Source organism: Carya illinoinensis, chromosome 14, assembly GCF_018687715.1.
Source record: "Carya illinoinensis cultivar Pawnee chromosome 14, C.illinoinensisPawnee_v1, whole genome shotgun sequence".
Classification (NCBI taxonomy): domain Eukaryota; kingdom Viridiplantae; phylum Streptophyta; class Magnoliopsida; order Fagales; family Juglandaceae; genus Carya; species Carya illinoinensis.
The window spans coordinates 6,773,951-6,846,039 of NC_056765.1; the positions used below are offsets into that span (position 1 = coordinate 6,773,951).

The window sequence follows — 72,089 nt, forward strand, 5'->3', positions numbered from 1 at the left end:
ATAACTAGTAACTAATAATATGTCTATAACACTAGTTACACTAGTACTAATAGATAATAACTTAAATATATATATTTAATATATATGTAACTAATAGTATTGTATTGAACTATATTAGTAATTTAATATATACTAATAGTCTAATACTATTAGTCTATTAGTAATTTAGTATATAGTATAATAGTAAATTAGTAATATTTATTAACTTATTTACTATAGTCTATAACAAATATTAAATAACTAGATGTAATAACTATTAACTAGTAACTAATTATATGTAATAACACTAGTTACACTAGTACTAATAGATAATAACTTAAAAGATATTAATTTAATATATATTAACTAATAGTATACTATTATATATATATATATTATATATTAGTAATACACTAATACTAATACTATTGGTCTATTAATATATAGTAATATTTATTAACTTATTTACTATAGTCTAATAACTTATAACTAGATAGTCTAGATGTAATAACTAGTAACTAATAATATGTGATAACACTACACTAGTACTAAATTACTAATAGATAATAACTTAAAGATATTAATTTAATATATATAACTAATAGTATACTATTATATATATTAGTAATTTAATATATACTAATAGTCTAATACTATTAGTCTATTAGTATGTAGTAAATTAGTAATATTTATTAACTTATTTACTATAACTTTATAACTAATAACTAGTGCTAATTGCTAGTATATTATTGAATTTAACTAATGATGTTACTATATAAGATATAGTTATATAAAATCTATATAATCAATTTTAATTTTTATACATTAGTATTACATGCTATTATAAATTTATTATTTATATATTAGTGTTATATGTTATATTATACATTAGTATTACAATGTTACATGTTATTAAGCATTTTAGTATTTATACATTAATATTACATGTTATTATATTTATATTTATATGATTACTATATAGAAAAACACATATATTTTTTATAAAATATGTACATTAGCGGAGCGGAGTCGGATGTGGAGTTGGAGTTGGAGTCAGAATAGGGAGTCGGAGTCGGAGGCGGATGATCGGAGTCGGATCGGAGCAGAGTCAGAGTCGGATCCACTCTGACTCCGACTCCGACTTTCCACCGGGAAAAAACTCTGACTCCGACTCCAACTTGTCGGAGTCGGAGTCGGATTTTCGGATTTCTGCTCAGCCCTAATCTTTAGCCTTATATACAATTTAAAAAGGAAGAATGTACCAAGTGCGATAAATAACTCCGACAATATCATATTGCATATGGCAGGGAAGTCAACAGAAAATACTGCTATCGATCAAATAAGAGGAGTAGCTTTGCAAATGCAAAGAGAAGTTCAATGGTTTAAGGTCAGCTCCATCTATCTCTAGCTCCCTGCTACATTATTATTTTGCTCTGGACCATACACTCTCTAAACTAATCTAAAGATAGATTTTCAAAGAGAGAAAGGAGAACAACAATAGTACCATGTAATGTGGGTATAAAAACCTTCAAATTTTTTGGGCAAGAACTCATAACCTTGAGCCCATTTGTTGTACTTTAATATGTCTTAAAATCTGCATTCTTACCAAATATATATCTAATATTTTTTTTAATCCCCCTACATTAATATTGTAGGGAATGTGGGGTGGAACAATATGTATCACTTAACTTCAAAACAATGGTACTTTTGATTTTAAGAACTATACTATGGAATAATCTTAATTAGAAACTTTAACCACTCTGCAAGTATTCTATTTATTATATATAGAATAACTTTGTTTTGCATTCTATATTGTTTGTTGGTATCACAAGATTGCGACTAAGCAGATCTTTATTATAAGAAAGCTAAAATTCTCGTCGTCAATAAATTTTCAATACAGAAATCTAATAAACAGATTAAATTGGGAAAAAAAATTACAAATTTGAAAAAATAAACTGACATATATACAACTATTTTTACAATTCTTTACACATTCAAGTTTTAAATGAATGGCATTTTTATAAAACAAATTATAAAATAATATTAAATACCTTCAATCAGAAATATGCTTGTATAAAAATTAAAATAACAAAATTCATTATTCAAAAAGCCACAAGATTGAAGTGATTGTGCATAGAAGCCAAGGAGAAGCAATACAGAAAACACTTGATGATATTCTAGTTGGGATTTTTTCCTCATATTTTTATTTAATAAATGTAGGAGGTGGAATGCATTTGCCCTCTCACTTTTAAGGAAATTTTAAACAAAGAGGGTTTAACTGCCAAACAATTGTTTACGAGAGACCACCAAGAAATGAGAAAAGAGGGAGAGCGATGAATGAAGGACACGACAACTTCTTCTACTGTGGTCGGCGCTCTCATCATTACCATTATGTTTGTGGCAGCATTTACCATTCCTGGTAGTAACAACCAAGATATAGGCTTGCCAATCCTCGTGCATGACAAACTATTTACACTCTTTTATAGTAACTGATTCTGTGTCTCTATTTTCTTCCACAACTTCAGTATTGATGTTTTTGGGAATCCTCACATCACGTTATGCAGAAGAAGACTTTCTTATATCCTTGCCCAAAAGGATGATTATAGGCCTTTTCACTCTCTTCGTCTCTATTGCAACTATGATGATAGCCTTTTTTGCTGCTCTTTTACTTATGTTAAGTGGAAAATATTGGATTGTTGTTCCTATCATTGGATTGGCCAGTGTTCCCATCATTTTATTTGTATTGATGCAATGTTGCCTTCTTTTTGACATGCTTGTTTCAACCTATGGATCAGGCATATTTGATAGGAAAATGAAGCCTTGGTTTTAACTTTTTACCTTATTTGTTATAATGTTGTATGGATATATGGCAAACTAAGCAGAATTGATGATTATTTTTTGTTGGGACAAATAGCTTAACTTATTTAGCATATTTTGTTTGTTATTCTTATTTTACTCTAATGTTCACCCAATATAATTTTGTTGGTGTTTGATTTTTTTCTACACAAGAATTAGGACTCAGCTTCTTTGATACAATTAAAGACTCGATAAAAATTATTATATCAGCTCTAAATGTTTATTCCTCTCCCATTCCAATTCTTAAAATTAACCTATGGTTTTAACTATATTGAGCTAACAAACTCATATGACATCATAATCCCTTTGTTCACATCCAATCCCTTTGCTTTTGATGTGGCAACTAGAAATTCAAGATGTATAGCAGCTAAAATGCGTATCCATAGAAGAACTTATTTTTATTATGACTAAAGAAATTGATAGAACAAATCCTATCTTCGGAGAAGCTACAACGGCTAAATTAGCTCTTAAAGCAGCTCAAACTTGGAGATTAAAATATATCGTATTATAAGGAGACTCCCATGTAGTGATCATTTCAGCTATTTACAAGTCCTTGTTAACCGCAAATTGGAAGATCAAACTCAATATTGACCGATATAAGATTTTTTAGAATAATTTTGATGATTGGAGTGACTACTATATATCGAATTCAAATCAATCTAGCTCTTGTTAGTTTGTAAAATCATATACATACAACTATTCTCACAACCCTTTGTATATTTATATTTTAAATAAGGGGTGTTTTAATAAAACTTATAAAAATAATCACGTTTCAAAAAAATATTTTCAATTTAAAATATAATTTTATAAAATATTGTAGGTGTATCTTTTCATATAATTATGCAATACTTGCTTGGGAGGAAAATAAATAAATAAATAAATTAAATTAAAATTTGACGTTGTTAACCCAAGTCTTGCAAAATTTGCTTATTAAAAACTCTAGAATAATGTTATGTATAGTTTTTATTTAGAGATTAGAATATAGGTTTAGATAATTTTATTTTTATTTTTTTAAAATTATAAAAATATTCTTCCTAAAAGAATATTTTTTTTATTAAATAAAAAATAGGTACATGCAAACTCTAAATAGAGACAGCAAATAGAATTTCTCAAAGGGAGTGCCTGGGAGCTAGATTAGGTGAAAAATACAATTTTACACCATCCAATTATAGTTTAACACATATGTATTTTAAGAAGTGTAAAATAAAATTGGTTTTATAGAAAAAATAAAATTAGTTGCAGTGTTTCTCCCCTTCTCCCAATTTCGGTTTCTCCCCTCCCCTCTATATCTTCTTTCACCCCCCTTCACTCTCTCTCTCTCTCTTTCTCTCTCTCTCCCCTCAATGTCTGATTTTCGACCCTGATTCTTGGCCCCCCACTATCTCTCTCACTCTTCTCAGGCCGAAGTGAGGAAGCTCACCCTTCAATCAATCTCCCTCGCATCCTTCATTGAATCATAGGGACATGCATTGAGCCTAGCCATGGCTACCAGATGCTGCAACCTATGCTCATGGAGCACATTTTTGTGCATATATATTAAAAAAGATGTGAACTGAAAAGGGGTTAAGAAAAATAAGTGAGTGTTCATTTTGACTAATATTCACGGGACCCGTGTCGCCTAGTAACCAATTATTTATGAACAATGGAGCTTGACTTCATTGAAAAGCACCGACAATTTAAGATTTTACATAGATGAATTACTGGAGATGAGAGAGATAGTGAAAGGAAAAGCCCTCCAAAAAAAGAAAAAAGAAAAACAAAAAGAGAGGATTGTGGGAGGATTTTGGGGAAGGAGACAGAACATAGGGTAATATTATACAGTCATATTCATGGTAAACAAAATGAAAAGCTTACGTGTCTTTTTTTTTTCTATTGGATGGTGTAAACTTCTACTTTACACCCTAGCCGGTTTGAAGCTTTTCCCTTTCTCAAAACTCTAGTGGACACTTGTAAGTTTGGAACTCCTGACTGGCTAACGAAGCCGTGGGCAGACGATCAAAAGACAACACAAAACTCTCCTTCTTTAAAAACAAACAGACACATGTCCCATGAATAAAGCAGGGCAAGAGCAAACAAAAAATCAAAAGCTCTATATGGATAATAAAGCAAAGCAAAGCTAACCAACGGCCTCTGTCTCAAGCCTCGACTACGTCACTATAGCGCCACCACGCGGAACCTCCATCCTCTCAATAAATCCCTGAATACTCGAAAAAAAATAGGAAAAACAGACCTTTTTGGTTTGTTTCTCTGCCTTCTCAGATCAGAATCTCACTTTAGAAAACTCTGGAAATCATGGGCATAGCCATATCCACAGCTAGTCATCATGTCAGAAGGTTCGGTTTCGCTTGACATGGAGGCACGGAGGCTCGCCATTCTCCCTTCCAATCTCTGCCCTCTCGGTTCCAATCAGCCTCGGGGTCGGACTCCTATCCCACTTTTTTCAGCCCTCTCCTTTTCCTATTGCGCTTCTGGTTCGGGTGAGACACAGTGGTTCCGTGATTCTGAGGAGAAGGATCGGCAAAACGACTGTGTTTTCTGCAAGATTGTGCGCGTTGAATCACCAGGTCTCAAGGTAATTCGGCTTATTGGATCATTTTTGTTTGGATGCTGAGAAAATTGATGAAGAGTGGAAGAAAATTGAAAAGCGATTTTCACGGTTTTTTGTGATTTTGGTTTCGAAATTTGGAGAGCTTACATGCAGAGAACTAAGTCGAGAAGACAATTTGGTGATTGAAATTTAATGTGTAAATATAAAACACACACATACTAAAAATCTGTATGTCGTGTGCATATATGTATTTTCCTTTCTCAACCTTTTCCTAGTTGTCAAACATTTGCTTACTTATTATTTTTGGTACTTAAGAGTCTCCTGGAAGTATCTCTAGGCATAGTGCACCATTTCTTTTACATTTTTTTTCTAGTGGTCAAATTTTCTGCTGTAATCGTTGGATCATTGATTTACTATTTTTGTTTAACTGCATGGAAAAGTCTTGTGAATCTCATCATCGTGAAATCCTCTTACCTTTTTCTACATTTTAAGAAAATATTGTTAATTATTTCCTGGCAAACCGCTAACTATTATTATTATTACTTAGAAGTTTTTCTTGTGAAGCAGGGAATAAGACTTGATTTTGAACCCAAAGTCCCCTACAGGAATTTTAATATGCTTGGTCAGAATTTTCTAAAGAAGAAGTAAGAACACCAAATGTTTGGCAATATTGCCATATTTCTTGACTTTTGATGCTTTAAGCACTTTTTTTTTTTTTTTTTTTTGTTTTACAGGTGATGCTTTGAGCACTTGTAGTTGCTAAATCTTGTATATCCCTCATTTGTGACTCAAGGCCTAATCTTATGCTTAGTGTGAAGGGCCTCTTCATAACATGTTATGATGTGAAAATACATTCTCTATTCACTTTGGTTCCATTTTTTGTTACTCTATTGAATTTGATTCTCACAGCTCTATGAAGATGATGCGTGCCTATGCATATTGGATACAAATCCTCTGAGTCATGGGTAAGGTATCATGCACCCAAGGTTCAATTTATTATTCTATTGCTAGCCATGTTTCGTTCTACTTTGGGGTTCACTGTGGTTTAATGTCCACATCTTAACTTAGTCCATATACTTTTATGGGCATATATACCTAAAAATGCCATACTGTTTTAATCATGAAGTAACTCTAAGGGATGTTGCTTGAAGAGTTTCACTTTTTCCCTATGTGGCGCCTAATTGAGAGCTTAAAGTAAATCTCTAAGTATACTCAGTCCATATACCATGCTGGCACTTATGCTGTCTCTTCACTCCTGATGGTTTTAACGTTCAATGCAAAGTAACTTTTGCTCCTGCAGATAGCTTGGAGATTTCTATGATTATACGTTTTGATTTAAACCATGATAATTGTTTTTTAATCTGGATGATTCTCACCTGACCCAAGTTATAGGTGTTTAAAATTTGGTAATTAACTGCATCCATTTGAGATCTTCTTGTGTAAGTGATGCTAACTGACATTATCTCTTGACATAAGGTAAAAATGTGAATCAATTTTTTAAAACTTTCAGATACAGGGCAAGGTTTTTGCCATATGCTTATGTTAGGTTAGCCTGCTTACGTTAAGTGGGGTCATTGTCTTAGCAAGTGTAATGAAAATAAAATTGACCCAACTTCTATAATGTATTTGCTCAAATGCTGCTTAATAACTATGTAAAATGGGGTTTTTTAAAAAATCTCTAGCCTTTGAAGAACTCTTAAGGACCAAAGTCCAAAAGAAACTTGCTTTTGGAAAACTGTAATTATGAGAAGGTTTCAGCTAGCTTAGATGGTAAAAACTTTTGGGGATCGAGGTTTTAGGTTTGAGTCCTTGGGTGCAAGTAATTTCTAGGGGCCACATCATATTAGTGAAAAGCCAATGATTTAACTAATCCGTGTGATGTGGATGTGTTACATTGGTCTAGGATTTAACCGGGCAAAAGACATGATGTGTTTGCACAATCTCCAAGGTTCCTCATTATAAAACAAAAAAAGAAAAAAAAGAAAAAAGGATTGAGGATTAGAAAGATGGTAGAGAACTGCATGTTATAGTTCAACTCATAGGCCCACTGGCCTTTATTTTTTTTTTCTAAGCTAAAATCTTTCCTTCTAACAGTAAATATACCATAATGCAAAGCACATAATTATAATTTCTACTAATATTTCTAACTGGAGATTAAAGTAGAGTTTTAGAACTAACTAGGTTATTAGGAGCATCAATGTACGTATAGATTGCCGAAAATTGACCCTTTTATATTGTTAAGTACATAGAGACACACTTTTTATTGTTCCAAGTTTAAGATGCTTATTCAGTCTCTGAAGTTTTGTTGAATACTTTAACAAACATAACATTTTATTTAGTTCTTAGATTTTTTTGGTTGCTACTAGAAATCTAGCATCATATAAGCATATAACCTCATCTTAAGCTCGAAAGAGATGACAACACAAGTTTTCACTCAAGAAATGGGAATATAATGATGGAGGATACCCACTTGACATTGTTAGAAAAGGATGCTAAGGCCCCATTTGGATTCAGAAAGCATCTAATCTCATCTCATTATTAATACTTTTCCAAATTTCCATACAAAATATAATAAACAATTCAATTTTTTTAAGTTCTAAAATAATACTAATATTAAAAAATAATATTCTAATAACATTTTGTCAAAAAATAATATTTCATCTAGAACCATCTCATCTCATCTCTAAATCCAAACCAGCCCAAATTGTCAAAAAGTAAAGATTATCCCCAAATCCATATTAGATACATAATATTATCAGTATATGTCAATATGTGAAAGTTACGGTGAAGTTTTTGCAATTCCTAGGTACCTGGATCCAAAAGTAACCCCATTGCCAAATTTTTAAAGCCAAAAATTTGAATTATCCTTGATTGCCTTTTGACATCATACTTTCTCTTATTTATTGTATTTCATGTTTTTTTTGTTTCCCAGGCATTCTCTTATCATCCCAAAATCTCATTTCTGTTCCTTAAAAGCCACTCCACCACATGTAAGTAATTCTCACTTGAAACTTTTAAGTTTGTATTAAGCCAATGTGCTGGTAATCATTTCTATAAAGCATTTATGTATACAATCTGTCTGCATCATGTGCATAGTATTGTCACGAATGGTCTAGAGTCTGTATTAAGTCTACATCAATACAATCAGTTTGCATTATGTGTATAACACCTTCCCGAATGTGTAGTAGAGTAGATATTCATAACACATGAATGTTTCCGTTGTATCTTCCTACAGAACATTTTCGCATTTGAGTGTACATGGTTAATCTTTCTAGCATAAATGCCAAAACACAGTATTTGTAATTACGTGTACAAAATCAAGGGTTGGAAACCCCCCAAAAAATTGAGTTTGGTGAACCTTATCTGACCAACAATTAGTGCAATTTGGTTGGGAGACATGAGTATGTGGAAACTCGATTTAGGATTGTGTGGTTAGTAGGAAAAAATGTGAATAATAAGAGGAGGTTATCATATATCAGCTTCTTCTTACTACACAGCCTTAATGTAACTACATTAACGAACAACAGATATAATAAAGGCCCTTTACAGCCAGTTTATGTCTCTACAGCACCATGACCAATACCTAGTTTTAACCAAGAACCTATCTCTGATTACATGCAGTTGGCCTCTGAGTTTGTTTCCCAGCATTTATTATCTATCATGCTTTTCACCTGCTTTACCTTTACCCTTTCAGATTTGGAGAGATTGTATAATTCATGGTTCCTCTAAGAAATTTAAAATAGTAATAATGATAATTAAATTTATGGCAAACCAAAATCAGATACGCCGGATTGCTTATCACAACAATACTGGAGGTGATGAGCTGAGTCTGTAACAGAACTTTCAAGGTTTCCAATCTGCCTTTTGTACCAAAATCACTATGAAGAAATGCATACTTCTATAGTCTCAACATAGTTTCAAAAATAGGAAGCTCATACATAGATTATATTTTTTCTGTAGTCTCAACATAGTTCTATTATGATCCACATCGCCTTCGTCCTCTCCTCTCTCTCTACTTTTGGTTGGTACTTGTTGATGATCAATCACTCAATTCTTTGAATACACTGAAATATGTGGGGGTTTTAACCATGATTGATGTCTGCTTACCTGAAATTAATTAAAAACCATACTTTTGTTGAGAGGAGGCTGACAATTGTAACTTTGGAGCTTGACCTCTTGGTAGGTTGAAATTTGCATCTACTAGCTGAAGTTGTTTGAGAAGTCTATCAATGCACTATACAAATAGTACGGTTCTACAAAAATTTGTATCGTATATAGGCATAAATATATCTCCTTGTGCGTGTTTGGGGTGCGGGAAATCTAGAATTTTTTCTTCAACAGAATGGATATAGCATGGGTCATGCCGGGAAGAGTGATAGAATTAATTGCAAGCTGGATAGGAATTGCGGGGACACCACAGATTGCGGCTGTATGGAAGATGGCTCCTCTTTGTATTCTTTGGTGTATTTGGTGTGAAAGAAATGATAGACTTTTTGAGGATCAAGAACGTTCCATAGAAGAGTTTAGGAGGTTTTTTTGGAAGACTTTATTTATGTGGGCCATCGCTCTAGAGCTGAATGGTCTCAGTTTTCAAGATTTCCTTGTATCAATTACTAGATCCTAAATAGGTGTATTCACATGTATACCTCCAGTGTACCTGGAATATGCTTATTAATAAAATTTCTTATTACTTATAAAAAAAAAAAGTAGAAATTCTTCTTGTATGTCTCCTGGTTAACTTATGTGCAGGTGATAGCTGTAATGTGTTCGAAAGTGCCGTTTATCAGCAGTGCAATAATGAAAGCTACTGGTTGTGGTATGTATTTATGTGTTCACTCATGTTAGATTCGACGATTCTATTAGTTTCTTTAATGTTCGCTCTTGTTTGAGGGCACTCCTGCGATATGTGAGAAACATTTTTGGAATAAAGTATACCTATAAGGATTTACTAGTCTTATTGGCTTCTCACCCCATGATGTAGGTCTGTGACCCCTTCAATTAGACATTTTTCATCTGTAGAGGGAAAAAAGAAAAGAGAATGCAGATGTGGGACCTGTTAAAAGGAAGCAAGCCTGGTACAAGAGAAGCATAAAATTTAAACAGAAAAAAAGAAGCTAAATTCTAAAATTATAAAGATCCAAGCACTTCATATGTCGTACACCATAGGGTGCTCCATTCAGTTCGACACCAGATGTAGTTCGTATTTCTAAATTCCAAAGGATGGTTCCCCTGCCCATATCTGTCCCTTCACTATTGAAATGGGGGAGCTAACAATTGGCTTTGATGGCCTAAATGATTATATTTATTTAACCCATGAAGTTATAGGTAACACCATCTATAGGAAGTAGTCTCAAAAGCATTGTTTGTGCAATTTTACATCTTTGGTACTGCTTGCATTGACTGGCACAAATCTTCTGAAAGTGGTCCTCTAATTCAGATTTACTTCTCTAAAACAACGTAATTATGTTGGAACTCAATAAAGCAACTGAATAACCATTCAAAGTGAGTGTAGGCATCATGTACAATGCTCAATGATGGAGAGTTGGTGCTAAAAATTGAGTGGGCTACCCAAAATCTATTGAATTTTTTCTGAACTAGCTTTTCTTTTGTTTTCTAGAGAGATGTAGGTATTTTCTTTGTATACGTCCTGTGTACTTGGGCTTTGCCTGTTCTTGGTAATAAAGTTTCTTATTAATCATAAAAATAAAAAATAAAAAATAATTAAAAAAAAATCTATTGAATATTTTCTCTAACACTCTTTTAAGTTCATGCCTCATGACAATATATTAGACAATAGATGGCCAATCTAAGATTTCATTGAATGTTGGCAAGTATAATTTTTTAAAACACTTGCTGACATTCAAGCAACTTGCTTGCTCGAAAAAAAAGTGTCTTTCTTGGGTTGGGGGGAGGGCCTTTGCCCTTTCTCTGGATTGAAAAAGTCAAACTGTACTCAGAAACTGTACATGATGCTGGATCACTCCATTGCACTGCAAATATACCTGCATAATTGTAAGAGGAATATTGTATCGCTAAGAATCATTACTCTAAGTTTTTCATACAGTTTCGTTCAACTTGTCAGTAAACAATGTCGCAGAAGCATAATTTCAATAATGAACTGTTTATGGTATTTGTACGAATATTGTAACCCTGTGAAAACTTAACTGGGAGTTTTCCATACAGATTCGTTCAACTTGTTGGTTAACAATGGTGCAGAAGCTGGCCAAGTAATATTTCACGTTAAGTACTGTATTTTTTTTTTTTTTTTAAGCGAGACTTTTTCTTTAAAGTACACCTAGGAAAATGCTCATGCTAATATTTCTATATGATATGGTAATTTCAGACTCATATTCATATCATTCCCCGTAAAGCACGAGATTGCTTGTGGCCTTCTGAGATATTCATCGCTTGTTCATATATGTTAATCCTGGGAGAGAACTTCCATTAGAGATATGTTAACGTTAAAGATTTGCAGAGTTTGCGGAGGCATCCCCTAAAGTTGGACCAGAATACTTTTAAACTTGTCAATTGTGTTCAAGAAGAGCTATGCTTGTTCGTTATATTAATGTTCCATTAATAATATTTTGCATACTAACTAGAGCTGATAAGTTGTTCTTTTCTACCAGGACTGATGACTAATGAATTTTCTGCCAACTTATGTTGTATATATATTTTTGTTATTTTTAATATTTAGATTGACGTTCGATTGGGGTCTTTTCGGTAACAAGAAATTCTCAAAAGTTCTTTCCTTTATGCATCTTTTACGCATAGAAAAAAAAGAAAAAGAAAAAAAAAATCTGTTAATTAGCAAATCTCTACGCTTTGTCCCGATTGAGATTTGTTTTCGGTTTTATTCTTATTTGAGGTAACCCAGGTCTAAGCCACCCCTTGGTGGCTCATATTAGGCCACTCTTTAGCGGCTTAACCCACACCGTTGGGTCGGAAAAATATATTATTCGACCTAAGTATTGAACTAGGTTGTCTGTTTTATTCGTTAGAAATCATGTAGCCCAACTGATAAAAGGAAAACCATGCATGCAACCTAATCAATCAAACATCTTAAGAAGTAACTTAATCAATCAAACATCTAAAAGTAACTTTTTAAATAGTTAAGAGCCTGACGGCAAATAACCCGGTTCTTTGTTGGGTTTGAAACCCCCCACCCTATAAAAAAAATAACTTTTCATTGAGTTAAAAAGAAAAAATATGGTCAGAGAGAGGGATCGTGAGGTGCCATGAGAAAATGCATTGCCTTTTCTTCCTTTTTGGTTTTTGCTAAATGAAAAATCAAAGGACCACATTGACCTCGATCAAGAGGTTGTTGCTTGGACCGGATTGTACCAAGGTGCCGATTCCAACCAGTCAACATTGATCTCAACCCCTCGCTCAAGATGGGCCGATTTGGTTGGTTTGGATTAGACTTTAGGCCTTGGTTTTCTATTAGGTCCTATAACAACCCAAAAAGCCCAGCCAACGAGAATTGGAAAAGCCGAAAGGAAACCAGTGAAACATGAGACAGAGAACTGTGAGTTGACAATATGCCTAGATGAGATTCTTGGACGTGGAGAAAGTTGGAGGCTCGGAGCTTCCAGTTTATGAAATAGATTTACCATTTGGTCTTCCAATGGTGTCCATTTGAAGAAGAGATGGTGCAAAATATCAGAGAATGTTAAAGAGTTTTCCTTTGCACTGGATGTAAATAGGGTGTATAAAACACCTCAACCTCCCATTATTGGGTATTATATAGAGTAATGTTAGATACAGTCATGAGATGTACAAGTATAGCATATTCATTTTTTTAAAAAAGTGGAGTTAACTGTTAAAAAATTAATTAATTTTTAATATTTATTTATTTTTTTCATAATGAGTATGTTGTGTCACTTCTACAACCATGATTGCTTCTCCATTTGTGCTGATTCTCTGTTTGTTACCAAGCGCCGTCGCAACCTAATTTGGATTCAGTCTCTGAGAGGTGGTCGATACATCTCTCTCCACTTGGTTTCTCTCATTTTCACACTGCTTTAGCTGGTCTCTTGTTCTCACCGCACCATAAACTCGTTGGCATGCAGAGCAAATCTTAAGGAGGAAATGCAAGAAAACAAGTGAAAATAAATAAACCGTTTTCCCGTTTATGTTTGGTTGATTTCATGCGTGGTATCGTCTCCTGGTTCCATTTGCTTTCAATACTGGAAAGTCGTTTACAATTCTCCTGCAAGGATTTCTATGCAAACGGATTTGTGCTGCGTCTATGGCCTAGAAACTATTCACCTAATAATTTAAAATTTTAACAAATTAAGATTATATTTGCTAGCATTTTTGTTGGTACATTTTTTTTTTTTTTTGGCATAATATTGTTAGTGTAATTTGAAACCGATTTCCATAAATAATTTAGGGGATGTTTGATGGTATTAGCACTATCACCTCTGCATCATCTTCACCATCAGCTGCAACATCTGCTCCACCAAAAGACGCTCAAGCACTCGACAGCAATGCAGAAAAATCTAGAAGATGTTATTGTTATAACACATGTCATCATCTTGTTTAATCCTGAGCATTTTGTTATGAAGAGAATATTCTTTCTTTAGTCTATAAATACCACCACAATGTACTGTAGTGAATCAATGAGAAATGCAGAGAACATTTTCCATTCCTTCGTGTATATCTTAAATCAAACATGGTATCAAAAGTCGTGTAAGACTCGCGTCTAAGGTTCTCCCATGGAAGAAAATTCCCAAACCTCTCCACCCCAACCCTCGGTTCTTCCTCTCCCATCTCCTTCCCACCTAGTGATTGAAAATTCAGTCATGATAATTACCTCTTGTGGAAGGCTTAGATCATGCCTTACCTCAAAGGTCAAAATCTGTTTGGGTTTGTTGATGGAACCACTAACCCTCCCCACCTGCTTGATAAGAGTTTGGAAAAACCAAACCCTAAATACTTAACTTGGCAACAACAAGATCAAGCCATTATGAGTGTTCTAATATCATCCTTATCTAAGAATCTCATTGCTCATGTTTTGAATGTCTCTACCTCTCGTGAGATTTGGGTCACTCTCGCTGATCTCTTTGTTGTAAAATCTCAAGCACGTCTCATGCAAGTGCAATATTAGCTAGTAACTTAAAAAAAAAAAAAAAAGTTTGGATTCCATAGCTGACTATTATCAAAAGGCAAAACTCCTTCGAGATACACTTGCCGCGGCTGGTAAAACTCTATCATCCTCTGAATTTATCACCTATCTCTTGGATGGTTTGGGTTCTGATTTTGACTCTGTGGTCACTTTTATAACTACTCTGGTGGATCCCCTTAGTCCTTCTTAGGTCTACAAACATTTACTTACTCATGAATCAAGGATTTATAAATTGATCTTACTGCTACCACCGAATTCTTTGCAAATTTCACTTACAAATCTCCCAATGATAATCACACACGAGGCCGTGGGTTTACTCGTGGCAGAGGAGGCTATCGAAGGCGTGGTCGTGGTCGTGGTAGTGGTCGTAATGGTGGTCAAGCTTCACCTTCCCATTTTTCTCCCCCCATCCCACTTGCCAAGTATGTTTTAAACATGGTCATATTGCCCTCAATTGTTACTATAGGTTCAATCACAGCTTCTAGTCACCTCCACCTCCCTCTCTTTTAGCCCACTTCACCACTATCCCCACATCCTTCTCTATTACACCTCCTTTAGTTTTTTATAGAATTTTATTGACAATAATGATTATAATTACTTTTAGAGCTTGTTTGAATGCTAAGAATATTTCAAAATATATGTGAATAGTAGTAAAATAGTTTAAGTTAAGATATTTTATTAAATTTTATGAAATGAGAGAGAAAAAGTTGAATTTGAGAATAATTGAGAATACCTAAGATGAGTTGTGTTCCTAAAAGGCCCTAAGAGACTAGATTTGATAAAATCATCTCTAAATAAAAAATTTTCTAATAAAGTTAGTTATCAGTTGAAAATATGGTATAAAATCTTAATCAGTAATCTTACTTTGCAAAACTATAGGTTTTATTTGTAAATAAAAATGTAATGTAAAAATAAAATAAATTTATTTTATTTTATTTTATTTTTTTAAAAAAATGACTCATTCAAAATTTTAGCCTTAGGTCCCGAAATGTATTGAGCCGTCTTGGTTGATTGAATTTATTTTGTTCTAAATTATGCAAGAAGATCATATTTTGTGATCTTTAATCCAAACTCTAATAGCTAAAGGATAAAAAAAAAAAAAATAGTTAGATAGTAAAGCAATAGTAAATGAGTTGTTGTATCATTACCCTTGTGAAAATATAGATAATACCCAAGTTGATCTTAATTAATATTCAATGACAGACCTTATATATATATATGTTCTTCGGTTCTGTGAGCGCCATGAGTGCATGCGTGTGTTTTATATATAACCATCTATGTAAGTTCTTCTTCGACAGGGGATCACTTTTTACACTGGGATTTACAAGCAGTTGAATTTGGGGCGACCCCGCATCCGGCCTTGTGAGTAAGATCTACTCTGTTTTCTTGTTCAGTTTAGAGATGAAGTTCAACTTTTTATTTCATCACTAGCTAGTATAATAAAGCAAACGCACAATTCCAATTTTCACTAATGTTTCCAACACCCCAGCAGAAGATGTGTTTTTTCTTTTCTTTTCTATTTTCGTTCATCAATATTATAAGTTTGTTAGTTTTGTGTTTCAACTAATTTCACGTGATATGAGTAAGAAAACTAAGAATAGTACTGCATGGAACTTCAACGAGATTTGAAGCCCAAGTATTTTTAATGGACCCTATGATAAAATAAATGTAGCTGCTAAATAATCTATTTAAGTATAAAGAACACACACATATAAAGAAGATTTACATACCAATGCCGCTGTCTTCATATTCAAAATTCAAATTGACACAGTTTTTATTATAAAAGTCTAACTTTCTAATCAATCACATTGGATTTGTGTGCTTATTGGTGCGCATAATTGCTTACAAGCAGATTTTTTCTAAAAATTATAAAACTACTAAAAACTGTGGGAATTTTTTTTTCCTGACAAAAGATTGGTAGGATATTAAACTTTTGGGGTGGAAACAAGAATTGAAATAATCTAATAGACTGATATATATAATATATGTGTGTGTATACACACATATAGTGTATATATTTCGTCTAGCTAGCTGTTAATTGCAACGTACGTAAAAACTGTGCTCAATTCTTAAGAACTATCTTTCTCTTTGAAGATAACTAACTGTATCAAATCAAACATAAAGCAAACTGTGTTTTTGCAGGCTTTTACGACTGAAATTGTTCCTTCTTTTTAAGGATTCTAAATGAAATCGTTAGCCACAACGGTTGAGCCTCAGTCCTAAAGATTACAAATTTTTTGCATGTACTGATGTAGAGATGAGACTTTACCACCTACAACCATTCAAACCAACACACGGAAACAAATACAAAATTCTTCAGTTTAAAACCCAGATCCCTTAAAAAAAAAACAGAGACCCAGATCTGAGATTTTATTCTTCAGTTTATGTTTGATGTTTTGGGCATTAGTGATATCATGAAGTTGTTTCAACTTTTTAATTAACACTAACCCCTACCTATATATATACTTTTCCCCTCTATATATGTTAATTACTTGGTTCAGTCATTTGATCTTCTTAATTTTCTTGAATAAAATTGTATCTTGATATAGAGGAGGCATACTCATGCAGGAATCATGGACTGAGATTTATTATTGTCTTTTAAATGAATATAAATGATTTTTTTTAACAAATTGAAGTTTTATTTAAAACTTGTATCGAGAAGTATTATTGAATTTTTTAAACATGTATATATGTTTTTAAAATTATAGTTTTATTATTTTAAAAATGTAATTTTTTATATATAATATAATTTATGTATATAACGATTATTTCAAAATGGTATATTGAAACATAGTGATATATTTTGATTCCAATATCTCAACTGGAATAGTCACCAAAACTAAATTCAATACTTTAATTTTGACTCAAATGTAGTTCTTTCGTTGGTATGTGACAGTCCAGCTGTCTTGCACATTGCTGCGAACTCGATTTTCTATGAAAGGACTAAGCACATTGAGTTGGACTGTCATTTCATCCGTGACAAGATTCAAGCTGGAATTATTAAAACTTTTCATCTTGTTTTCCAACACTAGATTGCGGATGTACTCACCAAGCCTCTTGGATCTCAAAAATTTCAGAACTTAATCACCAAGATGGGAGTACATTCCATTTACTCTCCATCTTAAATAGGGTATTAATATGTAAAAATACTTTACACGTGCTACTCATTGTAATTTTTCTTTATTGTATTTTTTCATTTGTTTGTATTTTATTTTTTCAGGCTGTGTTGTGTTTTAAGCCTTAGTATAAATACTTGTATTTTATTTTTCGGACGTTTTCAGAACATTTTAATATTTTCTCCTATTATTCAACACAAGAAGGTTCTAGGTTTTGTAGAGCCCAATCTCCATCCCCTTTAGATAAAGGTAGAATAAAAGAGGAGCACTCACAACTTTATTACTGTACATCGATAATATCATTTTTCTTTTTCGTTTACATGATTGAGTGCTTGGATCAGATGTTTCACGTGACCCTTTATTTGGCGTGTCAGCCACTTGGTCGGATAAAGTGATGCTGGAAAGAATAAAAGTTATCCTTTATAAAATGACAGGCCAGCTTGGCTTGTTCATGGCATGCGAATACTTACTGCGGTGTTGATTTTAGAGGCAGCAGTTTTGGAAGGCAACCTGTCCATCCCTCTTGCTAGCTGGTAAGTAATTATTGGCATAGGACACTAGTTGTTGATTTTAATTTTTTCCAAGTCCATTCACCGGTAGACTTGAGTTTACCAAGTCTACTAATCCTTTTTTTATTCCTCTATTAATCTATATGATGACATATTGATAGGTAATTTACAATCTGTTAATCCTTTAAAACTTTTACTTAACACCAAGTTTAAACTCAAAGATCTTAGGTTAAGTTTAAGTGTTGAGGTATATTATAAATAATAATAATAAAATATTAAATAACAGTAAAAAATAATAAATAGTAGTAAAAAGTAAGTAAAAAGTAATAATAAATTAATAAATAGTAGTAGAGTACATTGAGAAGTGTTAAGATATTCTCAACACCCAAATACAATCTTAATTTTTTCAAATATTTTTTTAGCTTAGAAGTAGCCAATCTTCTACTGATATTTCATTATATCAACACAATTATGCCCTTAAAATTTTACAAAATGTTAGTTTTTTAGCTTCAAAACCAGTTTCTTTTCCAATGAAGTAGAGTATGAAACTTAGTAAAGATGATGTAGACTTGTTACCAGATCCTATAGTGTTTCGAAGGTTGATTGGTAGGCCAGATTTATCATATTCTGTTTAGAGACTTTGTTAGTATATGGATCGACCAAGACAACCTCAGCTACATTCAGCTTATCAGGTCTTAGAATATGTTAAACACTGTTGGCCTTGGATTATTTTTTCCAGTCTCTAATTTACTAACATTGAAGGCTTTTGTAGATTCAGATTGGACTTCTTGCCCTGACAACAGGAGATCTACCATTGGTTTTTGTGTTTTTTTTTTTTTAGTGACTCTTTGATTTTTAAGAAAACCAAAAAATAACAGACTGTTTCTCATTCTTCAACTGGGGTTGAATATCGAGCCATGGCCTCCACCACATGTGAATTTATTTAGATTTTAAGTCTTCTCTATGATTTTCATGTATCTCATACTCATAGTGTTCAACTTTTTTGTGACAATCAAGTTGTCTTGCACATTATTACGAATCCAAGTTTTCACGAAAGGACTAAGCTTATTGAGTAAGACTGCCATTTCATCCGTGACAAGATTCAAGTTGAAATTATCAAAACTTTTCATCTTGCTTCTCAACACCAGCTTGCTGATGCACTCACTAAGCCTCTTGGATCTCAGTAATTTCAGAGCTTAATCACCAAGATGGAAGTACATTTCATTTAGTTTCCATCTTGAAGAGAGGGAGAGGTATTAATATGTAAAAATACTTTACACGTGCTACTCATTGTAATTTTTTTTTTATTGTATTTTTTAATTTGTTTGTATTTTATTTCTTCAGGCTATGTTGTGTTTTAAGCCTTAGAGCACTCTCAATAGCTTATTTATCCTATCCTTCAAAAAACAACATCAAATTTCACTTTTTCTATTTTACATATTGACTTTTACAATATACCATACATCAGCTTATCTATTTTTTCTTAATATCATTTAAATATTATACTTTTTATTCTTTTTTATTCATTTCAAATATTTTCTCTAATTACCAATAATATCATCATATCTTTTGATATTTGCAATATCTCTCCATATACAATATCATATAATTATGTTTTATTTTAAATTAATCCAAATTTATAAGCTAAACCAAAATATAAATTAGTTTAAAAAATAAAAAAATAGATTATATAATGAAAATATTCTCAAAGTATATTATGAGAATATTCATTTTTGATAATTGTAAAAGAATATTCTTAAAACATTTTTCGGTATATTTCGTGAATATAGTTGATCTATAAGTAATATGAGAGGCTCAATTTTATTAAAATATCAACACTCAATCTGGCAAAATGAATAATATTTCAAGTATTACAGAATATGGTAAAGTTAACTGGAAGTAATCAAAAGCTGGTAGATGCAAGATAGATATTTGAAAAGCCTGAGACTGATTACAAGAGAGAGGGGCCTGAAATGAAAATAAAAAGAACTTGAAGAAATGAGAAATCACACAAAGAGAAAAGAAAAAGTAATTAAAAATATTTACATTTGATGAACAGGATCCTCTACAGTGATCACACAAAGGGATCACTGTAGCAAGATGTATAATATTTTTAAATAGAAAATCCAAGTGGTATCTTAAGAACATTTCTTTATATTTTGAAAGAAAATGTATTTTACAAGAACCATTAGAAGTGCTATTAGTATGAATACTTGTATTTTATTTTTAAAAAATGATAAAGTTAGTTCTTATTAACAACTTGTATACAACTATCTAATAAAATTATATTATTTTTAATTTTATTTTGACTTTTCTTTTGATTTGTTAAAATATAATAAAAAAATATTAATATATTTAAAGTTATTTATTAATTGTGAATAGATTGTTAGTCTATCACTACTCTTTATTTTTCGAATGTTTTCAGAACATTTTAACATTTTTCTCCTATTATTCAATACAAGAAGGTTCAGATAAAGCCCAATCTCCATCCCATTTAGATAAAGGTAGAATAAAAGAGGAGCACTCACAACTTTGTTACTGTACATTGAATCATTGATCATATCATTTTTCTGTTTTGTTCACATGATTGAGTGCTTGGACCAGATGTTTCACATGGCTTGTCAGCCACTTGGTCGGATAAAGTGATGCTGGACAGAATAACAGGGAAGTTGTCCCTTGTAAAATGACAGGCTTGGCTTGTTCATGGTATGTGACCAATTATATTCACTATCTTCCTGTAAAGTCTTAATAAAAACTTGACACATATTTTCATTAGTAGCACCGAATATTATATCATCAACATAAATCTGAATCAAAAGAATATCATCATTTTCATATTTAATAAAAAGAGTTGTATCGATTTTTCTTCTTGAAAAACCTTTTTCTATTAAGAAACCACTGAATCTCTCGTACCAAGCTCTAGGAGCTTGTTTGAGTCCATATAGTACTTTTGTGAATTTGAAAACATAATTTGAGGAAATATGATTTTCAAAACCTGGAGGTTGCTCAACATATACCTCTTCATTTATAAAACCATTTAAGAAAACACTTTTAACATCCATTTGAAAAGGTTTGAAATCTTTATAACAAGCATATGCAAGTAGCATTCGGATAACTTCTAATCTTGCGACAGGTGCATATGTCTCATCATAATCGATTCCTTCTTCTTGATTGAAACCTTGGGCTACAAGTCGAGCCTTATTTCTAGTAATGACTCCGGACTCATCTTTCTTATTTCTAAAAACCCATTTTGTTCCAATAATAGTATGATTTTTGGGTCTAAGAACAAGTGTCCAAACATCATTTCTTTCAAATTGATTCAACTCTTCTTGTATAGCTAGAATACAAGATTCATCAAGAAGTGATTCATCAATATTTTTGAGTTCAATCTGAGATAGAAAAGCAGTATGATTGCAAATATTTCTAAGAGATGATCGAGTATTTACACCTCGTGAAGGTTCTCTTAAAATTTGTTCCACTGGATGATCTTTCACAAATTTTCACTATTTAGTTGCATCTTGTATTAAATTTTGATGGTCTTTCCTGATGTTTCCATGTTGAACTTCCTCTATTGTGTTCTCTTTGTTGAGATTGAGACTTTCCGTGTTATTTATACCTCTTGCTTCTTCATCAATAGATTTCTTGGAGAGTAGAAAATTACATTAATCAAATACTACATGCATAGATTCTTGTACAGTCAAAGTCTTTTTATTGAATACTCTATAAGTTTTACTCTTAATAGAATACTCGAGAAAGATACCTTCATCAGATTTTGCATCAAACTTGCTTAAATTATCCATGTTATTCAAAATAAAACATTTGCATCCAAATACATGAAAGTAACCAATGTTGGGTTTTTTCTCATTCCAAAGCTCATAGGGGGTTTTATCTAACTTAGATCTTAGCATAACTCTATTTATAACATAACATGCAGTACTTACCGCTTCGGCCCAAAAATAACTAGGCAAGTTGTTCTTATTGAACATTGTTCTTGCCATATCTTAAAGAGATCTATTTTTCTTCTCTACTACCCCATTTTATTGAGGAGTTCGAGGAGCAGAAAAATTATGCACAAAACTATTTTCATCACAAAATGTTTCAATATTTTTATTAACAAACTCTTTTCCCCTATCACTTAGGATACTTGAAATAGTATAACCATTTTCATTTTGAATTCTCTTGCATAACTTGGTAAAGACATTATGTGCCTCATCTTTATGAGCAAGAAAGATGACCCAAGTATATCTAGAGAAATCAACAACAATAACAAATGCATAATATTTTCCTCCTAGACTTGCAACTATATTTGGTCCAAAAAGATCCATGTGTATCAATTGCAATGGTCTAGTAGTGGAAATATATTTCTTGGTTTTAAAAGAAGTTTTTGTTTGTTTACCAAATTGGCATGCATCACAAATTTTGTCTTTAAGAAAATTTGTTTTTGATAAACCTCTCACAAGATCATTTTTTGAAAGTTTGGAAATAAGTTCCATATTGGCATGACCTAGTCTTTTATGCCATAACCAACTAGTTTCATTTTGAGCTGAAAAACAAATTTCATCTTGTGAGGTAATTTCTTCAAAATCGATTGTATAAATATTGTTGATTCTAAAAGTAATAAAACAAATATTACAATCATATTCATTCAAAATAATGCATTTATCTATTTTGAAAATAACTGTAAATCTTTTATCACATAATTGACTTATGCTCAAAAGATTATGTTTTAGACCTTCAATTATGAGAGAAGATTCATTACCAATTTTACCTATTCCCACGATCTTCCCTTTCGAGTTGTCTCCAAATATCACGTGTCCTTCTTCTTTAGATCTAAGATAAAAGAACTCAGTCTTGTCTCCCGTCATGTGCCTTAAACATCTACTATCTAAAAACCATTTGTTTTTGTTTGTGGAGGACTTCATGCATACCTATAAAAGACAATTAAAATGATTTTTCTTGGTACCCAAGTTCTTTGGGTCTTTTATTTATTAGTATTACAAGAAACAAGATTTTTAGGTACCCATATGACCCTAATAGTCATTATATACTTTCTTCTAATAGGACAAGCATGATAATTATGACCATTTCTATTACAAAAATTACAAATAGCATGTGGCATATATGAAGAACTTGAGTAATAATATCTTTTTTTGACAAAATTATTTTTATGAAAAGAATTTTGAATGTTGGACTTTGATGTAGAAGGATTATCAAAGAAGTTTTTATAAGGTTTGTATTTTTATTTTGGCATATATCCTAAGCCTGCCTTGTCAAAAACACATCTTTGATTACCAAGAAGTTTTTCAAAATTTCTTTTTCCATTCGTAAAATTTTCAATAATATTTTCTAAATCAGTTTTCTTCTTCTTCAACTCAAGATTTTCATATTTCAAAACGATGCTTTCTTTTCTTAAAATATCAATTTCGTTTGTTAAAGAAAAATTTTTCTTTTTCAAAGCAGAATACTTGATACCCAATTTTTCAAGTTCCTCATATACCTCTTCTAAAACATTTTGCAATTCTTCATATGAAGGATCTTCAATATTATCAAGATTTGTTATCTCAATGTCATCTTTAGCCATAAGACAAAGATTTGCTGATTTTCCATTGCTTGCTTCACTATCTGAGCTATTTGAATCATCATCTCATGTAGCTTTCATTACTTTCTTGCCCTTGTTTCGATCTTTCTTTAGCAGAGGACAATCTAGATTGATATGACCAGACTTATTGCATTTATAACAAATTAAAGTGTCATTTTTACCTGAATCTTTCTTGGAAAACTTTTTGAAGGATTTCCTCGGAGGAGTTTTATTTTTCTTTAAGAACCTCTGAATTCTTCTTGTTATAATCGCAACTTCTTCATCTTTGTCGTCATTTTCCTCATCTTCATCACTTTCACTTTTATGAGGAACAGCTTTAATTGCCAAGCTCTTCTTTGGCTTTCCTTCTTCTTCTCCTCTTTTCAATATGTACTCATGGGTGATAAGTGACTCGATGAGTTCATTCACTTCGAGCTTCTTGAGGTCTCTAACTTCAAGAATCGCTGTCACTTTTGATTCTCAGTGTTTTGGTAGAGAGTTGAGAATTTTTCTTACTATCTCCACCTTGGAATAAACTTTGACAAGAGCTGTCAAGCTGTTTATGATGTTAGTAAAACGAGTGTGTATACTAGAAATAGATTCATCATCATTCATCTTAAACATTTCATATTCATGAGTAAAAATATAAATTTTTGATTTCTTGACTTGCGAAGTTCCTTCATAAGTAACTTCCAAGTTATCCCAAATTTCTTTTGCCGTAGCGCAAGTCATTATTCTATTAAACTCATTTCCATTGAGAGCATTAAATAATAAATTCATAGCAGTTAAATTCAAAGTATAAAATCTATCGTCTTCACGATCAAACTCTTCTTCTTCCTTTTTGACCTTTACTCCATCAACCATTTTTGTTGGAATATAAGGTCCATTTACAATGCATTTCCAGATTTCTCGACCTTGAGCCTGAAGAAATATTCTCTTTCTAACTTTCCAGAATGAGTAATTGTCTCTACAAAAGAGTGGAGGCCGACTGCTAAATTGACATTCACCAAATGAATCTGCAATGTTAGCCATAAGATCTTAACTCAAAAGATAGTTAATCTTATAATAGAGCTCTTAGCTCTGATACCAATTGTTGCCTAGATGACAACACAAGAGGGGGGTGAATTGATTTGTATTAAAAAAATAACAATTATAAATCAAATATACAATATAAAATACAAACAAAATACGAAATAGCAATAAATATAAAGAGTAAGGGTAAGAGAGAAGCAAACTCAGTATGTTAACGAGGTTCGGTCCCACTGCTTACGTCCTCGCCTCAAGCTACCCGTTGAGGATTCCCAAATTCACTATTCAACCTCCTTCAGGTGGAGATAGAAACTTATTACACCTTTGAACAACACCACTACAAAGGATCTGTGTAGAACACCCTCTATACTTGCAATCACCTTACACGTGGTGATTCAACTATTCCCTGTGTAAAACACTTTCTACACACACAAGGGTTATACACACCCTTTTACTGATACAAGAGCTGATAGTGGGTAGGTTATCAGAAAACACTCCTCAATGAGTGAAATAAGAACAATACAGCACAAACTATATCTCTCTCAAAATGAACAAGGATTAAGGCTCAATGCTTAGAGAAGAGAGAATGAAAGCTTTGGATGAATGTTGTATACTCTGGATGTTGTGAATGTGAAGCTCTCAAATGATCTATTTATAGGCATATGAGATTTCATATTCAAATTTAAAAAGATTCACATATCAAATACAACATCATTCACTTTTTCAAAAAATTTAAATAAAAGGTTCTTCTTTTTCAATTGTCAAAGACAACATCATTTATTTTTTAAAAACTTCAAACCTAATCTTTTACTTTTGGCATATGACAAAAGGAGCACACTTTACTTTTCAAATATTTCAAACAAAAACATCTACCTTTTACATAAGTAAAAAAAAATATCAATCACTTTTGAAAATATTCAAATAAAACATGCACATGTGAAAGATGACAATCAATCATTTTTAATATTTTCAAAGTTCAAACCTTTAATCAAGGCATGCACATGTGAAAGATGACAACCAATCATCTTTCAAAATTTTCAAATTTAATTTTCAAAATATTCATGCACATGTGGAAAATATATTTTAATGTTTTATGATAAAATATTAATTTTGAGCCTTAATCCTAATTTCGAATTTTTAAGAGATTTACAACATTACTCTATGACTTTAATGTGAACTTGTTCCCTTCTTGCTCATGCTTGTTTCCTTGATATGCTTGACTCCATTGTGTAGACAACTTGAGCTTGAGACTCATTTAATTTTTTAATTTATTTGTTATCATCAAAATCCATGTGTAGATATATAATTACACAAAACTTGAAACCTTGGGTTCAACAGTGTAGATGGTTGGATACAAAATTGTTTCCTTAGGCTTTTGATTTTTCTGGACTTTGGAGTAAGTCTGTAACCCTAGCCTCAATCCCTTGCTTGGTTTCGTTGATCTTGTTGTTAGTCATTTTCTCAATTAGCTCATTTTTTATTTTGCCTGTCTCTTTGTCAAAGGATTAACAATCATATTTTTACTTGTTTGTTCTTGAACTTTTAAAATTTTTGTAACATGGTTTTATGTGCCTGATCTCTGCAGCAAGAAACTTCAAGAAACCTACTCGAAATGCTCACACCAACCATGCATGTCGTAAGTATTCTATATATTTGTGTTTCCTGGATTTTATATGCCTGGAATTGAAATACATTGGTGTATGGATAATACATCCAAAAAAGTTTCACCTTTCCTGTTATTAGCCATCTGTTTTTATGATTGATGTTGTAGCTTGCTAAGTATTTTTGGGGCTGACCTCCTTCAATTGCATTGTTGTTTTTTCAAGTTCAGCTTCAAGGCTGTGTTGGGTTTTGCTAGTAAGGATCTTCCACCTAGTAAGTACATTCATTCAATTACCATTTAGTATTAACCCATCACTTTAATAATTATGAACTAAAGTACATAAAGTGTACCGATTAAATAGTCAAATGGAGATGAACGGAAGATCTCAATCTAATAAGAGATTGGTGTATTTACTCTGGCCTGCATTGTCATTGATGGGTAAATGCTCTAATTGTTCCAAATTTTATTACATTTGAGTTCAAGAATTTTTGAAAATGATGACTAGGTAAACTCATGTATTCCCATGGTTGCTCTAAATTTCTCTTAACATAAATATTCATGTTTTAAATGTACTTGTTTCTCTCTATTTTTCCCAATTTTATTCAGAAATTGGCTGGAAAAAAAAAAGAAGAAAAAAAGAACTTTTTTAGAAAATAAAAGTAATGAACAAGACATTATATGCATATGTAATATGTGTGTATATGTATGTGTGTTACATATATATGGATACACCAATCCCTTATTAGATTGAGGTCACACTTCCTTGATCTACTCCCAAGACCAATTGTATGAAATTATCAATTTGGTCCTCTGATGCAAATTCATTTACACAACTTACACAAATTCCGAACTGATGCATTTTATCTATAACTGCTAGATTGATATTTGTATGCCATTTGCACGTTGAAAATACCATACTAATAAGGAGATGGTTGCAGTGATGTTGAAGATTGTGTATTGACATTTTCTTTGTCTAACTGTCATGTTGGTACTTGGCTGAGGTAAATATCTAAATTGCTCAACTTTTTTTGCACATAAATACAAAATTTTGTACTGGCATTTTCTTTGTTTAACTGTCATGTTGCTATATAGGTACAACAAAGTGCAGATTTTATTTTAAATTCGGTAGCAATATGAGAAACAACTGACATGGAATCCAATTTGGAGCAAACTGGTAGGCAGATGGCAGAATGTGTAAAGGTAAGTATTTACCTGTAGTTTGTGTATTATCATGACTATGATATCTATAGGGGAATATATTAGGTTTTGATGAATTACATGGATATGGCTGTATGTATGCATTCATTCATATTCTAATAATATAACGTTAGATGTAAAAGAAATTTATGTCCAGATATTATGGCGCATGGTTTTAAACAAGACTAAATGGTTGGTTGCTGTCATGTTAAAAAAAGTATACATGAAAAACAGGGAATATTATGGCAAGTGGTGTGCATTAAGTTTAAAGGAGTCAGCTAAGAAAATAAATGTAGGCTTATTGAATATTGATACTTATTTCGACTCTTTTTAATATTGAGAAGATCTACTGTTTTTAATATTGAGTTTGAATCATGTTTTGATTATGTTTAACCCTTTATGACTATGTGTTAAACTAGTAGAGATGAGAATGTATTTTTTTTAACACTTTTCTTCAAGATTAATAGCCTAAGTAAGCAACCAAGGAATTTATTCAAATTAGTAAGTTCTAATTGTCATGTTGGTACTAGGCTAGCAACTTAGTTTTTTTTAAAGAATATTGGCAGCTTATTTAGTTAAAACAAATTAAAGAAGTGGGCTGTCTATAAATATGAAGTTAAGCACAAAATTTTTCTTATTACAGGTTCATGATGTACCAAAACATTTACATGATATATTCCTTGAATATCATGACGGTCGCCCTTCCATATTCTCCAAATATGATCCAGACAACAATATATTGATAGTGCTAAGTTTTATCTAGCCTTATTCTACATTTTCAAAAGAGATTATTCACTAGTCATGAGATAGTGCTAAGTTTTCCTAGTATGTGGTACCAGTTTCTAACCTCTATCTCTTTTTTTATTGCAATACCTTGAGTCTTGATACTGTCATAAACATGTCCCATAGAAGTTAAAGGGTCTCACTTTTTTGAGTTATAAAGGTAGATATTTTTCAAAACTTACCTATCAAAAAAGAAACTTATTTTGGTTGCTTCATCAACTGCAGTTTATCCTGATGGCTGTGTTTGCATATCAATCTTACATCCTCCTAGTGAGCAACCGAATGGGAATGACCTTGCAAGTGAATTAAAGATACCGGTTCATACAGTATGTCATAAACACTTCATACTAAAGCATGCATGCTTTCTTTTTATAAAGTAGGTAAATCTGAAATTAAAAGTCTTTTCTTTCCAAGTTTTGATTCAAGGAAGGTTGTGCTATGTTCATATTCTAAAGCAGTTGTTGAAATATATCTTTTACAATCCTGTGGGGTATTTTGGGTTCAAAATCAAAGTCTAGTTCTTCGCTTGACACGGAAAACTTCGAATTTATGATAGTTAGCGGCATGCCAAGAATTATCTTTCTTTCCAAATGAAGAAAAATAAAACAAGAAAATACGTCATTTCCAGCGCCACTAATAGTCGCGAATAACCCCAAAAAACGCTGGTAATACTTATTCACAGCGTTTTTTGATACGCCGGATGTTAGTCGCATTTGTATACTCACTTATAAATTAAACTAGCGTAAGGCCAAAAACGCTGCAAATACTTCACTATTTACAGCGTTTTATGACGCTGCGAATAATCAAAAAAACGCTGGTAATATCAGTCTGCCTGTGGCCATACAACGCTGAGAAAAACATTCTGCAGCGTATCTTTAATGTCGCAAATAACATAAAATTCGCTGCAAATAAACAGAATAATTTGCAGCACTATCAAGAAACGCTGCAACTATCAGGACATTATTAATAGCGTTTTAATGATTACGCTGCAAATAAGTTTATTCACAGCGCTATAAAACGCTGTAAAAGACTATTGGAGCGCTGCAAATATTCGTTTATCATTGGTAGCGTTTTAATATAACGTGGATAATATTTTGTTAGCAGCGTTTGTAACGCTGCAAAATCTGATAACAAGGAAGCCAACATATTATTCCCAGCGGGATGTAAAACGCTGCAAATACTATTCCTAACCCAGATTTTTTCCCAGCGCCTCATTCAACGCCGAGAATGACCTTGTTTTTAGACATACCCAGTGCGTAATTGTTACGTACTGTTTGGTACCTAATTCAATCCAACTCAGACCACAATCCAAGATCGAAGCATATTTGCATTTTAACAACCATAACATTTTCAACATAATAATCAAATTCAGAAATCCAATACAACATTGTTACAATCTTTTAGTAATCAATACATTAGCTTGGTGCATTAATGGAAGGGAATTTTAACTACTATGTTTCGGAGTCAAGCTAACAGGAAATACATGTGTAAATTTCAAGTTCTCTCCATAAATACAGCCCAATACAACAAAGTTTAGGTGTTCATGGAACTGGAGATCATGAAGATTCTACCCCGAGAGCCGCTGGAACATCTACAGCACCCCCCCATGTGAGACACCATAGGTTACGTACCCCTTCAATCTTAGTTGTTGCAATCAAAGATCCAGCTGCAAATGTACCCATTTAAAAACATGCTTCAGCTCTTTGGCATTCCCAGCCTCTGCATATGATAAATATCCACGTGAATGGAAGTCTGGATCTTTAACTGCAGTACACCAATGTATTCTAGACTTTTATCACATAGAATACATTATCTGCATATACTATATATATATATCAAACATAACATGAAATTCTACTTTGCATTTAAGACCAAAAATAAAAACATCTAGACTCTATATATATACACATTTAAAACTCATTAATAAAAGGCCAAACAGATTGGGTTATGCTTGAACTGACAATATGTTTAGAGATGGAAGAATTTAATGCATGAGGTGATGGAGGATTGATTGAACAGGACATTGAGGCTTGCAAGCTGCTGCATACAGGTCCTTTAAACAAGTAATTTAGTCTTCTCAGCAGCTTGTATACTAGAGATCAACAATTTCAACTACACCAAACGTGAAGATTACCTAATCAACATATGCATGGGCCTAATTTTGGTATCCTCATTCTCTTGTATGTCTTTTGTAGAATTTTGGTAGGTTTTACTTGCATATGGCTGTAGCAGGGTAAAAATTTGAGAAAACACACTTTTCTTGCCATTTATTCCTGAATCCCAACTCTTTTGATTTAATTGGATTTTGAACATGGTTATTATCAACAATATCTAGTTGTGTTTATCCTATCAAACTGACTCACTCAAAAATGAGTAGCACTAATGCTATCCCAAGTGCAGGAGGATGTCGTGTAATAATTAGGAATAAATTCCTAGATCGTCTCCTCAGGGAAAAGTTGCTTAAAATTAAACTTGTTGAAAAAGTGTGAAAAACTTCACAAAGAGAAAATAATATGATGGTATATGCAATGGATGAAAAAGGGTACTAGTCATGGACTAGATTCATGTCTTTTGAATTTTTTTGTTTGTTGGATTGGAATGTAAAAGACTAATAAATTAAACTCAGAAATTAATAAAACTAAATTAAGCATTAAACTAAATTAGAAAGTAATTGACAAAACATGAACGGAAAATTTAAAATGCCCAAAAATCAAGATTCTAGAATTCATCTTTGTAATTAAATTACGAATTCTCAAAATAACATATAACAGTTGTAATTACTATTAAATGAAAACTTAGAGAAGTAAGAAAAATAAATAACACGAAATAAGTAAACAGAAACTCAAAAGTATTCTATAAACTTTAAACTGAAGTTAAATAAAATATGGAACGAAAAGTCTAAACGAAAACGTCCTTTCACGATTCAATTGAAATTCGAAACGAAAAGGAACAATTTCTTACGTATAAAAACTCTAGAACAATTCCTCTGCTCTTCACGTATGATATTCAGAAAAATTAAAAACAAAAACAAAAGCTTAAAATCAAATCTTTCTTGCAATAAATTAAGGTAACACAATTAATTTAGAACTTCTAAAACAATTCCTTTTATTGTATGAAACAAACTAGTAATGAAACAAACTAATAATGAAACAAACTAGTAATGAAACAAACTAGAAATGAAACAAACTAGAAATGAAACAAACTAGTAACTTAATGGAAATTAAGGTATTACACTCAATGAAATACAATTCTAGAACAAATATTAATGCACTAAAAAAATTGCTAAAACAACAAAGCTTTGAAACTTAAAAGGAGTAACAAAATTTCTTAAAACAAAAAGGAGCTAATTCTTTCAAGTAAATAACAGAAAATTGTGTGTTGACAAGTGTTTTTCTAAGATTGAGTTGTCCTCAATTGTTCTCAATTGTACTCTAAAATGTTCTCCTTCTAAGTTTCGGTTGTGCACCTCCTTTTATAGCCAAAAATCTTGGCTACTTCATCTCTCATTCAATTGGTTTTGCATTCACACCCAACAACCAAATCTTCAATCTTGCTTTCACACTCATTTTCGGCCTTGCATTCCTCTTTCTTTATTTTGTGTCTTGCATTGCATTCTTCTTTCTTTTGCCGTGTCTTCCATTGGTTTCCTCTTCATTTATTTTATTCAATTGGTTTAGTAATTCAAACCAAACAACAAAGTCCAACATGCCTAACTTCTTATTCAACTCTTGCCTAACTCTTGCCTAACTCTTGCCTAACTCCTTGTTCGGTTTCTTCATTTTGTTATTCAATTTCAGCACATGTTCCTTCATTCACCTACTGCTTTGACCGGTCCAAATTCCCTCACAATTCATTCCAGCACATGTCTTATTCATTCACCTACACGGCTCCTTCCTTTGATTCACCTACACGGCTCCTTCCTTTGATTGCATGGTTAAGCACGGCTTCTTCTCCTTAAGAGTCAAGCAAGGCATCTCTCCTTTGATTTCTTTAATGTTTAATTTGGTGGAGAGTAGCAGCCTTCTTCTTCATATAATTTCGGTGGACACAAAAGCTTCTTGTTGGATTTGATTAAACTTGGTCTCTTGAAGCTCTAAGCCTATATTCATCACCATATATGCTTGGATCCATGATATCTTCATTAAATCACCTTTTTTTGTTGTAGAACAAAGGCCTGGAATAGGCATTGCATGAACAAATGGAAATGAAAAGTAGAGAATCAATAGGAGAGAAAGACATAACCAAACATGCAAGATAAACAAAATAAACATTTATTTGAAGTATGTGAACTCATAACTCATGCACAAAGAGCAAAAATATGTGTCCAATGAACTGTGATCACGAAAATGAAGACATGTGAAGCCATTCCAATATCGACCTAGTTCAGTTTATTTTGTTTCTCAATTCTAGAGGAACAGATCAGAATGCACAGTAATCAATAGTTGGTAGAATTCAAGCATAAATTCATGCTTTTAATCAATTAAAATCACAACTTTGATTTATTCATTTTAACCATTTTTCCATTTAAAACCAATAATAATGTCATGATGAATTTAAAATACATTGGTTTTAAATAGTAAAAATGTGCAATATTCCAGCTCAATCACACCCCCCAACTAGCATTTTGCTAATCCTTGAGCAAAATAGTGAAAATTAATTGAGATGAATATTGCATAAAGCTCGAAATTCAAACAAAAACAATCAAACATGATTCTGAATTCTCATAAAATAATTGATTCGTGACTACTCAACACCATGAGTTGTATCCACAAGGAAAGTCTCAGTAATTGTTCACATAGAATTGGGGCAAATGTCTTAGAACTCAGATATGTGTGTGTGGCTAAACCTCTGTATGTTCCTCACTAATAAACATGATTTATCATAGGATTTTTCAACCTTAAGATTAATCATTATTGATTCTAACTACCTCAAAGCCTAAGGGACTAGCAGTTTTCACGCCAACTCTGTTTAAAGGTTGATCATTCAACCCCCAAAGTTTTGGGTAACTGTTTCTAGCCCTTTATTTAGGAAAACTTACACGATTTTTTTTTTCTTTTCTTTTTCTTTTCTTTTTTTTTTTATTTTTTTTATTTTTTTATATAAGGCTCGGTAGTCCTGCAGTTTACTTCTCCTGTTTTAAATCAATGAACATTAATGAGGAACACTACAAGTGTAAGCATGTGCAAAATGTTCTTTCAAAACTTGCCCTTCATTCTATATAAATTATACTAATTCTCATTTTTGTAAATATCGCATCCCGGTGTTTCAAATCACTCCTCAACAAAATATGAGGCATCATAAGTGATGTTCTATGCTTAAGGTTGAAAATAAATCTTCACAAAATAATTCCGCTCAACTATTCCACCAAGATACACAAATCTAACAAACATGCTAGAAGTGTGTGTTAATCGTTTATGCACTTCACAAATTTTTTTTTTTTAACACATTTTTAACAGAATTTTAACACATTTTTAACAGAATTTTAACACATTTTTAACAGAAAACCCTCCCCCCAACTAAATGTGACATTGTCCTCAATGTTCAGCAATGAATATTCGATGATGTATGTTATACAGACATGAATTTGAGCAAGATAAACACTGTAGAACATATATTGAGACGAAAATGATTAAACAGAGAGGAAACAAATTCACCTGAGATATTCGAGCGTACACAAGGAGTAGATTTCTGTCAAAGTTAAAAACACAAAAAGCAAAAGAAAGAAAAACAAAACAAACAATGCAAAACAAGCAAGAAAGTAAAATTTTTTTATTTTTATTTATTTATTTTTTTTTTACTTTTACATAAACTTGAGGTTTTTAGCCTCATGTTTGAGACGCTCATGCTATTCATACAACATCAGGTCATCCTTAGCCATGGGAACTGGCAAGCGGAATGAAGAATCTAAAAGAGACTTCAACTGTTTATTCTTCTGCCGTTCGATTCCTTCCCTTATGTGAGACTCTTGAGCAATTCGTTGAAGTACAACAATTTGTTCTTTAAGCCTTTCAACCTCATGGTTTTTGGCTTGTACCCGCTGGGAAAAAGCAACAATGGAGGATGAGTAGCGAGTCCCAAGACTCACCAGGTCGTAGATAGCATCTGAGTCTGACTTATTAGCCATACTAGTATTCTCTTGTTGCAGCATGGCACCAATGGTAGCTGCAGAAAGGACAGGAGGTTGAGATGCAGAATGCCTCATGGATTGATCTAGAGAAATGCTTGAGGAATGAGCCATTGACAGAAGAATAGAAGGCTAAAAAAAACGAGAATGTTGAAAGAATGCAGATGAGTTTATAGAGATGAGAAGAAAACTTGATGCGGATTTGATGAAGTTCAGGACTGATTTTATAGAGATAGCTCAAAGAACCAGACGAGCTATCATCCAAGTCAAAGAGTAATGTGATTTCGGTGAAATGACATTTCTTAGAAACTCGGAGCCTCCAATCCCGTTTTTCAACAACATCAGGTGATTTTTTCAAATCTCCAGCCACTCTTGTCAGGTCACGGACGGATCCAACTATTTTTTTAACTTTCAAATCTCCAGCCGCACTTGTCAGATCACGGACAGATCCAACTATTTTTTTAACTTTCAAATCTCCAGCCGCACTTGTCAGATCACGGACGGATCCAATTATTTTTTCAACTATCTACAGTGTCTACTAACGCACCGTTTTCTTCAGTCCACTCCCCCCAACTAGTGAGAGACATAATCCTCAATGAATTGAACGAAAGAAAACAAAGTGCACAGAACTAAGCAAGCAAAACAAACAATCAACATGAAATATAAAATCAAAGCAAACGAACAAATAAAAACAAAGCAAGTAAAGAAAACTGTAAAGAAGGAAAAGCAAATCAAGACACTTCCCTGGGATTTACAATGTACGGCCCACTCCATCGGGATTTGCAAAATTTTTGAAATTGTTTTATTTGCTCGGAGAGAAACCGACGTTTATTTTGGGTGGACCATTCAGAAGGTCTTCGCTCAGTCTCTTGAAATGGTAAAGAAGAATCTGCAAAACAATCAAAAAATTCAAAGTCATCTTCATTATCAGAGAAAGGAGAATTTGAGCAAATAAACTTTGTTGGTGTCAAACTCTCCACAGCATTCAAATCACTTATGTCATCCAAATGTGCTGGCATCTTGCAAGCGTTGAAAACGTTCAACTCAAGTGCCATGTTCCCAAAGGTAAGTTTCACAACTCCACTTCTGCAATTGATCAAAGCATTTGATGTAGCTAGAAATGGTCTTCCTAGGATGACAGGAGCTTGGTAAATAATGGAGACCGGCTGCTGCATGTTAAGAACCACAAAATCTACTGGGTAGTAGAATTTGTTCACCTGGACCAACACGTCTTCTACAATACCCCTCGGTACCTTAACTGATCTGTCAGCCAGCTGTAGCATGATGGAGGTCTTTTTCAGCTCACCCAATCCCTGAGGATAGGGTACCACAGGTTGGTATCCCTTACTAGTTTCAGCATCTGCACTCACAGGTTTCTTCTGTTCTGGTTTTGCTACCTCTGGTTCTTTTTCAGCTTCATCCGTCTCTGCTGCATCTTTAGGCATAGGAGCAATTATCTCTGTGTCTATGGTCATCTCAGGTCGGGGAACTTCCTTCCCACTTCTCAAGGTAAGAACAGCTTTTGCTGTCTCAACAACGTCTCCTGAGACATTATGCACTTGATGTTGTTGTTGTCTGTATACTTGAGGATTAGGTTGAGGCTGTGCAGGAAATTTCCCTTTCTCTAGGGTGCTCAAGGTTGTGCTCATTTTATTAACAGTGCCAGGCAACTCATTTATGGCCTGAATATTTTGATTATTTGTGGTGGCCTGAATGAATTGCTGAAGTGTAATGGCCATCTGTGCCATACTGTCTTCTAGAGTCTTCTTGGCAGATGATGAAGGCTGAGGACTTTGTACAGCTACATGAGGCTGAAATCCAGGAGGAGCTACATAAGGATAGCTCTGAGGATTTTGATATGGCGGATACTGGTGCTGAGGAGCACCTTGATTAAATGGCTGCTGCTGAGGTGGTGGGGACCAACCAGGCTGATCATTTCTCCATGAGAAATTTGGGTGATTTCTCCACCCCGGATTATATGTGTTGGAGAAAGGCTGATTCTGTGCTTGATTGACCCAGTTAGTTGATTGTATTGGCTCAGACCCACCTTCTTGAAATACTGGCATGACATGATACATCAATCTAATATGGTAGAGATGAGTGGTTAATGTAAATGAGATGAGTCACCAGAGATAATATGGTAAAGAAAAATAAAATAAAATAACAAGTTTAAATTTAAGTTAAACAACTTATCCCCGGCAACGGCGCCAAAAACTTGACTCACTCAAAAATGAGTAGCACTAATGCTATCCCAAGTGCAGGAGGATGTCGTGTAATAATTAGGAATAAATTCCTAGATCGTCTCCTCAGGGAAAAGTTGCTTAAAATTAAACTTGTTGAAAAAATGTGAAAAACTTCACAAAGAGAAAATAATATGATGGTATATGCAATGGATGAAAAAGGGTACTAGTCATGGACTAGATTCATGTCTTTTGAATTTTTTTGTTTGTTGGATTGGAATGTAAAAGACTAATAAATTAAACTCAGAAATTAATAAAACTAAATTAAGCATTAAACTAAATTAGAAAGTAATTGACAAAACATGAACGGAAAATTTAAAATGCCCAAAAATCAAGATTCTAGAATTCATCTTTGTAATTAAATTACGAATTCTCAAAATAACATATAACAGTTGTAATTATTATTAAATGAAAACTTAAAGAAGTAAGAAAAATAAATAACACGAAATAAGTAAACAGAAACTCAAAAGTATTCTATAAACTTTAAACTGAAGTTAAATAAAATATGGAACGAAAAGTCTAAACGAAAACGTCCTTTCACGATTCAATTGAAATTCGAAACGAAAAGGAACAATTTCTTACGTATAAAAACTCTAGAACAATTCCTCTGCTCTTCACGTATGATATTCAGAAAAATCAAAAACAAAAACAAAAGCTTAAAATCAAATCTTTCTTGCAATAAATTAAGGTAACACAATTAATTTAGAACTTCTAAAACAATTCCTTTTATTGTATGAAACAAACTAGTAATGAAACAAACTAATAATGAAACAAACTAGTAATGAAACAAACTAGAAATGAAACAAACTAGAAATGAAACAAACTAGTAACTTAATGGAAATTAAGGTATTACACTCAATGAAATACAATTCTAGAACAAATATTAATGCACTAAAAAAATTGCTAAAACAACAAAGCTTTGAAACTTAAAAGGAGAAACAAAATTTCTTAAAACAAAAAGGAGCTAATTCTTTCAAGTAAATAGCAGAAAATTGTGTGTTGACAAGTGTTTTTCTAAGATTGAGTTGTCCTCAATTGTTCTCAATTGTACTCTAAAATGTTCTCCTTCTAAGTTTCGGTTGTGCACCTCCTTTTATAGCCAAAAATCTTGGCTACTTCATCTCTCATTCAATTGGTTTTGCATTCACACCCAACAACCAAATCTTCAATCTTGCTTTCACACTCATTTTCGGCCTTGCATTCCTCTTTCTTTATTTTGTGTCTTGCATTGCATTCTTCTTTCTTTTGCCGTGTCTTCCATTGGTTTCCTCTTCATTTATTTTATTCAATTGGTTTAGTAATTCAAACCAAACAACAAAGTCCAACATGCCTAACTTCTTATTCAACTGTTGCCTAACTCTTGCCTAACTCTTGCCTAACTCCTTGTTCGGTTTCTTCATTTTGTTATTCAATTTCAGCACATGTTCCTTCATTCACCTACTACTTTGACCGGTCCAAATTCCCTCACAATTCATTCCAGCACATGTCTCATTCATTCACCTACACGGCTCCTTCCTTTGATTCACCTACACGGCTCCTTCCTTTGATTGCATGGTTAAGCACGGCTTCTTCTCCTTAAGAGTCAAGCAAGGCATCTCTCATTTGATTTCTTTAATGTTTAATTTGGTGGAGAGTAGCAGCCTTCTTCTTCATATAATTTCGGTGGACACAAAAGCTTCTTGTTGGATTTGATTAAACTTGGTCTCTTGAAGCTCTAAGCCTATATTCATCACCATATATGCTTGGATCCATGATATCTTCATTAAATCACATTTTTTTGTTGTAGAACAAAGGCCTGGAATAGGCATTGCATGAACAAATGGAAATGAAAAGTAGAGAATCAATAGGAGAGAAAGACATAACCAAACATGCAAGATAAACAAAATAAACATTTATTTGAAGTATGTGAACTCATAACTCATGCACAAAGAGCAAAAATATGTGTCCAATGAACTGTGATCACGAAAATGAAGACATGTGAAGCCATTCCAATATCGACCTAGTTCAGTTTATTTTGTTTCTCAATTCTAGAGGAACAGATCAGAATGCACGGTAATCAATAGTTGGTAGAATTCAAGCATAAATTCATGCTTTTAATCAATTAAAATCACAACTTTGATTTATTCATTTTAACCATTTTTCCATTTAAAACCAATAATAATGTCATGATGAATTTAAAATACATTGGTTTTAAATAGTAAAAATGTGCAATATTCCAGCTCAATCACAAACACAATAATTAGTAACTGAGTTTAGGTTAGAGGTTCCATTAAAACAACCCATTTTATATGCACAACTTCTATTGGTTTCAGCATTATAAGCATGGGTAAATAACCACCCCAATAAATTCCCTAATGACCTGAAATGTGAGAAAACACCAAGTTCAGCCCCAATAATCGACATCTACAAGAATCGACCTGAGATCAATGATTTTAAACTAGATCAGCAATCTAGTTTCTAGTATATTCATAACATACCATAGACCAATACATGAGGCTAATAACAAGTGTAGATTTTTGTGAAATGAAACTTTTCCTTTCCTTTCCATTACATGTAGCAACATGTGGTTTAACATTTTAAACTTAAATGATGTGGCCTGTTACTAATGATGTTATCATGGTGTTTATTTATTTATCCCTCATTTATTCTTGTAACGTAGGTATCTTTTGGTAAAATCCGTTGCGCATATAAGTCCTATAAGCAAAAGTTAGGTTCTACACAAAATTCCTCAATTGTGCTTCCATAATTTTCCCCAAAAATCTGAAAAACATTCCAAGATAGGTGCATAAATGCAGTAACCACAATACTAAGCCTACATGAACCTTTGAAGGGAACTACTATATTGTTTCATACGTGAAATTATCAAAAATCGAAAATCCATCATACTAGTGTTTTCCACTAGTATTATAATCACTGCCACCTAAAAGCTAGAAAGTCAATTAAAGTATAAGTCATCCAAATCTGTGCACGTGTTGGATACATAATCAGGCCGTGGAAGAAAAGACGGGGAATGAAGACATCACCTGAAATTCAGTTTCCTCTTTTGATGTAGTTTGCAGTTCAGGCATCCTCTATTTTCCAGCGTTCATCACACAGGCCCACACCTTACCAATCTACTTATCCAAGCATGCCAATCATAGTACAATGGCATTGCAATAAATTCCCCATCCCATTCAGACCTTTCCATGGTTGGTCAAATGCATATCATGTACATGAGTTTGTCAAGCCCAACAGAAATATTACCATTAGTTTTGAAAGTCTGAAATAAGTAGTAAGTGACTTATTAGCTAGCAACTACAATATGTTTAAATTTATAAACATAATGGTGGCTTAGAGGTTTACCTTTATGATATTACCACATTGCATAATCCCATGGATTGTTGGTTGCCCAAACTGAGCATATGAAAATTTAAGGATATCTCACAAGGCACAAAAAACTGTTTTGACCCAACCCAGCTTCTTCCCACAAAACACAAAAATATAGCCTTCCATTGGATATATATATCTTGTCAATATATAACACCATCGGCACAACAAAAAATGCACCCAAAAAGCCACAAAAAACCTTCCCTTTCAGACTCACATGTCCCCACTCATTGAGTCTCTCGCTGAGACTCACTGAGCGGGGTCGGGTTAGCAGCGAAGAAAGCCCTCAATAAGCGGTCAGTTTCCGCTTGTCTCTCCAACAGAAGCTGCATGTTTGCCTTCATTGCCTCCATCTCACTCTTGGATGATTCAGCCTCCTTCTTATGTTTCTCAATCAAATCTAGGTACTCTTTCTCTCGTGCCAATGTGCGTTGTCTTGTAGACTCTGGGATTATCATCTCTCCCAATCCTCTTGCATAGCCTGGTCTATGACCAAGTACTTCTCTGAAGACACCCGCTATCCTTTCATCAGTTCGTTGCTCTGGTTCTAGAGTATCCAACTTTGAAACCATGTCCTTCTGAAATACCACATTATGAATCCATTAACTACAATGATGTGTAGTTAAGTGCAGCAGAAATTTTGCTCAATCAAAAAACAATAATAACAAGCAATTATTGTTAGGCAAATTCAGAAATTCTACGAATTTACTCACATATTTGTCTTCGGTGGCTGGTGTTAAAAAGTTATTTTTCTTCTTTGACCAATGGGTTTCCTTGAAGAAGTCTACCATATTCGCCGATTCAGCCCTATACCAAATGTGTGTGGAATGTGGCATGGTATAACACACAGTCAGTAAAGAGTCGTCGACATATTTCCACACCGGGATTGGTAGCTTAATCCCGGTATTTATTAGAATAACAAATAAATGCTCTGAATCGTTTCAATATGGACAAGATGCTTTGTCCCTATATGAACATAATTTACTACGGAATAGAAGTAAAGCAAGTGTAATAGCCTAAACCTAGTACCTTCTCTTCAAAAATCCGCACAAAGGATTTGCGACCTGCTGTGTGGTTAATAACCAGCCTCTTCCTACTCTCCCGGTTTTTAGTAGATAATTTCTGCCATGAAATAACCATTCAATTAAAACAATTTCCACACAAAGTTAGGTTACATCCAATCAATGCCGTGATACATTAACACCCTTGATGCATACCTTGAAGGCCTCGCTACCCCATCTACCACATAGCTTCACCCAAACAAGGGGGCTGACCAAAACTATGCCGTTAGCCAATGCTTCGTCATGGCTGGCATATGATAAATATATCCTATGCAATTCATGGTGGAAAGCATTAAATCGCTTCCGAAGTTGTTTCGTTACAGTCAATCGATGGTTCTCCATTTCCCAATCAAGTTCAAAATCCCCCTGCATATATAATCAAATGTATTTGGTTGGTCAATTATACTACGACCACTTGAAACCTACCATCATTATTAGTGGAAAAGTCTTACCCGAACACGATCGATTAACTCATCCTTATGTGCTTGGGGTACATCGCTCCACCTTGCATAACTCATGTCACAATGATGTTTGACTATCCATGTTAATCGTGTTGTAAACATGTTGGCGTTTGAGCAGCATGGTGCTGTTTCTCCATTATTTATCTTCAGCAGCACCTTTCCATGCTTCCGCAATTTTTCAAATTCAGTGCACTTAGCTGGGCCACGTCCACGTCTCCTCTGAGCCTGGTTTGGTACAGGCTCCATGGGAATGTCCTCACCTATAAGTTCATAAATAACAACAAATGTATATGGTTACATTATCTGATGTGGTATAAAATTGAGCATGTGGAGCAGGATAAAATATGTCATTACAGTTAATAAAATTGGTTATGTGAGTATTACCGATCTGAACTCCTGCAGGCTCTGCCTCTATATCATGTGAGGTCACTTGAGCTGGCTCCGTGGGGACGTCCACACCTGTATAGCATAATAGCAATAAAAAATACGAAGATCTGATGGAATTTACAAATATATTGTAACACCATTTTTGTGTAAATGGTTAAGAATATACAAAAAAAAAAAACAGCCAGCATATGTGGACTGTACCAATTTCAACTCTTGCAGGCTCTGCCTCTATATTGGGTGCGCTCACTCTGTTAGGCTCTGTTGGGGCATCCACACCTGTATCACATAATAGTGTTAATTTGCAGTCATCAAATTGGAATTTGAAAAGATGAAAAACTGCATGATATGTATATTGAGAACTCATAAAAAAAAATCATAAACATGTTAACTATACCGCTCTGATCCGTTCTTGTCTCCGGCCTTATACTAGGTGATGTGACTCTGTTAGGCTCTGCCTCCAGTGTTGTGATCGCACATGGTGGCTCCCATGGATGGCTTGGGGGTTGGGTAGAGTCATCTGAGCTGGCCTCTTCAACATTATCAGGACTATGATATGAACTAATTCGAGCACCTCGTGGCCGGCGGGCTCGGCATGAGTAAGGTGCCATTCTTCTACCACGGAATCCTCGGCCTCTGGGCCGACCTCGGCCACTATATCCCACTGGCGCGCCTGCATTGATAAAGAGATATCATTTGTGTTAGGATCATAATTTACAAAAATCAATATAAAGCGAAAAAATTGTTTGAATATCAACCTGAGCCGTTCATGCTCCTCGAGTGTGAATTCCTTGAGATGGGATTGCAACGGATTCTTTTAGAACACTATGCGCATATGTGAACCCTTCTTCACCCGACCTGAGATCATAATTAAATTAGTCTATCATCTCTAACCTCAAGTGTAGTTTACAAATATAAGTGCACACTCCAATTTGCATAATGCATTAAACTAATAATAATTGTCGAGTCTCGAAATACTGTGTATCTTTTGGTAAGATATGAGAATTCACCTAATATCATTATGTTGTCAGTTGGTTATTCTGAGTCAGGCTCTTCCTCGGTGGATGGGTCATCATCATCTGAATATTCCCAATCACCATAAGCATCTCCAGAACCAGATGGAGCCATAGCATCATCAATAAAATCTCCCAAAATTCTGCTATTACCACCCGACTCCATCTGGTCTCGTGGCTCAATAAGGGAAGGTTCTATATTAGTCCTACTAAGTGGAGTTGACACTGGACATGCATCACAATGCAAAAGTGGATAGTCATATGGGGACTCATTCTCTTGATAGGCATCATCGTCACTCGATTCACCATCAATGCTTTCTACAACCCTCTGCACTGGTGGAATATCATACACATTCCTATTATTGTACTTCTGCACAACATACCAATTCCCTTTCTCCCTTAGATCCCTAATGTAAAAACACTGGGAAGCCTGGCATGCCAACACATATGGTTCGTCTTTATACCAAGTCCTATTCATATTGAGACTAGTTAAATGATCGTCTACTCGTACCCCCCGTTTTTTGTCACCAACATCAAACCAATCACAGCTGAACAAGTACACTCTACGACCCCCCATGTAGTGTAACTCCACAACATCATTGATAATACCATAAAAGTCTACATTATCAGTATCTTGGTCACCAGTTACCAAAACCCTAGAATTTTGTGAACGTCGGCGAAGTTCACGAGACTTCGTATGGAACCGTTTACCATTTATAATACAAGCAGCATATGATGCAATCCACCGATCAGGTCCGCAAGCTAACGCATACAAATCTGGGGACACATCAAGTGGATTGTTGCTACGCTGGTCCAGAACCTACATTCAATCGGGGTAATGAGTGAACGTCTAAGTTTCAATGACATCATGCAATCACAGTCGGGTATAACACGTGTTGTAGTGTCTAAATATAATTGATAACTTACACGTTGCTTGAACCAAATGGGAAACTCAGTTTGTTGTGTGCGCTCTATAGAATTCGGGTTTGACACCTTGCATTTGTCATAGTGTTCCCTGCATTTGTTGAACACAAATGGGGAAACAGATTTAGTCAGTGGTCTAAATTAAATGACAAATGGTAGTAGGTTATTTCGAGATAGCATGAAAGGAAGTAATTATTGCTTACTCTAAATAGGGTCTGATCTCAATACAGTTGTTTAGCACGTACCAAATGGCTGCAGCATGGTGTTTATCTTCTAATTGCACATTATTAGCTATACCCAAAGGACGAAGTTTCTGGTTGAAAATTTTGAACCCATCTATACTCTCCTCTTCAACACCATCAATGTTGCGATCTGGTCGATTAAACTTCGTCTCCACATCTTGGAGATAGATGGAGCAAAATGTCAAACACTCGATGTGAACCCAGGCTTCCGCTATTGATCCTTCTGGACGGGCTTTATTCTTAACATACCGCTTGAATTTCCCGAGAAACCTCTCAAACAGGTACATCCACCGATATTGAACTGGACCTCCGAGAATGGCCTCACGGGGTAAGTGTATAGCTAGGTGGACCATAACATCGAAAAAGGATGGAGGGAATATCATCTCCAATTTGCATAAAATGGTGACGATATCAAGTTGAAGCTTTGATAGACGATTCACATCTAGTGTTCGGGCACACAACTCTTTGAAGAAACTACTAAGTTCAGTCAAAGCCAAAGCAATATCCCTCTTTAAGAACCCCCCCACAGCAATAGGAAGTAGTGTTTGCAAAAAAACATAATGGTCATGGCTTTTGAGCCCAGAGATTTTGGAATCCCGTACAGATACACAATGAGTGATATTGGCAGCGAACCCATCTGGATATTTAACCTCAGCAAGCCACGCACAGAATTTATTCCTTTCATCTCCATGTAATGTGTATGCTGCATGTGGCATTGTAACACGCTCACCTTCACGTTTCAAATGTAATTCCTTTCTGAAGCCCAAGATCTCTAGATCACGCCGTGAATTAGTGTTATCTTTTGTCTTGCCAGGAATGTTCATAAGAGTGCCCAAAATGTTCTCGGAAATATTCTTCTCAATATGCATAACATCTAGATTATGTCTAAGCCGCAAAGTTGACCAATAAGGTAGTTTGAAGAAGATGCTTTTCTTAGTCCAGTTCAACTCCTCTGCAGTGCGTTTCCTCTTCCTACAAGATTTTCCAAATTGAATATCTCCAAGCATTTGTAATTGAGTTAAAAGATCCGCTCCTTCAACCATTGTTGGGGGCATGCGAAGATCTTCTTTACCGTTAAACAACCATTTTCTCGTTCGCCAAATGTGATCTCTCGGTAAGAGACGTCGATGTCCCATGTAACAATGTTTCCTACCATACTTCAACCAGTTGGAATCTGTTTGTGCATTGCAAGATGGACATGCCATTTTCCCTTTTGTTGACCACCCAGATAGATTTCCGTAGGCAGGAAAGTCATTGATTGTCCACAATAAGGCAGCATGTAACATGAACATTTCCTTAGTAGATGCATCATATGTAGGTACCCCATGCTCCCAGAGTTCAAGTAACTCATCAATTAACGGTTGCAAATAAACATCAAGATCATTTCCTGGTGATTTTGGACCAGGGATAATGAGGGATGTCATGAAGAACATGTCTTTCATGCATAACCACGGCGGTAAGTTATACGGGACAAGAATCACTGGCCAAATGCTATAAGGTTTAGCCAGATTGTTGAATGGATTAAATCCGTCGCTTGCCAAACCGAGCCTAACATTGCGAGCATCCCTAGCAAATCTGGGGTGAGCTTGATCAAATGTCTTCCAGGACTCTGAGTCAGCAGGATGTCTCATACTAGTGTCATCGGTGACCCGCTGCTCCTTATGCCATCTCATGTCACCTGCTATCTTGCTTGACACAAAGAGACGCTGCAATCTTGGCTTCAAAGGAAAATGCCTAAGCACTTTTTGAGGGATCACTCGTGACCCGTGTGTATTTGGCATCCATCGCGAAGCCTTACAGATAGGGCACTCATTAAGATTAGCATTTTCCTTCCAAAATAAGATGCAGTCATTAGGGCATGCATGAATTTTGTGATACGTGAACCCCAAACCTCGCTCCAAAGTCCTGGCCTCCTCATATGATTGTGGCAATTCAGCATTAGGAAAGGCTGACCGCAGAAGGCTTAGGAGCATATCAAAAGACTTGATTGACCACCCACCAAGTGTTTTAATGTGTAACAACTTCACCATGAAAGAGAGCTTTGAGAATTTCGTGCAGCCATCAAAAAGAGGACGTCGGGCATCCTCTAATAGTTGGTCAAAAGTTGGGGTTGGGGAGGACTGTGGTATTGCTGAGTGAGTTGGTGATGTAGTGTTGTCATCAGGAGCATCTCCGCATGTGGCTGCCCGTATGTCATCAAACATACGGTCCATGTCATCAATGTAGTCGTCTCCACTTTCAACTTCCAGATCGTCATCATCGTCAATGATGGGGAGAGTTTCCTCCTCCCCATGAAATATCCACTGGGTGTAGTTTGGATCTATCCCTTTTATGAACAAGTGAGACTCCACCTCAAATATAGGCAAGAAGAGATTATTACAGCATATACGGCATGGACACCGAATGCGATCACTTCCCATGGAATGGGTTCGTGCCATTGTTAAGAAATTTTTAACCCCTTCAGCGTAAACAGGTGATAGAAGTCTATCACCTTCACTCATCCAACTTTTGTCCATCTAATAAAAAGAAGAAGGCATGAGTGGTTTTGATATGAAGTCATAATAATAAAAGCGGTAGGTTCTAGAACAAACTAGCATGTGGAGCATGATACAAGTAGGGGAAAATTGCTAGTTGAACACACACAATGATATACATGTTAATGTACAAAAATTTAAACTTATGTTTAAATTAGGAAGTAGTATCATGGGTTGGAGGTGATAATAAACATTATCCATAATAAACATAATAAGAGAAATCGTCCAAGTGTATTATTAATGCTATAATACACTTGGAAGGTAAATTATAAAAAAAAAAAAAGGTAGACACAATATCAAGTCGAGCACAAAAGCATATGACCAAGATATGTGTTGTAGTAGTTTCTTGGTACTATTTTGTTATACTGTTCATTTCAGGCCATGGTAGGCGTGTGGACACAAACAGTATCATATATACTCTGAATCGGATTTTAAGTGCAGCAGAAATTACATTGATGACTTGCAAACTTTATGATAGGCTAATAAGAATAACCACCGGGCCGATTCATGGAAGTAGTGTCACATTTTGAATATTTTCATGGATATTTGAAGAAGGGAGGTTTAAGATATAGTTTTAGCAGGTCACAAATCTGAAATGTATTTTAAAACTGAATATGATATGCTTGGAATTTTAACTGGACAAAACTCATCACAGTTTTTAAATAATAAGCGTGATACATTATTCATGGATGTAAACATTTAAAACTTGGAATTAAAACTGAAACATTGAGACTATTTCTTTAGTCATATGTTATGACTAAAGAATGCAAAATGTAGTCATGGTGTTTGTTGTATGCAATATCTAGAACTATGATAAAAACATATGGCTGTAACGCTGTGTGGAAAGTTGAAGCTGGACTTTGAAAATGACAAAGAAGAACAGAAGGGGCTGAAAGTAGTTTCCAGCCTTATAGGGCAACACTAACTCACTGATTTTTGGCATGGAGATCATGGTTTCTGATATTGAAGAGGATGGATATACACATTTCGTCGTGCCAGTGTATTTGCATATATTAATCAGTTCCAGATTAATTGCATTGGAAGCAGGTGAAGTATAACTCTAAAAGACTACGAGTGTTTTTCCAGCAAGGATCTGCTCTCAATTATCGCTATCAGGCCTATCCCAAACTAGCATTGTGCTTACTCTTGAAAAAACACATAATTAATCACTTTCTACCCATAACTTATACAATTATGCTCTTATCAACAAGCTTTGCAGACATTGATTCAAGGATCCATCAATTAGTGTTTGGCAAGCAGAGGAAAAAAAAAAAAACCACCAATATCTATCATGATTTTAAAACTTCTCAACTAAAGTAGATTTTCTGTCATCACCAATAACTTTTGTAAATAATGGTTCATATCTAGCCCCCTGCCTTATTATTTCAACAAGTTTATTGCATATGAGAGTTTAGGCCACCAATTTTACGATGCAACGAAGAGAGATCCATGAAAAATAGCTAGAATAATCGACATAAATGCAATTGGGAAAGGTAGGGTGGTAGAAATCTTGATGAATCCAAAAAGAGATCAGAAAAGGAAAGTAATATTTTTATTCTGGCGGCAAATTAGAAGTCTACCATGGTGCAGAAAAGTTCAGAAACAAAACAGCCAGCAGAAAAGTTCATTGGTCAAATTATTCTTTTATGCCTGGTAAGGATCACTTATAAGCAGTACAAGATCAGTAATATAGTGATGGGGATACACACAAAGTAAAATAGCCTCATGGTACTATTATGCCATGATGAGCAAGACAGTATACCAACACAGTCCATATACAAAAAAGCAGAGCTGTATCCCAATAGAAAGTAATATCATTTACTAAATACTACAATTGAAAACAGAGCTGTATTGCTTCTTTAAAAGAGGCCTACATGAGGCTAGTTCATTTCTAACAAGATGAGCAAAACATTTGGGAAAAACGAGAAGCAAAAAAATAATCAAATATCTCCATTATAAGCGGATTACCAAGCACAGTAGATGACATCAATGATTATTAAATGGAAGAAGACACCAATTACATGGAAGAAGATACTTCTTTAACAGTACATATCTATCAATGAGAGAATATATTGATAGATTCATATTTATCCCAGATTATAAGTTAGGTTCTACACAATTATGCATATGTTATGATTAATAATGCATTGGCAACACGGCACTACATTAGATGGAGATCATAGGGCGGGCTAGCTGTGGAATCATTTAAAAAGAAAAGCAAGCAGCTACAGGGAAATTAATCCATCATGCATTCATTTTTGTTTCGGCAATATGTTTAAAGTATTCCAACAGACAAATCCAAAAAATAAATGCCGACTTCCAACAGTGAGCCGCTGTAAAAATGTTAGTTTGCATTTTTAACTTTTATAGTGGAAAAAGCAGAGCTTAGCACGCTAGCTAGATTAATTAGGAAAATTAGAAAAATGGAAGTACTAGACTTTTATCTGTGATTTTAATACTTTTGAAGGATAATCTAGCCAAAACAATTATTTACTAAGAATAATAGTGCCAGAAAGTACTACACCACTATGAATATATATATATATATATATTCATATCTCATAATAATCTATGAAATGCTGATATGTCAGCATTTAATTGGATTTTTTAAACAAGGATTAATTAATCATTTGAAAGCTATTAAACAGCATTATCACATGGATAAATATGATAATGGTGGGATAATATATATTATAGTTTATAGCATTATTCTCAAAATTTTAACAAAATCCAATAAAAACAACATCTCAAAACTTTTCATAAAACCTCTTAAACATGATTCTCCCGTAGATTTATATCGAGGATTTCTACCGATTGAACTATTTAAAATAAAAAGAAAAAAAATCCTCCACTTTCTCTCTCTTATCTCCCACTTTCTTCCTCCATTCTTCGTCTTCTTTTTTTTCTGACTGTTTGGCAGCCGTTGCTCCTTCTTTGTAAACATTAACAGCTGAAAAAAAGTGCTCTTCATCGTCTTCGTCCTCATCAAATAGAAAGAAATAGATCTATCTGATATATCTACTTGATCATCAGATCTAGTTTGTTGTGTTTGCTTTCTTCAAAAATCATCTCAAATGAAATGATCTCTTTAAGATGAAAAGATGGAACTCAAATTGGTTGTTGTGAAAAACAAAACTATTCATGATTGTTTATCTTTTGCCTTTCTTATTATTTTGTTTTTGTTGGTCATCTTGCTCTTGTATTTCTTTGTGAGTGATGAAGGAGGGAGAGGGAGAGGGCAGAAATGAGGGAGGGGTTTTCAGCTTTACAGTTAGCATATGACAAAGTGAGGGGGAGGAGAAGTGGTATTGGAGTCAATTTTTTAGCCACATGGTATGCTTCTAGAATGCCACATCAGTCGATACAGACACCTTTGCACCCTTGAATATCTCTCGCCACTATGAAAACCTTTAATTTGACGATTGACATCATTCGATTTATATTTTCGAAGTACAATCCTGTCAGTACAAAACACAAATTTTTTGGATAAAGTGATAACTAGGAGATTTTTTATTTTATTTTTTTCTGATAAAAAGATAACTAGGAGATTTGAGTTGTTGGGAAGAGGCCGATTGAATTAGATATTGATTTCAAAAAATGAAATATATCATAGTAATATTGTCTCTTTATTTTACGAGTTTGGATTGACGTGTTAGAATTTATAGAACGAATATGGGTGTGATTTTGGCAAACCAGTGACTTAGATATTTGTCTTACAAGTTGGTAATAGGAAGATGAGTTTTCAAGCATACGAATTGTGCACAATTAATCTCTAATTATAGACAGCAATGTACTAGTTGACAAGGGCTACAACCATTAGTAAGTGACTAAATTAAATAGTTGTCTCTTGACACTTCCTCGACCAACACCCCATGAGAACCCTCACTATGGAGAGGGTGTATTCCAAGAGTACATTAATTGGTGTGATCACACTCTTTAAAAATATATTTTCCACTTGAACACACAAAAACAGTGACGAATCCAATTTTGTATTTTACCCTGTACCAATACAAGCCCTCCACAACTCAACTCTCACATGCAAGCTCCTACAGAATTGCCTAAGAGCATGGCAAGCCTCTACGTGTGCATGTTTTTGTTATTACCTTGTTTGACCTCACTCTTTACAATATGTGCTCCAATTGACCACATATTAGAGATGACTTCATTTAACTACCTAAAATTTTAGTGAACAACATCAGCTCTCCATAATTGAATTAACATTTATGTTGCAATTAACGACTTTAGCTGAATACATAACACACTTATCGACCTGTGCTGAATTTTCGTTAAGTACTTTTTAAAAGTTATTTATGATGTTTTCCTTAATCACCTTATTAGCGACTTTACAAATCATCAAATCATTTATCTGGATAAATCATCGTAATCCTATATATTTATCTATGCAACCCTAGAATTTCTTGAATTATGCATGTTGACCATGATGTTACTTTAACTAGGTATCTCTCAACCTCATTCTAGTCAATGTTCTCTTAATTTTGCTAGAGACAATCCTTTGATCATTGGATTTTCTACCATCTTGATCGAGAAAATAAAATTAACATTGATCTTACCTCTCTTCTCTATATTGAAGATGTAATGATAATATACATGAACGTGTTTTTTCTTTAAAACTGTGTTCCACTCTGTAGTCGCGGCACTTGGACTCTCTTAACTCCGTTATCCGAGGAGTAGATCTTACCTACAGTTTAGTACTTTCCATAAAAGTGGCCCGTGGTATTGGTCTTCTGTTTTGTCTGGAACTCATTCCACTTAAATGGGTCCCATTAGTGTCAAGTTGACTCCAATTAAGTTAATTGCCTCCAATTATCTGCGAGTGCCAAAGCTGATCATGTTAAGATTCCTTATTACATTCTTGATTTTACTGTAGAAAAAAGCGTCTTCAAATTTCAAACTTAAAACACTGATGGCTACTTTACCTTTTTCATTGTTTATCTTTATAATTAAATTTATTATAATATTTATAGGGGGAACTGCACGTGCCCTCCAGCTTGTACTTAATGAACGGTGCTACTATCACCAAAAATTCGATCGGTATGGTACCGAACAGTGTAAATTTTTATTTTTATTATTCTTTAAACTTTTTTTTAAATCATTTTAAGTTTTTGAAAAAATAAAATTTACAAACTTATTAAAAAATTCCTTAATTAGTAAGGAAAAAAATATATATCATTGGTGGAAAAATTCAATATACAAATTAGATAGGAGTAGTGTTTCTCTTAATATATCTCTGTGCTTGGTTAACCATCTTAATTTGACAATGAAATTTAAAAGTAATCAATAATATGATACTTTTTATTCTTTGAATTATTAAATTTATAAATGAAATCTCATTTTAATTTAAGAAAATTTAAGAAATTAGAAATAATTAATTATTATTATTATGATTTTTTTTTCGTCAAATTTGATTGTCAAATCGATTGCTCCCTAGCATGATCATTGAAAATATATCCCAGCGGGTGGCCGCGAACAATCCATTAATGTTTTTAAATTTTGTAATGATATATATTTAAAAAATATATAAATTCTAAGAGTTTAGATATTTTTTTAAGAAATAAAATTATTTTATTTTTTTCAAAAATTATTTAATGTTTTATAGATTTCAAGTATGTCATGATTTGATGACAAAATTTATGGCCGGGGATGACGTCTACATCGTTAGAGCAAAGCCGCGACGTGAACATCCAATCTAATATGAATGTCGGTATATACATAGGGCAATGAAATAATGTCTTATATTTATGTGCTTGACTATAGAGAGTTGGACGGAATTTTGGGAAATTTTTATGGCATTGGTGTTGCCACAATACACATTCATGATACGTTGATCATATATGCCATAGTTACTAAACATCTTCTTCATCCAAAGCAATATGTGCAACAGTTACAGCTGCAAAGCAATATGTGCAACAGTTCCAGCTGTAACGTACTCTACCTCAATCTTGGACAAAAGATATAGAATTTTGTTTCTTGTTCATCCAAGCCACAAGATATAAAAACATTCACCATATATAGTTTTCCTTATCATCTGCCCAATCTCCATCAGAATAGCCAGTAAGATTAGAATTTGAGTCCCTAGAGTACCCATATACCATATTCAACTGTCGCATTCGCATAGCAAATAATGAGATTTATGGCTACCAAATGGGGGACTCTCATGGATTGGCTTGAAATCTCTAAGACATAACTAAACACTAAATGCAATGTCTTCTACTAGCAATGAGATACAATAGACTCTCTATCATGCTCCTACAGAATATCTCCTATAGAATATCATACCCAAAATTTTTGTTAATAACTATCACTTATGGTATTCTGAACAAATCTGGGAGTTTATGATATTTTGTGTGGGAATTTAAAAAAGTTCATATAATAATGAGATGAGATGAAATAAAATGAAATACTTTCATTATCCAAACAAGGCCTAAATCATTTGCCATTCCATTAAGTACGTCTCTCTCTCTCTCTCTCTCTCTCTCTCTCTCTCTCTCTCTCTCTCTCTCTCTCTCTCTCTCTCTCTCTCTCTCTCTACATATATATATATATATATATATCTAACAATGCCATCCCTTTAGGTTCATTGACTACACGAGAGCGCAGTTGGACGTTACAAGTGGCAACTTGGGAACATCATATCATCCACCGATCTTAATTGTGAGTATAATCTACTTCGATCATTGTTTGCATCAGACTTTTCATATCCACGCATCAATGTACAGGTGAAGTTCAATTCTTAATTTGATCACCTAGCAATATGAGGCAACGTACATTGCCAACTTTTACCAATGTTTCCAAAGATGGATGTTATCCATGTAACTCTACCACTAGAAGATTCGTTTGTTTAGTATTTGATCAAGTAATATGCATAAGATCAATTTTGAATAGTTGTGATTTGAGGTAAAGTGTTAAATCGATCTTAAAATTATGAAAACTAATATATTACATCAAGTTACATTAATTTATTATTATTATTATTATTATTTGAGTAATTCTCTTTGTGGGCCAAACATAACTTGTATTTTAAAACTTAAAATAAACGTTGATGCGCAAGTGCTTGCTGTAAGAAAATTAGCTAGTTAGAGAGATCTCCACGTTTGGTTACAAAAAATATTTGGAAGTATTTGAAAATTTTTAGAATTTATTTGAAATTAGATATTAGAAAATGAGAAAGAAAAATTTGAATAAATTTTTTTGTTAAAATAAGATTATATTGGATTTTGTGAAAGTGGATAGATAAAGTTGAAAGGTTATTTGATTTTTTTATTTTATTTTAAAGTTTGTATGTAAAAGTTGTATTGATTTTTGTGTTTGTGTAATGATTAAAAAAATTTATTAAAATAAATCCAATATTTAATGGATTAAAATTTAATCTTTAAATTGAAACATTTCCTTGAGTCATGCTTGTCGAACTTCAAAATTCTAGGAATGCATGTATCCTTGAAACGCAATTTATAATGAAATTAGTAGCTAAAACTTGAGGGATATGTTAACAGAAGAAAACCATAAGAATCATATGATGTCCATATTATCCGCGATAGAGATATCTACCAATAGAAGATTAATTATATATGTATATTTAAATCTTGGCCAAACTTTAGCTAGTTTGCTCAAGTATGAATGGAATGGAAGGTATTTTGTTTTTTGGGGTCTAGTTTCTTGATTCTCTATATGATCCCTCAGAGTTGAGAGAAGATAAGGGGAATTAGAAAGAATTGCTATTTGAAAAGACGTTACTGATGCGAAAGAGAACTTGCAGAAGAGCTTAAGTTTTCAGCCTTGTGGGATAAACGAATTCAGTAACTCAGTTTTGATAATGAATTCAGTAACTCATTAGTTTTACTTAAAATTAATATTTTAATATAATAGTGATAGATTTGGAGAGTTTATTATTTGGTGGTGTTGAAAATTGACTAACTAAATTTATAAAAAATGAATTTTCTAGTCTAAATTTAGTCAAAATTTAACTAGGCTACTATTAATACTCAGTCAAAATTTAGTCAGAAGAATTAATAGCAGCATCACTAGTCTTCATCGATGATTTTACTATCATCGATTGGAATCCCTCTTTAGTCGACTCACCAGTACTCGCCATCGTGAATGACACATTGGTGTCCCCAAATCTTAAGGGAAAGGAGATAGTGATATACATACTTTCTTAACCATCAAATGAGACTTTCCTCAATCAATCATGAGCTAGCTAGGTCACTACTCTTCATTGTGTTTCACTGTTTTGAAGGATCCCTATCTTTTATATTATATATATATATATATATATTGAGATCCTTAATTAGAATTCCCGTACAAAATCTGACACCTAAATTAATTTGGAAAAGAACATAATTTGTGAAATATACGTCAATTAATATTGCCGAGTACCATTGAGCAATATTGGGTCTAACATTGCATGCAATAATGGGTGCAAAATGTCAATATATATTTTGATTTATATATTAATCCCCTAAATACGGTATCACCCCCCCCCCCCCCCCTCTTTGACATACAATATATTGACATGCATCGATTGTTTGAAAGTATTCTCTGGCTGGCCTGCACATAATTTTAAAAATCATCGCAACTAATTTAAAAAAAAAAACGTTAGATACATGTTTGCTGCCAAAAAGTAAACAACTTAATTTTCACTAGTAATGCTCTATGTAGGTTTGGGATTGTGGTGGAAAATTTAGCTTATAACTTAAAGAAAAAAAACCTACAATGTACTCGTTTACAAACGATCAAATAATTATAAAAATCAACATTATTTTACAAATACATCATAACAACAGAAGTAAAGGATAAAACTTAAAAAATAAAAAATAAAAAACAAAACCTTTTTGTTGAATCTAAAATTGAATGTTTTAATGCCTCTATAATATAGATATGAATAGTCTTGTGAGATTTGTTGCATTCGCTCAATTGTTAACTTGATGGTAGAATAAGTTGATTAGAGATGCAGTTTGTTGATGTCTTGTTTTGCAGTCTGAGCAACTCCACGGAGGCCCAACTTGTCGACTTGCAACTATGAAGAAATGAAAGTTTCAGGGTAGTGAGGGAACCTCCAATGCCAAAGTCAGTATGTAATTCTCTTGTGAGGACTATGGAGAAAAATAAGTGTAAGAGTATGAAGAACCCCCTCTCAGTGAGGGAGGGGGTATATATACCTGGCCCGGGCTCTCTCTATGAGGGGGATCGTGGGGGTGTCGCTCCGTACTCAGGTCAGGTCTCACTATCAGCCCTCCTACAATGCAACAGTATTGCAGAGCATGGTCATGATGACTATTGGCACCCTAGGAGACACATCTTGGCATGCCTGCCCCTGGGGTGCACTGAATGCAGCATGGCTCCCTTGCTGTGGGATGCCTGTTTTCACATTCCATTTAATGTGGTGTCCTTGGTCAGGCGCAGCCACCCCTAAGACATGCTTAGCCCCCAAGGCTCTTGGATAGGGACTATCCTTGTCTTGCTTGTAGGGACCTGTTGGCCAATAGGGGTGTCAGGCAATTCCCGACTGGCATGTGCTGTCTAGCTGCTCTTGCTTTCGGGTTTCACGAGCTAGCTAGCATAGTCTAGCCTGTCCTTTGTCATTGGGCCCTTCGTCTTCTTGGGCCCTATGGGCCATGCCCATTTGGCCCGGTCTAGCCCTGGGGATAATCCCTCTCATAGTACCCCGCAAATTTCTATCGCACACGTGTGGAGGAAATTCAAAATGTCCTTGGTGCGTCTTTCTCGGACACGTACCTCGTGACTGTTCCCCTCATCATCAATGCCAAAGGACCTCTCGGCTTTCATTGTCTATCCACCTTCCCGACGGTTGGTTTTGGTGAGGGCGGCTCCCCACATTCCTTGCCGTGGATTTGACTGTGCCCTCTACACGCCCATCCCGAGCCGGGCATTGGCCCATGCCTCCCACGCCCCGGGCGTGGCTTCCCACATCTATGCAAACTCGCGTTGGTTAGGCTTCATGAAGCAGCTCGCCTGGGTCATTAATTTCAGGTGACGCCTTGATATCCATTGCCCCATTACACACCTAACACTATATAAAGCCCTTTCCCCTCTCATTTCCACTATTGCTACCCTTCGCACTCTCTGAGCCTCTACCCTTCTCACTCTCACTCTTTGAGCTTTTGCCGTTGCCTTTTTCCCCTTCTCTGAACCTCTTTCTCTATTTTCACCATCGTCTTCAGTTGTTCTCATGGCCCCGTAGAGTTCCTCCACTCATAAGCCTCTGTATTTCACCAAGAAAAGCTAGGAGTTGTCAGTCACCATTTATGACCTTCGAGCATTCAGGACGAAGTACAACATTCTCGCTTTGGTAGTATCGGAGGTCCCTGGACGCCAAGATTGTGCCGTGGACCCTAAAGGAATGGCATCCCACGTGGCACTCTACCCACTTATGTTTGGGAACGAACTTCTCCTCCCGTTCTGTCACCCAATCCTCAACGTCCTAAACTTCATGGGGTTGGCGCCTGTGTAGCTCCATTCAAAAGCCTAACAGTTCCTGGTGGCCAGTTGCATTATCTACTAGAGGGTGCTCATCTTCGATCATGAAGAGTACCTCGACCTGACTGCCTTGGGAGTTCCTGTCGGTGTACTGCATACTGTGTCTCGACAGGAGTTTGTGTAGATTCTAGGCATGTACCCCTAGGAGGCGCATAGCCAGCTTTGAGTCTCGAAACTCGAACATCAAGGATTGGTCCCGGAAGTACTTCATCTGGAGTACCCTGAAGGAGGTGAGGTCCACCTGGAGTATCCTGTTGGGGCCATTTGATCGTACGTCCCTCTCTCCAAGAGCCTATTCGTCATGCTGTCTAGGAAGGAGAAAGCCATGCTAGCGACAATCTTATCCTAGGTGTCAACCCACCCTCACGATACAATGATTGATGCTATGTTGTCCGATGTTAACATTAGGAACTACTTAACCACACCTAACTGCTCGTACGTGCTCAGTCAGGATTTCTTGCACGGCCCTTCCTCTCCTTGGGGCCAGAAGCGTCCCCCTAACCCTTCCTCGGCTGGTACCAAGGGGAAGAGGCCGAAGGTGGGCTACGATGTAGCTGGCGAAGTCCCTTAAAGCGAGGTTGGGGGATTACGAAGTGAAGAGGGCATTTGCCAAAGCAGAGCCATAGGGACCAGATCCCCTTCTTCCCATGGGGGGGTCAAGAAGTGAGGCTCGAGGGACCCGGGGCAAGCCGATGGGTCTTGGAGGGAGGTTAAGGGGTCACAGGGTGAGGTCGGAGGGTCCTAACGTGAGCGCCCAAAGATCCCAGTTCCCCCTACTTGGGGGACCACTTCCTTCCAGGGGCGCCATACCCGACATTCGCATCTTCGTCTGTTTGGCCGGAGTTCATGTTCGAGGAGGAAGAAGATGAAGATGATCTTCGGGCCACCTTCTTCAACGCCTTCATTAGACTTATGCCCCGGGGCCCCCCCATCGTGGATTTGTTCATCTCCTTCGAGGAGACACTCACGCAGGAGGTAGTCTTCTCTGTTCCTTTGATGGCCACAACAGGGTCTCCATCCTCCCTTAATGTTCTCGAGACCAGGGGTGAAGAAGAAGAAGCTCCCACCATTCCTCCAAGTATTAAGGCAGAGGCTTCCACTTCCTTTGCAGTCCCAAGGCTCGATGGTCAAGAGGAAGCCTGCTTGAGTTCTTCCTATATCGTAGAGCTAAGTGATGATCATGTGTTGGTCCAGTCGCCTTCTATGCGTTCCTCCTCGAAGTTAGAGGTGGACTCTTATCTCACCTCTTCGGAGGGGGTGTCCCAGCAAACTCCCTCGATGGACAAGCTGGGCTCGACTGAGGGAGAAGTTCAGCACTTGATCGATGAGGGGCCCATGGCTGGCGAGAGGCCCATGACCACTGAAGAACCCTTTCTGGGTCCCACTGTACCCTAAGAGCCCGTACTGGAGCAGCGGATTCTTGAGTAGGAGGAAACTGAGGTGCAGGAAGACCCCGGCTCAAGTCCTTTCGTGGAGTTTGTTCAGGACGTGCCAGGGCCTTTGTGGCAGTTCAGGAGTGCTGACCCTTCCTCTCGTGCTAGGGCGGGGGCGGGGATGGGGGCAAGCTATACCACTGACGCAGGTTTTGAGAGGGCCCTAACTGAGGCGATAAAGCGGGAGGCCCAAGAGCTAAGGCCTCTCTTTGCCCAAGTATACTTTGCTTGCCCCTTGAACGGCTTCTTTTTCTGCTTCTAATAAATCCTCACACTGTAGGCAACGGAAAAGCTGGCAGTCATAGTTGTCGAAGAGTGTGGAGCTCGAGGAGGAGAATAAGGGGCTCCGGTCTTTGGGCCTTCTCACTTGCCTAGAGGTCCACAAGGCAAATTGGGAGATCGAGGTTCTTTCCTTGGAGAGTGACGGGCTGGTGGAGGACCTCTCTTAGTTCGTGTCGAAGGCCTAGAAGCACAAGGGCAAGAAAGCCACGGTGATATAGGAGCTGGCTGGGGTCAATGAGGAACTCTCTTAGTTCGTGTCGAAGTGCAAACTTCTCCGGGACTGTCATGTTGATGCTAAAAGGGATTTGAAAGGGAGGGAGGCATAGTTGGAGTTGGCCTAGAATGGGCTTCTGGAGTTGCGAAAAGAGAGGGATCAGATAGCCAAGGAGTAGGCCTTGGGCGCTAGGCGACGCTCAAAGTTTCTTTCCAGGCACTTCTCGGTCACTCGAGAGATTCAATGCCAGAAGGCCCTGGTACAGCAGAGTGAGGCTCGGGCCCATACCTTCGAGGCTAAGTTGGTCTAGGTGACGAACACCATTTTGGCATGGAATGTTTAGATCTTGGCCATGGAGTCCTCCAGAAGGTCAGGGCCAAGTACTGCAAGGAGATTAGGTTTCAAATTAAGAACACACGGGCTATCCGGAACGCGGCTTGGGGGTATGGCTACAAGGAGGGCCTCAAGTGGTTGCGTGATCATCTGTGAGAGCACCCTAAGACAGATCTTAATACTCTGAGTCTGGCCTTCCTTGAACCAAACCCTTAGGCTCATGCATTCATCAAGACCCTTGGGAGGGTAGGGATGCCTCCAACCTTCCCGGGCACTCCTCCTCTATTCCAATGATCGCGATCATTTTGGCTTCAGGCCCATTTGTTGTGTCTGTTTTTTCTTCTATCTTTTTTTTTGTAATCTAGACTTTGCTTTGTGATATAATTTTGACTTGTATATATATTGGAGATTCCTTTCCTTTTGTTGCCTGCATACTTCCTTGGCTCTCGCATGTGTGTGTTCTTTTTTTTTTTTTTGGTCTTGGTCTAGAAACTTGACTTTGGTGAGTCTAGGGACTCGACTTTGCTGGACACGAGGCTCGGCAAGTCTAGGGACTTGTATCCTAATGGTCGTTTGGACTCAACTTTGCTAGACACAACGATCGAAAAGTTTAGGGACTTGTATTTGAGTGGCCATCTAGGCAGAGCTCGGGATGCTTTGGGCTTGACCTTAACCCCATTACTTATTTTTTAATTATCAATCTCCGTGCTATCAACGATAGAATTTTAACAAGGGGTTAAATTACTTATTTAATTTTGTTTAACGATCAGTAAATGAACCTGCATGTTTGACCATGTTTGATTTTAAATTTATCGCCATTTTTGCAAAATAAGTGACAATTTCAGGAGTAATCTGTGATTTTTCCTCAAAATAATGCATGATTACTTTAAAAATCAATAGAGATTTGCTTAAAGATTTTATTGGGCTTGAATATTTGTGAGTGGTAAGTTATACGAGAATGGGAACAAAGCCCACATTGAACACTCAGTTCGTTGGATTGCATCTTCACATGACACAAATAAACGTATAGGCTTTGCCTGCGGCTAATTATTTGGGCTGTTTTAGACTGGCAAACATTCAATTAAAGCCTAATCCATGAAAAGAAGTGGTACTATTAAATTTGAAAAATGATTCATACAAGTCCCAATAGATTAATTCTGTACAATAATTTTTGTAAAAAGTTGTCCCCTTAAAAATGTATAAAAAAATTCTATTTATTTTAGTATAATCCACTTTTTAACAAAAGGACTACCCGATATTTGTCTGTTTGAAACTTATAGCTAACATTACTTACCAGATTTACTAGTTGTAATATAACTTGCATTAATATCATTATATATATTTGATAAATCCTATATACGTACTGAATTTAAAATCAACACATACATGCAAAAGATGATATCATTATATATGTACTTGGTGGTTTGTTGAAAAGTACGTTTCGTTTAATTTATTTCATAATTCTACGTATAATATGAAAACCGAAGATCAAAAAGCATATCAATTAAAATCTTGTGTAATATATATGCATGGCAGGGCAAGAGAGGGAGGATGATTATGCGGGCTTAGTCAAGGCTGTGCAAAGTAGTGATTGGGAAACTGCAAGAGATTTCCTCAAGCTCCACCCTGCTGCATCGACATCAAGAATTACATTTATGGGTGGAACGGTTCTTTACGCTGCTGTTGAAGCTGGACAGGAATGTATAGTGGAGGAGTTGGTCAATATGATTTCGGAAGATGCTTTGACAATGCAAGATTATGCCGGCGATACAGCTCTACATAGGGCAATTACTAGTGGGAATCACCGGATGGCAGAGTGCCAGATTACAAAGAACAAGAGCTTGGTTACCGTTAGAAATGCTAACGGAGAACTTCCAATTACTCTAGCTATGGCCATTGGGCATAAAGAATTGGCTCGCTATCTCTATTCTCAATTTACATTTGAAGATTTGGAGCCAGAACAAGGCCGCGATGTTGCTAGACTTCTTATCCACTCTATCTATAACAGAGATATAGGTAACAAATATTACTGCATGTTTTTTCTCTATCTTCTAACCATTGAGTGGCCGGTGATTAATGGATTAAGTAATTGGATACATGTGTATATGTGATGATCATGCAAGATATGGCTTTAGCGTTGTCCTCGTTTGGCTTTTGCCTTGGACCAACAAGATATCTCCCCTTTGAGGGTACTGGCCATTTCGACTTAAGCATTCGAGAGTGAAAATCGGCTGGTGTTTTGGAAACGATGGATCTATAATCACTGTTAGTACCAGTACTCTTTTTGATCTCTTAGCTTTAATTTCCATTAATTGGGGTCTTTTTCGTAAAAAAGAAATTTTAAAAAAATAATTCTTACTCTTTTACATACAAAAATTTCCTATATATCTCTCGTACGTACCTAATTAGTTGAGTAACATTAATTAACAGCCAGCTCATTTTACAGTCAACTAATATATATATATCAACAATACTAGCTATCGTATTTTGTCAAGAATTTCATAAACTGGAAATGGAAATGTAAAAACAAAGAGGATGAATGTAAACTGTCTGAAATGAATTGTATTGCATGATTCAAGTATGTTGATCATTACATCTATTTATACTGAAAAATCAAGATAATAGAAAATAACTAACTAATGTATATTGTCTACTTTAGCCTTGGCATTTTCTTCTAATTTGGACTTTAACTCCATGTTTTCTATATGGGATGCTATACTCCAACACATTTGAATTTCAAATTTTGACATATATAACCACCGTCCTCTTACAACAAATTAGTTGTATATAAAAATATCATAAAATAATTATAAGTGTATTATTATTCACTCTTAAATAATTATAAGGTGATAACATAGTATTGAAGTATTCTCTGACTCTACCAACTAAGGCTGCATGCAAATAAACAAATCTACTTGACAAGTTGTTAGAAATTAGTTTGACTTGATTCGTTTATTAAATGAATTAATGTTAATTGTGAATACAAAGTTATGATCAATTCTTAAATGAAATAATCCGTATAAATAAAACTCAACTCAAATGCAAACTTCGTGTATTGAATATTTATTTATTAATTTTCTTGTTTTACTCAACAGAATATTAATTGCTCTATATATGATCAAGTACTAGTACTACTACATATTAAAAATTTAAAAGTACTACCCTATTATTACTTGGCTTTTATTTGCCTATTTTGTTTTTTTTGGTGGGCGAAGGTATACACATTTCATTAGATCGTGCTGCCGATCAATTCCATTTGCACATTCAAAATTATCAAGAAAAAACTATCGGATCAGGTACGTACGTATGTTAATGACTCCTGACATTAATGTTAATGATCAAAGTTTGGGCGGCTTCTTTTTTCTGTCGGAATTAAAAAAGATCATGAGTAAGTTTAATTTGCTTTTACTTAATTTGCAGTGCGAGTTGATATATGGCGCCAACTAGTTCCAAGTCTCTTGAACCTCTTGGGTATAATTTTTTGAATAATTATTTTAAAATTTGTTAGTCGTGATCATTTATTATTGTTTCATCTAACTTATAATGTTTTGTAATTTTCAAATTAATTATATAGGATTCAAGCGTTTATATGAAATGAAGTTGGTACGAGCTCAATTCCAACAACTTCTGTCTCGTATGTGTGAAGCGATACCAACTACTACAAGTCCAAAAATGCAATATGATATTACTGTGCCACTAATGAAACTTGCTATCAGTAGAGGGAACTTCGAATTTGTTCATCAGTTAGTCAAATCAAATTCTAGTCTTCTGTGGATCTGTGATGCTACTACTGACACAAGGAATTACATGTTCCATTGCGCCGTCGTGTATCGTCAACATAGGATCTTTAGCCTAGCATACAACTTAAAAAAGAAGAATTATCTACTAAATGCAGTAGATAAGTCCACGAATAACATGTTGCATCTGGCAGGGACGTTAGCAAAATATTCTCCTATCGATCACATAAGAGGTGCAGCTTTGCAAATGCAAAGAGAAGTTCAATGGTTTAAGGTCAGCTCCATCCATCTGTCCCTCCTTTATTATTTTGCTCTTGACTATACCCTCTTTAAATTAATTTAGAGATAGATTTTCAAAGAGAGAGAGGAGAACGCACAGCAATAGTACCATGTAATGTAGGTATAAGAAACTTTCAATGTTTTAGGCAAGAAGTCTGAAATCATGACCTTGAGCCCATTTGTTGTACTTTAGTTTGTCTTAAAATCTACATTTATTACCAAATTTATTGATTGGCAGAGAAATTACCATGATAGGATTAATTTGCTGTTGTCTTTTAAAACTTTTTCTTTTATTTTCTGTTATTTTTTAATTTCCCTACATTAACGTAGGGAATGTGAGGTAGAAAAATCTGTATCACTTGACTTCAAAATAGTGGTATTTTTAATTTTAAGAACTCTACTATCGAATCATATCTTAATTAGAGACTTTAAGAACTCTGGAAGTACTATATTCATATATTGTAATAGATCAATAACTTTGTTTTGCATTCTATGTTTGCTGGTGTTGCGAGATTGCAGCTAAGCATTTATTATAAGAAAGCTTTATTATAAGAAAGCTAAAATTCTCGCTGTGAGATTTTCATTCCAGAAATATGATACATAGATTAAACTGAAAAAAAATTACAAATTTCAAAAAAAGACTATCGTTACAATTCCTTTCACATTCATATTTTAAATGAATGACGTTTTTATAATATAAGTTATAAAATAATATTCTTTTATAGGAATACATTCAATTTGAAATATAATTATATAAAAATTGAGACAATAAAATTTGTAATTCAAATAGGCAAAAGATTGAAGTGATTGTGTGCAGAAGCCAAGGAGAAGCGATACAAAAAAAGTTGATGATTGTTGAATAGTGATAGATAATTCTTTTGCAATATTCTAGTTGTGATTCTTTCCTAATATTTTTATTTAATTAATGTAGGAGGTGGAACGCATTAGCCCTCCCTCTTGTAATGAACGTTTAAACAATGACGGTTTGACTCCTAGACAATTGTTTACAAAAGAGCACCAAGAATTGAGGAAAGATGGAGAAAAATGGATGAAGGGCACTACAACTTCTTGTACTGTGGTCGGTGCTCTCATCATTACTATTATGTTCGCAGCAGCATTTACCATTCCTGGTGGTAACAAGCAAGATACAGGCTTGCCAATCTCTGTGCATGACAAACTATTTAAACTCTTTATAGTTGATGATTCTCTCTCGCTATTTTCTTCTTCGACTTTAGTATTGATGTTTTTAGGAATCCTCACATCTTGTTATGCAGAAGAAGACTTTCTTATATCCTTGCCCAAAAAGATGATTATAGGCCTTTTTGCTCTCTTCTTCTCTATTGCAACTATGATGATAGCCTTTTCTGCTGCTCTTTTACTCATGTTAAGTGGAAAATATTGGATTGTTGTTCCTACCATTGGATTGGCTAGAGTTCCCATCATTCTATTTGTATTGATGCAATTTCGCCTTCTTATTGACATGCTTGGTTCAACCTATGGATCAGGCATTTTTTTATAGGAAAATGAAGCTTTGATTTTAACGTTTTACCTTATTTGTTATAATGTTGTATTGATATATGGAAAACTAAGTAGAATTGATGATTATTTTTCGTTGGGACAAATATCTTAACTTATATCGCATATTTTGTTATTCCTATTTTACACTGATGTTCACCCAATATAATTTTGTTGGTGTTTGATTTTTTTTCTACACAAGAATTAGGACTCAACTTCTTTGATACAATTAAAGACTTGATAAATATTATTATAATAAAATATACATGCTTATACCTCTCCCTTTCCAATTCTTATAATTAATCGAGTGTTTTAACTATATTGAGCTAACCAACTCTCATGAAATCCTCCCCTCATTCACATCTAGTCCCTTTGCTTTTGATGTGGCAATTAAAAATTCAAGATGTATAGCAGCATCAATGCGCTGATCATCTACATGATAACTTATTTTTGTTATGACTAAAGAAAATGACAGAACAAATCTTATCTTCGGAGAAGCTACAATGGCTAAATTAGCTCTTAAAGAAGCTCAAGCTTGTGGATTAAAATATATTGTATTAGAAGGAGACTCCCATGTAGTGATCATCTCAACCATCAACAAGTCCTTGTTAACCGTAGATTGGAAGATCAACTCGACGTTGACTGATATCATCTTCTTTATGAATAATTTTGAAGATTGGAGTGACTACTATACATCAATCTCAAAATCAATGTGCACATAATGTTTTTTTTTTAAGGAATGTGTACATAATGTTGCGCAAAGATCCACCTCTCTAATTTATATATTATTAAACATCAATGTAGCTCATTTTAGGTTGTAAAATCATATACATATAACTCTTCTCACAATTCTTTTTACAATTATATTTTAAATAAGGGGTATTTTTATAAAAATAACTTATAAAAGTAACTATGTTTTATAAAAATTATCTCAATTTAAAATATGATTATATGCCATTATGAATTATGCAATACTTCTTGGGTGGGAAAAAACAAAGGAAAATTTGACGTTGCTATATGTATAATAAAGTAAAGCAAAGCTTACGAACAACCTCTGTCTCGACTACAGCGCCACCACGGCTACACCGAACCTCCATACTCTCAATAAATCACTGAATACTTGAACAAAAAGTGGAAAATCGACCGTTTTGGTTTGCTTCTTTGCCTTCTTAGATCAGAATCTCACTTTAGAAAGCTCTGGAAATCATGGCATAGCCACATCCATAGCCAGTCATTGTGTCAGAAGGTTCGATTTTGCTTGACATGGAGGCACGGAGGCTCGCCATTCTCTCTTCCCATCATTGCCCTCTCGGTTCCGGTCAGCCTTGGGGTTAGACTCCTATCCCACTTTTTTCAGTCCTCTCCTTTTCCGATTGCGCTTCTGGTTCACGTGAGACTCAGCTGTTCCGTGATTCTGAGAAGAAGGATCAGCAAAAAGACTGCATTTTCTGCAAGATTGTGCACTATGAATCACCAGCTCTCAAGGTAATTCGGCTTATTTGATCATTTTTGTTTGGATGCTGAGAAAATTCATGAAGAGTGGAAGAAAATTGAAAAGCAATTTTCACAGTTTTTCATGATTTGGTGTTATGATCCCACAATAGGAGTAGATGAAGAACATAGAAATGGTTGTAAGAAATGCTTGTAACGAGGAATGCAGTGACTGTAATAAATGAAATGAATAAATGGGATGAATATTCTTGTGTTTCTATTGTAATGTTGAATGGATTGCATAATGTAATGAGGAACCAATGAGATGTGCTACACTGCTTCAGAAATGGAAATAAATCACGCAAGGAAGGTGTTTGATAGAAATTGCCATAGAGTCATATGTATTGATAAGGAAGGCTTCGAGGGCTTCCACACTACATTTTGCCTCCAAGGTTTAAGGTAATGGGCCGATCCTGTAGTAAAATGCTTGGGCTTCCAGCTGATCTGCATTGTCCTCATGGCCCTCATAACATTTGGGTTTCAGAATTTGGAGAGCTTACATGAAGAGAACTAAGTCGAGAAAACAATTTGGTAATTGAAATTAATGTGTAAATATAAAACACACATTCTGAATATATGTATGTCGTGTGCATATATATGTATTTTCCTTTCCCAACCTTTTCCTAGTTATCACGCATTTGCTTACTTAAATATTTGATACTTTAAGAGTCTCCTGGAAGTATCTCTAGGCATTGTGGACCATTTTTGTTTTACATTTTTCTTTTCTAGTGGTCAAATTTTCTACCGTAATCATTGGATCATTGATTTACTATTTGTGTTTATCTGCATGAAAAGGTCCTTGTGAATCTCATCATCGTGAAATCCTCTTACCTTTTTTCTACATTTTATGAAAATATTGTTAATTATTTCTTGGCAAACCGCTAACTATTATTACTTAGAAGTTTTTCTTGTGAAGTAGGGAATAAGACTTGATTTTGAGCCCAAAGTCCCCTACAGGAATTTTAATATGTTTGATCAGAATTTTCTGAAGAACACCAAATGTTTGGCAATATTGCCAAAATTCTTGACTTTTGATACTTTAAGCACTTGTTTTTTTTTTTTTTTTTTATTACAAGTGATGCTTCGAGCACTTGTAGTTGCTAAAACTTGTATATCCCTTGTTTGTGACTCAAGACCTAGTCTTATGCTTAGTATGAAGTGGCCTCTTCATAACATGTTATGATGTGAAAATACATTCTCTATTCACTTTGGTTCCACTTTTTGTTACTCTATTGAATTTGATTCTCACAACCCTATGAAGATGATGCGTGCCTATGCATATTGGATACAAATCGTCTGAGTCATGAGTAAGATATCATGCATCCAAGGTTCAATTTATCATTCTATTGCTAGGTGTGTTTTGTTCTACTTTGGGGGTTCACTGTGGTTTAATGTTCACCTCTTAACTTAGTCCACATACTTTTATGGGCATATATACCAATGCCTTATAGTTTTAATCATGAAGTAACTCATAGGGATGTTGCTTGTAGAGTTTCACTTTTTCCCAATGCGCTACATAATGGAGAGCTTAAAGTAAATCTCTAAGTATACTCAGTCCATATACCATGCTGGCACTTATGTTTTCTCCTCACTATGATTGTTTTAACATTCAATGAAAAGTAACTTTTGTTCCTATAGATAGCTTGGAGAAGGTTTTCTATGATTATATGTTTTGATTTAAACCATGATAATTGTTTTTTAATCTCAAGGATTATCTCCTGACCCAACTTATAGGGTTTTCTGCTTCCACCCAATATGTGCCACATTGTTTAAAATTTGGTAATTAAAAACATCCATTTGAGACACTTCTTGTGTAAGTGATGCTAGGTCACATTATTTTTTGACATAAGGTGAACATGTGAATCAATTTTAAAACTTTGAGATACAGGGCAAGGTTTTTGCCAGATGCTTATGCAGCTGGGTTAGCAGTTTGGGTTAAGTGGGGTCGTCATTGTCTTAGCAAGTGGAATAAAAATAAAACTGGTCCAGCTTCTTAATACATTTGCTCAAATACTACCTAATAACTACGTAAAATGGGGCTTTCTGAATGGCTTTAGAAAATCTCTAGCCTCTAAGGAACTCTATGCACCAAAGTCCAAAAGAAACTTGTTTTTGAAAAAGTGTAATTATAGGAAGGTTTCAGCTAGCTTAGCTAGTAAAAGTTTTTGGTGTTATAACTAGGATCGAGGTTAGAGGTTCGATTCCTTGGATGTAAGTATTTTTTTTTTTTTTAAGTAATGTAAGAAATTTCTAGGGGCCACATCCTATTAGTGGAAAGTCAATGATTTACCTAATCCATGTGATTTGGGTGTTTTATGTTGGTCCTGGATTTAACCGGGCAAAAGACATGATGTGTATGCATAGTCTCCAAGGTTCCTCATCATAAAAATAAAAAACAAAAAACAAAATACATAAAAAGGATCGAGGCCTAGAAAGATGGGAGAGAACTACATTTTATTGTTAAACTCATATGCCAACTGGCCTTTATTTTTTATTTTTTTCCAAGGAAAAATCTGAACTTCTAAAAGTAAATATACCATAATGCAAAGCACATAATTATGATTTCTACTAATATTTCTGTCTAGAGATTAAAGTAGAGCTTTAAAACTAACTAGATTATTAGGAGTATCAACCTCTAGATTGCTGAAAATTGACCCTTTTATATTGTTAAGTACATAAAGACCCACTTGGTATGGTTGCAAGTTTAAGATGCTGGTTTGGTCTCAAAAGTTTTGTTGAATACCTTATAAAATGTAACATTTTATTTAGTTATCAGATTTTTTTGGTTGCTACTAGAAACTCTGTGGACAAACCTGGCATGGCATCATATAAGCATATAACCTCATCTTAAGCTCGCAAGAGATGACAATGCAAGTTTTCACTCAAGAAATGGGAAATATAATGGTGGAGGATGCCCACTTGAAATTGTGGGAAAAGGATGCTAAGTATTAATGATTGTCAAAAAATAAAAATCACGTCCAATGCAGTGTGCCATATCACACTTTATTTTTGCTGTCTTTTTTTTTTTCGCCATATCCATATCAGATACATAATAATATCAGTATGAAAGGTACATTGAAGTTTTTGGAATTCCTAGGTACCTGGATTCAAAAGTATCCCTATTGCCAAAATTTTAAAGCCAAAGATTTGCATTGTCCTTCAGTATCTTTTGACATCATTCTTTCACTTATGTATTGAATTTTCATGTTTTCTTTTTTCCCAAGGCACTCTCTTATCATTCCAAAATCTCATTTATGTTCCTTAAAAGCTACTCCACCACATGTAAGTAATTCTCAATGGAAGCTTTCAGTTTGTATTAAACCAGTGTGCTGTTAATCATGTTGTAATAAGCATATATGGATACAATCCGTCTGGATTATGTATTAGTGTTGTCATGAATGGTCTAGAGTTTGTATTAAGTACATGGATAAAATCAGTTTGCATTATGTGTATAACACCACTTATCAAAAATTTGGTCTCAAAAGTTTTGTTGAATAGCTTATAAAATGTAACATTTTATTTAGTTCTCAGATTTTTTTGGTTGCTACTAGAAACTCTGTGGACAAACCTGGCATGACATCATATAAGCATATAACCTCATCTTAAGCTCGCAAGAGATGACAATGCAAGTTTTCACTCAAGAAATGGGAAATATAATGGTGGAGGATGCCCACTTGAAATTGTGGGAAAATGATGCTAAGTATTAATGATTGTCAAAAAATAAAAATCACGTCCAATGCAGTGTGCCATATCACACTTTATTTTTGCTGTCTTTTTTTTTTTTTTTTTTTCCATATCCATATCAGATACATAATAATATCAGTATGAAAGGTACATTGAAGTTTTTGGAATTCCTAGGTACCTGGATTCAAAAGTATCCCTATTGCCAAAATTTTAAAGCCAAATATTTCCATTGTCCTTCAGTATCTTTTGACATCATTCTTTCTCTTATGTATTGAATTTTCATGTTTTCTTTTTTCCCAAGGCACTCTCTTATCATTCCAAAATCTCATTTATGTTCCTTAAAAGCTACTCCACCACATGTAAGTAATTCTCAATGGAAGCTTTCGGTTTGTATTAAACCAGTGTATTGTTAATCATGTTGTAATGAGCATATATATATGGATACAATCCGTCTGCATTATGTATTAGTGTTATCATGAATGGTCTAGAGTTTGTATTAAGTACATGGATAAAATCAGTTTGCATTATGTGTATAACACCACTTATAAAAAATTATGTGTATAACACCTTTCCGAATTGTGTATAGTAGATATTCATAACACAATGTTTCCACTGTGCCTTCCTACAGAACATTTTCACATTTGATAGTGTACATGGCTAATCTTTCTGACATATATTCTAAAACATAGTATTTGTAATCACATTTGCAAAATCAAGGGTTAAAAACTCCCCAAGAAAATTAAAGCCAAAATTACAAGTTTGGTGAACCTTATTTGACCAACAATTAGTGCAGTTTGGTTGTGAGACATGAACATTTGGAAACTCGATTTAGGATTGTGTAGTTAGTAGGAAAAAATGTGAATAATAACAGGAGGTTATCATAAATCAGCTTCTACTTACTACACAACCTTAATGTAGTTACATTAAGGAACAAAAGATATAAAAAAAAAGGCCATTCACAGCCAGTTTACATAAGAAGCATCTACGTGCAGCTGGCCTCCGAGTTTGTTTCACAACATTTCTTATTTATCATGCTTTCACGTACTTTACCTTTGCCTTTTCAGATTTGGAGAGATTATATAATTCATGGTTCCTCTAAGAAATTTATAATGGTAATTATGATAATTAAAGTTGGCAAACCAAAATCAGATATGCAGGTTTGCTTGTCACAATAATACTGGAGGTGATGACCTGAGTCTGTAATATAATTTTCAAAGTTTCAAATCTACCTTTTGTACCAAAATCACTGTGAAGATATGCATACTTCACCTCCAATTCCATGGTTAGATGCTAAAGAAAGAAGCTTGTACATAGATTATATTTTTATTATAGTCTCAAAAAGTTCTAATATGATCCACATTGCCCTCGTCCTCTTCTCTCTCCCGTTTTGGTTGGTACTTGTTGATGATCAATCACTCAACTCCTTGAATACACTGAAATGTGTTGGGATTTTTACTATGATGCATGTCTGCTTACTTGTGTAAAGTTAATTAGAACCATACTTTTGTTAAGAGGAGGCTGACAATTGTTAGTTTGGAGTTTGATGCTCTTGGTAGGTTTCAACTCTCAATTTTTGTACATCTACTTGTTGTAGGTGCTTGAGAAATCTATTAATGTGTTATACAAATATTACGACTCTACCCAAATTTGTCTCATATATAGACATATAAATATATCTTCTCGTGTGTGTGTTTGGGGTGGGGGGAGTCTAAGTTAAAATTCTTCTTGTATGTCTCCTGGTTAACTTATGTGCAAGTGATGGCTGCAATGTGTTTGAAAGTGTTGTTAATCAGCAGTGCAATGCTGAAAGCTGCTGGTTGTGGTACTGTGTTTATCAACAGTGCAATACTGAAAGCTGCTGGTTGTGGTACTGTGTATTTATATTTCATTGTTATTACTATTATGTATTCTTTTTTCATTGATGAAAAGATG

The 72,089-nt window shown here is 34.6% G+C and overlaps 4 protein-coding genes and 1 long non-coding RNA gene across 8 annotated transcripts; 2 read left to right on the top strand and 3 right to left on the bottom strand.

The window, feature by feature from the left end:
* The first annotated feature begins 4,879 nt into the window (after positions 1-4,879).
* Positions 4,880-12,089, top strand: LOC122294118 (adenylylsulfatase HINT3-like). 4 transcript variants are annotated; one of them, XM_043102595.1, is made up of 6 exons: positions 4,880-5,407; positions 5,951-6,027; positions 8,316-8,373; positions 10,133-10,199; positions 11,567-11,622; positions 11,727-12,089. In XM_043102595.1, exons 1-6 carry the CDS (start codon positions 5,159-5,161, stop codon positions 11,829-11,831), a joined length of 612 nt encoding a protein of 203 aa, XP_042958529.1. In that variant the 5' UTR covers positions 4,880-5,158; the 3' UTR covers positions 11,832-12,089. The 4 variants fall into 4 exon arrangements, 3 of the variants coding, with proteins under 3 accessions (XP_042958529.1, XP_042958530.1, XP_042958531.1); XM_043102596.1 differs by having other exon boundaries at positions 11,567-11,610; XM_043102597.1 differs by lacking the exon at positions 5,951-6,027 and adding an exon at positions 6,293-6,348 and having other exon boundaries at positions 4,884-5,407.
* Positions 12,090-26,982: 14,893 nt separating this feature from the next.
* LOC122294121 lies at positions 26,983-28,794 on the top strand. The gene is made up of 2 exons (XR_006237518.1): positions 26,983-27,545; positions 28,551-28,794. It is a non-coding gene; the product is annotated as an uncharacterized LOC122294121 (long non-coding RNA).
* An 855-nt stretch (positions 28,795-29,649) lies between these two features.
* Positions 29,650-40,875, bottom strand: LOC122294119. Its single transcript, XM_043102598.1, has 3 exons — positions 40,769-40,875; positions 39,713-40,633; positions 29,650-30,044 (listed from the first exon to the last, which is right to left on the bottom strand). The coding sequence occupies exons 1-2, from the start codon at positions 40,844-40,846 to the stop codon at positions 40,283-40,285; spliced, it is 429 nt and encodes a 142-aa protein (XP_042958532.1). The 5' UTR covers positions 40,847-40,875; the 3' UTR covers positions 29,650-30,044; positions 39,713-40,282.
* A 74-nt stretch (positions 40,876-40,949) lies between these two features.
* On the bottom strand, positions 40,950-42,628 carry LOC122293508. The gene is made up of 7 exons (XM_043102083.1): positions 42,359-42,628; positions 42,166-42,240; positions 41,962-42,036; positions 41,569-41,837; positions 41,273-41,482; positions 41,085-41,177; positions 40,950-41,021 (listed from the first exon to the last, which is right to left on the bottom strand). Exons 1-7 carry the CDS (start codon positions 42,570-42,572, stop codon positions 40,950-40,952), a joined length of 1,008 nt encoding a protein of 335 aa, XP_042958017.1. The 5' UTR covers positions 42,573-42,628.
* A 368-nt stretch (positions 42,629-42,996) lies between these two features.
* Positions 42,997-46,656, bottom strand: LOC122293509. The gene is made up of 4 exons (XM_043102084.1): positions 46,051-46,656; positions 44,144-45,969; positions 43,902-43,989; positions 42,997-43,794 (listed from the first exon to the last, which is right to left on the bottom strand). The coding sequence occupies exons 1-4, from the start codon at positions 46,654-46,656 to the stop codon at positions 42,997-42,999; spliced, it is 3,318 nt and encodes a 1,105-aa protein (XP_042958018.1).
* Between the last annotated feature and the right edge of the window lie 25,433 nt (positions 46,657-72,089).

Coding starts and splice junctions, on each gene's coding strand:
- LOC122294118 (XM_043102595.1), top strand. CDS start 5,159: ATGTCAGAAGGTTCGGTTTCGCTTGACATGGAGGCACGGAGGCTCGCC. Junction 6,028..8,315: donor CAGAATTTTCTAAAGAAGAA/GTAAGAACACCA, acceptor TTTGTTTCCCAG/GCATTCTCTTATCATCCCAA. Junction 11,623..11,726: donor CTGGCCAAGTAATATTTCAC/GTTAAGTACTGT, acceptor TGGTAATTTCAG/ACTCATATTCATATCATTCC.
- LOC122294119 (XM_043102598.1), bottom strand. CDS start 40,846: ATGGTAGACTTCTTCAAGGAAACCCATTGGTCAAAGAAGAAAAATAAC. Junction 40,634..40,768: donor CAGCCACCGAAGACAAATAT/GTGAGTAAATTC, acceptor GTGGTATTTCAG/AAGGACATGGTTTCAAAGTT.
- LOC122293508 (XM_043102083.1), bottom strand. CDS start 42,572: ATGGCACCTTACTCATGCCGAGCCCGCCGGCCACGAGGTGCTCGAATT. Junction 41,838..41,961: donor GCCTGCAGGAGTTCAGATCG/GTAATACTCACA, acceptor ATGAACTTATAG/GTGAGGACATTCCCATGGAG. Junction 41,022..41,084: donor TGCGGATTTTTGAAGAGAAG/GTACTAGGTTTA, acceptor ATGTTCATATAG/GGACAAAGCATCTTGTCCAT.
- LOC122293509 (XM_043102084.1), bottom strand. CDS start 46,656: ATGGACAAAAGTTGGATGAGTGAAGGTGATAGACTTCTATCACCTGTT. Junction 43,990..44,143: donor CACCATGCTGCAGCCATTTG/GTACGTGCTAAA, acceptor CAACAAATGCAG/GGAACACTATGACAAATGCA. Junction 43,795..43,901: donor CCATTTGGTTCAAGCAACGT/GTAAGTTATCAA, acceptor GATTGAATGTAG/GTTCTGGACCAGCGTAGCAA.